Genomic DNA, 64,151 nt, shown 5'->3' on the forward strand with positions numbered 1-64,151 from the left:
ATATCAACATGAAAAAGAGGGTCCAGGATCTGACATGAAGTGAAAAAGCAAGCTACAAAATAACATGGTTACATTATGATTATGACATAATCTCATTTGCATATGTTTTTTACAAAGTACGTACAGTGACGTGTACCTATATGTGCTTGTCTATACATATAGAAATATCTTAGGGATAAATAAGAAATTGTTAAGAGTGGTTCCTTAACAATTAGATGAGACAATAAGATGAGACAAGGGAAAAGTGTGATGAGTAGAATATTTTTAATTTTTATATACCCTTCTCTGCTATTATGGTATTTACTATAATTTTTATTATTTTTAATTGATTTTTTAAAATGATTGCTGGCAAGAAAAAGGTGAGTGTCCCAATTTAAAAGGACTGGATGATTACTGAGAAGGTGTCTGCTATGGTCTAAATGTTTGTGTCCCCCTGCTGCCCAAAATCCATATGTTAAATTCTCAATGCCCAAGGTGATGGCATTAGGGGGTGGGACCTTGGTGAGGTGATTAGTGAGCATATAAAAGAGACCTCAGAGTGCTGTCTTGTCCTTTGACCATATGAGAACACACAGAGAAGTCACCATCTATGAACAAGAAAGCATTCCCTCACCAGACACCAAATCTGCCAGTGCCTTGGACTTCCTAGCCTCCAAGATTGTGAAATAAAGTTCTGTGGTTTATAAGCCACATAGTCTATAGCATTTTGTTATAGCAGCCTGAATGGACTAAAATAGAAAATTAGTACCAGGAGTGGGGTGCTACTATAACAAATACCTGAAATGTGCAAGTGGTTTTGGAACTAGGTAATGGGTAGAGACTGAAAGAGTTTGGAAGTTCATCCTAGAAAAAGCCTAACCATTGCCATGAATAGACTGTTAAGAGCAGTTCTGATGTGGAGAGTTGTACAGAAAGCCTCAATCTTCTTGGAGGTTACCTAAGTTGTCATGAACAGTCTATTGGTAGAAATATGGATGGTAAAGGCCATTCTGATAAGGTCCCAGAAATGAGGAATGTTTTACTGAAAACTATAGGAAAGACAATCCTTATTAGAAAGTGGTAAAGAACTTGACTGCATTAAGTTTGTGTCATAGTGTTTTGTAGAAGATAGAATTTGTAAGTGATGCAATGGGATATTTAAATGATGCAATGGGATATTTGAATGAATAAATTTCTAAGCAGTGTTGAAGGTGCAACTTGGCTTCTCTTGGTGCTTATAGTAAACTTTGAGAAGAGACAGAAGATTTGAAGATAGAATTATTAATCAAAAGGGAAACAGAATTTAAATTTGGAAAATTCTCATCCTATCCATATTGAAAAGAATGAGAAAGTGTGTACAGAGAAAACACCAAGAATGCAGCTCCACAGTGATTTAAAAAAGGGATTGGTATGGATGGGATACCTCAAGGGAAGCCAGGTGCTATTGAAGAAGGGAATGGAAGGCTGTCCCCAAAAACATCTTGGCAATTATCAGAATTGTCCTTCGCATCACAGGCCCAGAGTGTAAGGGCCTGGGGGACACAATGATTTTAAGGCTCCCCTCCCTGCACTTTAGCACAGTACCCATTGGCCACCCCAGGTATGACTCCAGTGGGCCTAGGTACAACACAAGGCAAGGCGGCTGCCCCTCTGGAGGGCACAGGTGATAAACCTTGGCAGCTCCATGAAGTGCCATCCCTGTCAATGTGCATGAGCAGTGGAAACGTGGCTACCTTCACCTAGATCCTGAAGATTGGAGCACCAGGAGCCTCAGTTATGTGACCCACGCAGAGAGTTATGGTAAGGGTGGAGCCTGTATGGAGAGTCCCACCAGTGCAATGCCTAATGAAGCCATGGGGATGGGGCACCACCAACATCCTGGACCGTAGACCCACCAGGGTGAAATTCCAGCCTGAGAGACCCACAGGCACCCAACTACAGCCTGTGAGAGATGTAACATGGGCTACGCCCAGCAAAGCTAAGAGGGCAGGGACACCTGGAGCTCTGAGGCCTCACCCCCCACCCCCAGTGTCTAGAGGGCAGAGCATCAGCCAAAGATTATTCTCCAGCCTTGAATCACTTGAGCCCAGGAGGCAGAGGTTGCAGTGAGCCGAGATCATGCCACTGCACTCCAGCCAGGGTGACAGGGTGACAGAGCAAGACTCCGTCTCAAAAAAAAATAATAATAATTCTCCAGCCTTGAGACTTCATTTTGTTTGCCCTGTTGGGTTTTGGATTTGGTTGGGACCTGGTATCCCTTCCTTCCTTCCTATTACTCCCTTTCGGAATGGGAATGTCTATCCTCCACCTAGCTCCCCCATTGTATTTTTAATGCACATAACTTGTTTGATTTCACAGGTTCATAGCTGGAGAGAAATTTGCCTCAGGATGAATCATACCTTGAGTCTCACTTATATCTGATTTAGATGATACTTACATGAGACTTTGGATTTAAACTTTAAAGTTGATGCTAGAATGAGTTAAGACATTTGGGACTATTGAAATGAAATCAATGTATTTTGCATGTGAGAAGGACATACATTTTGGTGGGCCAGGGCAGAATGCTATGGTTTGAATGCTTGTGTCTCCCCAAAATTCATATGTTAAAGTCTTAACCCCAAGACGATGGTATTAGGCGTGGGACCTTCGTGAGGTGAGTTAGTGCTCTAATAAAAGGGATGAGTGGCCATACAAAAGAGAAGCCAGAGAGCTGTGTTGCCCTTCCACCATGTGAAGACTCAGTGAGAAGGTGCCTTCTATGAACTAGACAGTAGGCCCCAGCCAGACTCCAGATCTACCGGCATCTTCATTTTGGACTTCCCAGCCTCCAGAACTCTGAGAAACAAATTTCTGTTGTTTATATGCTACCCAGTCTATTTAACTATGGCACCATCACAGACTAATGCAGGGGACACTGGAAGATGTGGGGATGGCTTTACTGAGGCCAGGAAGGGAGGTGGTTCAGAGGATATTCGGCATAGAGGGGAACCCTGGAGGGGCAGGCCTCTCTTCCATCTGGAAAAGGAGGTTCGTGGCAGGAGATCTGCCCTCTCAGCTACTCCATCCCAACCTTTGTTTTTATTTATGTATTTATTTTAGAGGCAGGGTCTTTAGCTGTCCCCCAGGCTGGAGTGCAGTGGTATGATCCCAGCTCACCGCAGCCTCAAACGCCTCAGCTCAAGCTATCCTCCCACCTCATCCTCCCGAGTAGCTGAGACTACAAGTGGGCACTACCATGTACGGCTAATTCTTTTTCTTGTTGTAGATATTGGGTCTCACTTCATTGCCCAGGCTGGTCTCAAACTCCTGACCTCAAACAATCCTCCTGCCTCAGCCCCCCAAAATGCTAGGATTATAGGTGTGAGCCACTGTGCCTGGCTGGAAGCCAACTTTTTTTTTTTTTTTTTTTTTGAGACGGAGTTTCGCTCTTGTTACCCAGGCTGGAGTGCAATGGCGCGATCTCGGCTCACCGCAACCTCCGCCTCCTGGGTTCAGGCAATTCTCCTGCCTCAGCCTCCTGAGTAGCTGGGATTACAGGCACGCACCACCACGCTCAGCTAATTTTTTGTATTTTTAGTAGAGACGGGGTTTCACCATGTTGACCAGGATGGTCTCGATCTCTTGACCTCGTGATCCACCCGCCTCGGCCTCCCAAAGTGCTGGGATTACAAGCGTGAGCCACCGCGCCCAGCGAAGCCAACTTTTAAATATGAGCACGAAGTTTGCAAGGGCAGGTTGACGCGCCCTGGGCACCCGGCCCAGCCCCTCCTCCTCTCATCCCATTTCAGGGCCGCTTCTTCCCTGCCTCTGACTCAGGCCCAGACAAAATCTCTGACCCACGAGAATGAAATTTGCACAAGAACTTTTTCCTAAAGGACAGGTGAAAAGGCAAATAGCTGTTTGAGAAAAGGTTTCTGACCAGAAGATCTAACAGCCTGGCCAGAGACGCTGGGGCCAAGGGTAGAGTGCCCTGGGAGAGAAGGACTTTGCAGGTCTTTGTGGAGTCATCAGCCCTTCCCACCCACCCCTGCCACACACACTCCGTAACATCCATCTTACAGTGGCAGAGTGGAGGCAGCCCGGGACTAGCGTGTCAGCTCCCACCTCCTCACCGGGGCTCTCACGCCACTTCTCTGACCCTCAGATGCTTTACCTGTAAAGAGGAGATCATAGCACCTTAAGTGTTGATTTGAAAATTGGAAATAATAGAAATATCATAGCACAATGTTTGCCACATAACAAGCGGTCATGGAAAAGCATATCAACTGCATCTGTTCACCGATATTCTCCAAACACAGCCCCACTCCTGTGCCTTTGCACGTGCTGGTTGCTGCGTGGGGATGCCCCTCCGTCTTCCCCATCTGGTCAAGTCCTCCCCATGTTTCAAGGCCTAGATCCCATGGCACCTTCGTCAAAGCCTCTGCAGCCCTCACTGTGCAGCGGTGTACCCTCCTCCTCGGGGCGTCCACAGCACTGTGTTCACAGCCCCTTCCAGCCGTTGCCAGTTAAGTCACGGCGTTGTTTGCACTCTGTCTTCATGTCCCTGTCCCTAGCACAGCAGCTGCTGGACAATGCTAGTCAAATGCCCACATGCATACCTTGTCATTGGCCTGACAACCTTCCCTCATCCTCTCTAGGGAAGAGAGTGAGCCGCATTCCTGGATTTGGTTTGATTCCAAAGGAGCTCGGCTGCCAGGAGGCCCAATTCAGGCTCCTCATGTGACGAGGGTTCTTCTACTGGGAAGGAGGGGCTGGGGAAGCAAAGGAAAGGGGGCCCAGCTGGAAAGCTGCGCTAGTGTGGGGGAGCCTAGGCCCAGGAAGGGCGAGTGCTCACCCCAGTGCTGTCCAGGTCAGGTCACCAGACCATGCAGCTTCAGTGGCCACAGACTAGCCAGCCTCCCTGCACCCCCCATCTATACACGGCTGGCCTGTTTTCTCTGTGCCTGGTGCACCTCCCCACTCTCCAAGGGACACCCACCCCAGATCTCTCCCAGGACACTGAGCCCTGACGGGAAGGCCTGGGCTAGGGGAACATGAGCTTGTTCTGCCCCCTACTGGCCACTGCTGGGAATAGCCCCTTAACTGGAGAGGCCGCCTGGCTGGCCGGGTGGGATTCACCCCAGCTTCAGCACACTGTCCTGTGGGTCTCACATGTCATCTTTCTGGTTCAAATTCAAACTCTTTGGCCTGGCAAATTCCTTCACGACCTGGTTCCAGTGTCTCTCCAAATTGATTTCCTACCAAAGCCTCAGGCTCAGGTAAAGCAGCCGTCCCTGTGTGTCCTGACCTCCAGCCTCCACATAGGCCATCCCTCCTGCCAGCAGTGCCCTTGCCTTTCCGCTCTGCTTCAAGACCCAGTCTAAGTTCCACCTCCTTGCTGACTGCCCAGCCCCGGCATCCTCGCCCTTGTCCCCTGGCACTCATTGCCCAGAGCACAATCCTGTCACCTGTGGCTTGTGCCCACGCTAGTCTCATCTGAAACCAGGCCAAAGGATGGCGCCACCATGAAACGTGCACAAGCCCAGAGTTTCCACACAGGCCCCCGCACATGAACACAGTTGGTGCATAATCAGTGCTGGGCAGGATAGGTGATAGCATTCCAGCACCTCGTGTTTCCGTGCCATCCACCAGCCTTTGGGCAGTCTCCTTGCAGAGACTGGCAGTGTCCCTTGGGAAGGGAGAAGGATGGTCTCTGTGTGGGTCTCTGACCAGCCTCCAGGCCCTTTGCCCTTCCAATACTGATGTCCAGGAGTCACCAGCCTACGAAGGAGAGGCAGGAAAGAGCGGAGAATCCCTCTAATTGTGCAGCCAAGTAGGAAAGAAATTTGTGTCCAAGGGATGCTGACCCCTCCTCAAGGAGGTTTCCAGGCCACTGTCTCCTTTCCCAGTCACTTCTGCTCTCCTAACTTCTGTTTCCTTTCTACCTTCTTCATTCATTTGTTCACTGACTCACGCAGCAATCACCTATTAGGTGCCAGCACTCACTCAGGAGCATAAAAGACACAAAACCCGCTCAAAGGAACATAACGTCATTTAGTGGAAAAGAAAATTAAGATATTCACCAATGTCTTACATTAAGGTTTTGGACAGAGATACAAGATGAGGTGCGCTATCTCAGATCATAACCCCCCAAAACCAGCTGAGGGGTGAGGGGTATCCAGGGACCCTTCCAGAGGCAGAGATGTTTGAAGTGAGATGGGAGGGAAGACAAGACTCTAGCCAAGCAAGGAAAGCAGAGAGGCCGACGCAGCAGCAAGGTGTGGAGAGGCAAAGTGCTGCAGGTGCCTTCAGGGATCTTTGGGTGGTCTTTGCATCTGGATTTGCAGTGCAAGGGTGAGACCTGACAAGGCAGCAGAGGCAGAACTCAAATGCCACGTGCAAAATCAAGGTGTATGATTTTCTTCTAAAGCCTGGGAGCAACTGAAGGGTTTATAAGCCAGGGAGTGACATGTGCAGATCAGAATTTTAGAAAACTCTGTTGGGCAGAGATGGAGAGAGATCAGAAGGGAGTAACCCCTGGAAGGGAGATGGCAGGAAAGGCTCAGGAGGGTGTGGCGGAATAGGGGTGAAGGATTGTGTGGGGAGGGTCTGAAGTAAACCAATAACAACAGAGAAGTAAAACTGTCAGCAGATTCTGGAGATTTAAGGAAGAAAAATAGAAGACTCAATGGCTGCATGTGGGGAGTGGATGGTGGGACCATGGACTGAGATGGGGACATGGCTGGGGGAGGGGGTCTGTGGAGAGAGCAACCTCAGTCTAGAGCATGATGCACTTGAAATGTCTCAGGGACATCGGCCAAAGGTAGTCAAGAGATGGCCGTGTAGCTGGGTTAGAGATCCAGAGACTGGGAGCTGGAGGCATCAACAGGGGCATCTTCAGCTCCCAGACTATGGCTGAAGCACTCACTCAGGGGCAGTAGGCAAGCGAGAAAAGGGAGAGTGAAAGGTCTTATTCTTTTTAGGAGCTCCATGGCTATTCACTGAGCGCACGGAGACAAGAACAGACAGGAGGCAATGCAGTTAGTGGAAAGGCATTCACATCAGAGGACATGGGTTCATGTCCCAGCTCTTCTAGATACCTGATCCCTTCTTTACATCTCGAAGCCTCAGTTGCCCCATCCATGAAATGGACCTAATAATATATACCTTGTAGTATTACTGAAAGGAGGCCAGGCACAGTGACTCATGCCTGTAATGCGAGCAGTTTGGGAGGCCAAGGCAGGAGGATCGTTTGAGGCCAGGAGTTCAAGACTAGCTTAGCAAGATCCTGTTTCTAGAAAAAAAATTGTAAAATTATTTACAATTACAAGGTGTTGTGGTGCACCCCTCTAGCCCTAACTACTCAGGAGGCTGAGGCAGGAGGATCACTTGAGCCCAGGAGTTGGAGGCTGCAGTGAGCTGTGATCATGTCACTGCACTCCAGCCTAAGACCAGCCTGACCAAGATGGCAAAACCCTGGCTTTACTAAAAATACAAAAATTAGCCGGGCATGGTGGCAGTCACCTGCAGTCCCGGCTACTCGGGAGGCTGAGGCAGGAGATTCCCTTGAACCCGGGAGGCAGAGGTTGCAGTGAGCCGGGATTACACCACTGCACTCCAGCCTGGGTGACAGAGCTAGACTCCGTTGTCTGAAATAATAATAATAATAAAGACAAGAAAAGTAATAACCGTAAAGCAAATCACATAGCTTCCAGCAGAGAGCTAGTACCATGAAGAGCAAACACGGAGAAACTACCAGTTTCCAGAATCTTCCAAGTCTGCTAGTGTCCCCACTGGAAGTTTCTCTGGACCTCTCTACATCAGTCATCAGTCATATTACCAGCTGGATGAGTAAATGCGGGCTGGACCCCAGATGTCTTGCTTCCCTGAGTGGCACTGGCTGGGAGACCCCAGCTCTCTGGCTCTGTCCTTCCCAGTCATGGTGTGGGTGGGTGGATGCCATGGCCCAGCCCTTCTGACCTGCCTTGCCCTCAGGACCGTCCCTGAACTGCAGCTTGCTGGGGGAAGGAAGCGCACAGCTGGAGCCCCTGCCTCTGCCCTATGCCTGCATCCTGGCGGTGTCCTTCCTGCCACCCCGCCGAGTAGTCCCAGAAGGGTGAGGTGGTCTGGACTGGAAACTGGGGTTCGGGAGTCAGGGAACCCATTAGAACCAAACTGCCCAGCTCCTCTCTGCAGCACGCAGCGTGGGGTCGGGGGCGGGGAAGAGTGCCCCAACCTGGGACCCACACAGGCACACTTCAAAGAAATCATCCATTGAGGCGGCCACCTTTGGCCTCAGTTTCCTCATCTGTGAAATACCAGGTTGGGCCAGGTGTTTTTGGACTTCATCTCTGAGGTCCCTACCACCCAGAGTGCAATTCTACGTGTCCTCTCCCGTCCTGACTGCGATTCACAATCGTTCCAGCAGAGGGAGCCCGCACCGCTCCGCAGACAGCCGGGAGCCAGTGCCGCTGGGCTGGCAGAGCATCTGGGAGCCTTAATAAACACGTGACATACTAGTGCAATGCCTGGCCAGGGCACGCGTTCCATCACTAGCGGCCATTCTTGTCTCCATTTCATAGATGACGAAACTGAGGTTCCAAGAGTTTAATTTGAACCCAGGGGCTCTGGTTCTGATGGTGCTCTGGGCGGCTCCAGGAGGGCCTGATACTATCTCTAAATATCACAAGGACTTGGCATCAGAGATGGTGTGCATTGCGGCCTGCTCCAGGGGTGCAGCTCTGAGCGTAGCCTTAGGCAGAATGGTCTCATGGTCAGAGCTGGCCAGTTGAGACAGGGCCTGCTGTGAACACCTGTCTGAGGGAGGGGCTCAGGCAGTCGGGAATTGAGTGATGGTGGGTCTCCCTCCGACCCCTCCAGTCCAGAGGGCCACATTCTGAGAGGACTGAAGGGCCAGACACAGTGGATACCTTCCCTGGGTCAGGAGGTCACCACCCTCCCCATGGCCCCCCAGCTGCCTCGGGGCTGGAGAGGCCCAGCGTTTTCTCTGCCAGCCTCTGGATCTCAGATCACTGGCCGAGGGGCAGTCCCCTATCCACTGTTCCTCAGCTGCCTGCTTCCACTGAGCTGGCTCTGGAATCCCGGGTAGGCCTGGCAGGGCAGAATCTTTGGAGGCCTGTGTTCTTCACAGGGCAGGACTCCTTCAGCCTGATAGGAAGGATTGCAGAGCCACAGGCCAAGCTCACCAGCTCCTTCCGGGAGCCCTTCGTGCTGTCTGCACAGGCCTCTATGTGGACAAACATTCTTGGCACAGAATCCACTGAGGGGCAGGGTTGAGGAGGCCAGGGCTCCTGGCTCCAGCTGTTGCCCAGTTTCAGAGAGAGCCCTGTAGAGAAGCGTGGGTGACACTGCCTGGCTGTGGCACAGCGCACCCCCAGCGCACCCAGGAGGCGGGCGGGAAGAGCAGGGGCAGGCAGCGGATTACTTCTCAGGTCCAAGCTTGGCACTGGTCACTTCCGGATGACACTTAAGGCAGGACATTGCCAACCGGAAGGGGGCAGAGCACTTATAACCACTGGGAGATTATAAAAAATTAGATTCTGGGGCTCCTTCCTGGAACTCCTAAATCAGACTCTCCATGGATAGAGTCTAGAACTTTGCATTTTCAACCAGGTTTCCCAGGCATTTGAGAAAACTGCTCTAGAGAGATGAAGATGCAGCAAGCCTGGGCAGCCTGCTATCCAGGGTGGCGGAAGAGCTGGGGAAGAGGCGCCTCAGAGGGATCAGATCTATTCTGGGCGGCATCACAGGGGTGGCTGGCAGCAGAGGAAGGCCTTAAAGCGAGGCTGACTTTAAGGAGCCTGTTTATGGAGCCCTGCCCCTGCTCCAGATATGTGACTAATCTGTCTTATGTGAACCATGCAGTCATCATCAGCCCTTTTGACAAATGATGGACCGAAGTTCAGAGAACTCAGGTTCCAAGGCCACATGGCTAAGAGCCAGCGATAGAATTCCCACCACGTGTTCCTGAAGCTGAGCCCCTCCCTCTGTGCAACGGAAGGCACCCTTCATGGCCTGCATTGTTGGGGAGGTGATAAGCTTCTGGTCCCCAGCAGGGTTCCTCAGCAGCTGGAGGGTGCAGGGGGAAGTCTTGCTTTGTGCAGACGTGGGAATATATTCGGGATGTGGTGCCAAGAAACCAAGGAGGGGGCTCCCAGACTCCTCCATGCTGGCTCTGTGCACACACCTACACACACAAACGCACACGCACATGGAGACGCACACCTCCCCGAAGCTCAGGAAGGTCAGGACCACTCAATGCCAACCGGGATGAGGTCTGGCTCTGGCCTGAGACCTAGGAATTCCTCAGGGGCATAGCCCAGAGCCTCTGGGACGATGAAGGGGCCACACATCAGACAGAGGGGAGCTGAACCCTCCCGCTGGCCTTCCCAGTCCCGGGGCCACTGTTCTCACCCTTTGACAACCCCTGGGGAGCAGGACAGAATCCCAGGGCAGCAGAAGGAGTCCCTTTCTGGGACATTTTTGTCTCGTTTTGTTACTTTAAAATTTGCCATTTATTCTGTGTGGGGTGGCATGGGAATGGAGATGCACTGGTTACAAAAATAACATAACACGTTCTTTGGGGAAAAAGTTGGAAAATATAGAAAAGCACAAAGAAAGTAAAAGCACAGAGAAGTCCTCCCTACACCCCAACACAGACGCACGTCTGAAGATAGCTAGCACTGTTGCTTCTCATGTCTCTTCTTCAAGACAGGCTGCTTGGGTGCAAATCACAAGCCTGCTATCTTCTGGCTGTGTGATCCAGGACAAGTTACTTAACCTCTCTGTGCATCTATGTGCCTCCGTTTCTTCATATGTAAACTGGAGGTGAAAATAACAGTGCCTATCTCAAAGGGCTGTTGTGAGCATTTGAGGTAAAGACTTAGATGGGTGTCTGTCATTGAGCAAGTGCTGGATAAATGTTTAAATTTACATGGTTAACATTTTTTGTTTAGATTTTCATTACAACTTTTCTTAACATAATTGAGTATTACCATCTTGTAAGAAGCTTTTTTCACCATTGTAAACATTTACATCATCAAGTTTCTAGGTTTGGCTATTTACCTAATTGCAGTCCTTCCTGTCTAGATGCCTCTGATGACAGGTTTCATTTAGATTTTTCTGTTTCAGTTTATATGGTTTCAGTTTACCTATTTGTGTGTTTGCTTGTTTCCCAAAACTAAGATCTCCATTTTGTAACTTGTCTTTTTCATCTACTGCTAATGGTGAGCTTTTCCACATCACTGAACATCCCTTCACCCCATGGATCTGAATGGCGGCATTGTGTTTCCAGTGGGGGCAGAAGCAGAAGTGTCTGCGGGAGCGGACAGTGTTGGTCAGGCCCTCTCCCCTCCATGCCCATGGCCGCTGGCCAGGCCCGGCCCAGGAAGAAGCCTCGGTGCTGCCAGCTCCTGGAGGGGGCGCAGGGCAGGGTCCTGCATGGTGATAGGACCACCTCTCCCTGTCTCTCCCCACCTGCGCCACAGGCTGAGCTACAAGCCCCTCCCCTGAGATCCCTGAGAGCTTGCTTTTCCTGAGGCTGCTCTTTCCTCAGCTGCCACCCGCTGCCTGGCCTTTGGTTCCTCTCCTCCTCTCCAGCTCAGCTCTCCTGAAAAGCCTGCTCTGAATCCCACTCCAAGGCTGGCCTCTGGTGAAGGACTTTCCAGCTGTCCCTGAGGTCCCTTCCTCCAGGGCTGTCAGAGCGATGGGCTGGGGGAATCCAGGCTCTGGGACTGCCTTCCTGGATGGGATGGGATGTAGAAGAGAGGGAAGGAAGGAGCGGGCATGTGTAGGAGCCACCAAGGGGATCCAAAGCTGGGGAGGAGCAGAACCAAGGCACAGAATCGGGAACTGAAAAACATCTGGACCAACATCAGTTGCCTCAGCGATTTGGAAAAGGCAGGAGAATTCATAGCACTGAACACAGGCTTCAGGTTTGGGGTTTAAACGGAGGCACCCAGGAGAGCTAAGAAAATGGGTGTGGGGGCGGGGCGCAGTGGCTCATGCCTGTAATCCCAACACTTTGGGAGGCTGAGGTGGGCGGATCACCTGAGGTCAGGAGTTCGAGACCATTCTGGCCAACGTGGTGAAACCCCGTCTCTACTAAAAATACAAAAATTAGCTGGGCGTGCTGGCGGGTGCCTGTAATCCCAGCTACTCGGGAGGCTGAGGCAGGAGAATCGCTTGAACCTGGGAGGCAGAGGTTGCAGCGAGCTGAGATCGTGCCATTGACCTCCAGCCTGGGTAACAAAAGCAAAACTGTCTCAAAACAAACAAACAAGCAAACAAACACTCCAGCCTGGGTGACAGAGCAAGACTCTGTCTAAAAAATAAAAATAAAAAAAATAAAGAAAATGGGGGTGGGTCACAGATCCCAACCCCAGTCTTGCGCCCCTGGACAGAGCAGCTTCCGGAAGCACGTAAGGCCTGGCCTTCTTTCCTGAAAACTCAAGCCGCTGGCCCTCTTGTAATTGTGGGCTATAAATCACCCACCTGTCTTCAAATCACCCACTCGCCCTCCCCCAGCCCCTTCCTCTGCCTTTATCGGGGAAGGCAGGCAGCTGGAGGGGTGGGCAGCACAGCAGAGTCCGGCCCAGGGCCTAGCCAGAGGCTCCTGAGACAAGCCCCTTCTGCCCTGCCCTGCCACAGAGGCCACCCTCCCTCCCGCCACACGCCCAGGATCTGTGTTGTCTCGTCTGTCTCTGCAGTAGCTTGTTCCCACTAGCAATTATGCCAAGATGTCTTCCACCCTCAACATATCTGAACAAGTTTCGGGGATCTCATTCCTGGCCCACCACCCCAACCCCAGCAAAGCCTCCCATGCCCACTGTCTACACTGGGCGGCTCACTCAGAGCCCACCTCCTCATCCTCACACCCTTCAGTCGTCCCCAGCTGGCTCCAGCCCCCCCGCAAACACACAGAGGGTAGCCTTTCCCCCACCTCCCAGCGGCACCTGGCCCAGGCGTCCCCCCTCCCTCTGAAACACCCTGTTCCCGGCTCTCCTTGCTGCTCACTGGCGGCCCTTAGTCTCCCCTCCTCCTCTCCAGTCTCTTAATCCTGGAGCGCCTGGGATGAGTCGCGAGCTCACTTCTCTTTATCTACACACTTTCCCCACGTGGTCTCATGAGTCTTAGGCCTCTGAATGTTATTCATGTATTCACAGCTGCCAAGTATCTACCATTTTCTACACTGCAAACGTTCCCAAATCATCAACTCATCTTTCTCCACATGCTTCCGAATGCTGCATGTGGTCATCGCACTCTGCTGAGCTTCTGACACCTGGCCCTGCCTTCCTGCTACTTCCACCCAGAGGCCCAAGACACCTCTCAAACTGAGGCCATCCAGAATGGAACAGAAACCCTTCATTTCCCCCATCTCCCAATCCCTCTTCTCTTCATCCCCATCTCGCCAGATGTCACCGCAACCCACCCAGTTGTCCAAGCCAAAGACCTGAGTCCTAATAGGTCCCCCTTTGCCCTCTCAACCTCCCATTCTAATCCACAGCGCGTCCCATCTGTGTCACCTGCAGCCTGAGTCTCCATCCTCCCTGCCCTTCCGTGTCCTGGCCCCACTGTCCTCCCTGCAGCAGCTGCTCAGTGGTCCCCGAGTCTGTCCCGCCTCCCACCACAGCTCATTCTCCTCACCGCAGCCAGAGTTGTGTCTAGAATACAAATCCAATCATGCCACTCCTCTGCTTAAAACCCTTCCATGTCTTCCAACTGCCCTTGGCATAAAAGCCAGGCTCCTGGCCACGGTCTACAGAGCCCTGCGCGCTCCAGCCCCTGTCCACCCCATCTCAGTCACCTCTTCCCCAGCGCATTCCTTCCCAGCTACAAGCCCTTCACATTGCTGGTCCCCTCTCCCAGGCTCCTTCCCATCCCTGGCTCGGCTTGAAGCTCCCCTCCTCAGAGAAGCCTTCTCTGACATCAAGCTTCCAAAACACCCTCCCATCCCCATGCTGTGATCCACCTCACTCTCTTTATTTCCCTCTTGTCACCTGTCAGGACCCTGATTATCTTCAGATGCATTTGTTTTTTCTACCTTGGCACACTAGCTCTAGAGGGAGGGACATCATCTGTCTTGTTTACTCTTCCATCTCGCTCACAGAAGCCACTTACCCCCGTGCCAGGGTTGGGGAAAGCAGGGGCAGGGATGGGTGCTGTGACTCCCCAGCAGCCACAGGGCCGGGTGTCAGCCCCTGGACAGGACCACCACAACTCAGGGCCCAGCCCCTTATTGACATTGAGGCTATGCCACATCCACACAGTCCACCAGCAAGAGGCACTGGCTGGACCCTGCTCTGGGGTCTGGTTCTGTGGGTGAGGCGACAACCATTCACCTCTGAATACCAGAGCCTGCCCTACCTCCCACACAGCCCTCCATGGTCACGGAGCTCTTTCCCCCAGAGCCATCCAGAGTCTCCCAGCTCTGACCAGGGCCTTCTCTGGAGCATCCAAGAAACCCACCCTGCTTCCTGACCCAGGCCAGGGTGGAGGGAGGGGTTCTTTGGCCTCTTAGCCTAAAGCCTGTGCACCTGGGTCCATCCAACATCCCACCCCACCGCAGCTTTCTCCTTATATGCTGAGAACCAGCAAGCGGCAGAGTCTTCCAGAAGACAGAGACCCGACAGCCCTCTTGTTGCACCTCTGTGCAAAACCATTCAATGACTCCACTTACCACCAGGTGATGAGGGCACCCCTGTGCTGTCATCTGCCACCGCCCCCCTGCCACACACACATGCACACACACACACATGCGTGCACACACACAGTTCACGCCACACCCCACGTCTCCCCAGGCTGCTTCATCCAGTAGGACTGCAATCCCTCTGTCCTGCACTCCTGCCCACTTCACCTCTTGGCTGAATTACTGTGCGTTCTTAAAGGGCCAGCCCTTGCATTCCCTCCTCTGAGAAGTCCTCCCTGACGCCCCCAGGCAGAGTAGGGTTCTTTGTAAACAGTGCATCTGTTTACAAGTCCTTTCCTCTAGACTGTGGCAGAAAACAATCTGGGTCATCAGGGACTCTAGTCTAATGGGGATATGCCCCTCAGTGTGATACATGCAGTAACAGCAAGATGTGTGTACAAGGTGTCTGGAAGCCACCGGGCAGCGGGAAGGCTTCTGAAGGAGGCTTACTGGAAGCATAAAGATACAGTGTTTCCACGGGGCATTCCAGGCAGGGAACAGCAGCTAGCCAGGTACCAGGGCGTGACTCTTCAAGGAATTACAAGCCATGCCCCAAGCTGAGTATAAAGTACAAGGGGCAGGAAATGCGGGGGGAGATAAGGCCAGACTCAGAAGCAGCGTCCTTGAGTTCATCAAGAACCTCAACTACCCTGAGAAGGAGTTTGGGTTTTGTCCTGTGAGCAGCGGGAAGTCAGAAAGGGGTTTTAGGTAAGGGAGTGGACAATCGAATTTCCAGTTAAGAAAGCTTCCTAGACGGGCGCAGTGACTCACGCTTGTAATCCCAGCACTTTGGAAGGCCCGAGGCAGGCAGATCACAAGGTCGGGAGTTCAAGACCAGCCTGGCCAGCAGGATGAAACCCCCTCTCTACTAAAAATACCAACAAAAAAATTAGGTGGGCATGGTGGCATGCCCCTATGATCCTAGCTACTCAGGAGGCTGAGGCAGGAGAATCGCTTGAACCTGGGAGGTGGAAGTTGTAGTGAGCCAAGATCGCACCACTGCACTCCAGCCTGGGAGACAGAGTGAGACTCTGTCTCAAAAAAAAAAAAAAAAGAAAGAAAGAGAGAAAAAGAAAGAAAAAAAAGAAAGAAAGAAGAAAGAAAAAGAAAGAAGAAAGAAAAGAAAGAGAGGAAGGAAGGAAGGAAGGGAGGGAGGGAGGGAGGGAGGGAGAGAAAGAGAGAGAGAAAGAAAGCAAGCTTCCCCTACTGGCAACCAGGAAGGATCAGTGAGAACAAGAGTGAGGTGAGGGCCTGGGTGAGGAGACTGCAGCAGGGCCAAATGCAGAAGGTGTGGCGGGGTCTGAGCAGCGGAGCAGAGAGGAGGACCCTTAGGACTTGCCCCAGAGGTGGGACTGCCAGGAGGGGTAGTGCATCGGGTGTGAGGATTGAGGGAGGACTTAGGGAGGACTCCAGCTCCCTGCTAGAACACACAGTTAGGGGCTGGTGCCTTCCCTGAGATGGGAACATGAGAGGGGAGATTGTTTGCTGAGAAATAATGAACTCAGCTTGAATTCCAAGGTGTCTGTAAGCCCTCCAGAGGGATCCTAGAGCCTCTCACAGTGCCTAGCAGGCAGGAAGTCCTCAATTCTACAGGAAACTGTGGAATGAATGAATGAATGAATGAATGAGGTCCCACAGCCTTTGTAACCCCACAATTTCAAGGAGACACCCTCTGAGTCCTGCTTCCTTCCCCTCCAACCTAAGTCCAACTCCTGGGGCCTCAGCAGGAATTCCTTTGCAAAAGAACTGCTGTGGTACCTGGAGCTTTGTGCAGAAGCTTCGGCTATGGCCCCAAATCCCCAGGTATGGGAAGCATGGCCTCTCCCTCTTTCCTGTTGTCCCTCTTCCCTGTGGGGCTCCACGGAAGCAGATGTCTGAGGAGACTCCACAGGACACTCCATCACAGGGCCCTGCACCGGGGCCCTGCACTCTGCCCACGAAGGTCCGAGGCTCACTGTTCCTCCCCCACCCCCGCCTCCCCTCCTGCCCTGTTCCCTGGTTTCTGTTCACACTTGGCCTCGCTGGTCATACTGGTGAGTTCCCAGAGGGCACATAGCCTGGCCTACCCTGAGTATCAAGAAAGTTTTTTCAATACCATGAAGTATGGGAAGTGGGTAAGTTCATGACTAGAGATAGATCCCAGCCTCAGTTTCCCATCTTTGCTGAAGCCAGCCAGGCATCCACCAGGGGTCTGGGCACAAGATGGGGTAGAGAAGGAAGGAGAATGCAAGAGCAAGAATGGGGCGGGTAAAGGGGCAACCACTGGGTGGGAAGGGACGGGATGCGTGACCCTGCCGGAGGAAATCTCAGCCCTCCATGTAACACCCCATGTGGTTCTGCGCCCCAGTCCCCATCTTCTCTGACAAGATCCATGTCCTGCTCACGGGCACCACCCAGGCACACAGAATCACACACCTATGGGTACCACACACGCACACACATGGCACACATGCCAGCCCGCAGCTTCCTGCAAGCCTGGGGTCCGCCTCCAACCGACCTGTGCCCTGACCACAGAGCCCAGCCTCTCTGCGCCATGTGTGTTCTCTCCTTCTGGTCCAGCCCCGTGCCTAATGCTGATCTGATTCCCCAAAGTAGGCACCCAAAAGGCAGAGGGAAGAGGGGGCCACACACCAAGGCTAGTAGAGGGGGAAACAGGGAAGCAGAGGTCTCTAGCTAAGCTGGGGACACCTGTCAGCACGTCCAGGTTGATGTTGAGCAGTTAGTGGCCAGGAGACCTCCCCACCCACCAGAGTCCAAAGAGCACAGGCGTGGCTGCCTCCGAAGCCTCATCAGAGGCAGGCTCTGCCTGTGGCCACTAGCAGAGGAGCCGCTGTCCTTCTGCCACCAGCCCGGGACCACCTGCTCCAAGACCAGCCCCCTCGGAGGACTAGACACCTGGCTTCACTGGCACACAGGTAAGAGACTGGCCCCCAGGCAAGATCGGGGCCCAGCCCAGTCACAGGGGATCCCAGAGCAGTTGGGGGCAACTCAGTGGCTTCCCAGGCCAGATCTCCCACCTGTTCCCAGGTGCTACCCAGGGGATCAAGCCCAAAGAGGGGCTTGGGACTCAGCAGCTGGCTGGAGAGTTGGAAAGCAAAGCAAGGTCCAGCCTTCAGAAGGACTTCTGGGATGCTTACCCCAGAGTCTGTGAGCTGATGGCCTTCCCTGCTCCAAACTCCTACATCTATGGCTTAAAGGGGAAAACTGGGCTGTCACAGCTCCCCCAGCCCTAAGGGGCAAGGCAGGCCAAACCAGTCCCCTCTTCCCTTCCTGGGGTAGGGATCTTTGGCAGCAACTGTTTTCCCACCTTGAGCTACCCACAGGGCCCCACAGGGCCCACCCTGGTACTGGGGAAGTGGGGCGTGGGGTATGGGGAATGGGGCTGACCAGGGGCTGACCAGGGGCAGACCTCACTTCCTCTTCCACATGGAGAGCATGGAGAAGCAGGAAGTGTCACAATGGGGGTTAGGGAGGCTGGGGGAGGGGAGCAGGCTTCTAGACCCCCCTTACCCCTGAAAAGAAAAAGGGTTCTCCCAAACAAGGAAGCCAGAGATCCGGCCGTCCCTTCACGTTCCCTTAATGGTTCACTGGCAGTTTGTTTCCGTCCACACTGAGTCATCTTATCAGATCCTCTGTCATTTTCATAACAGTCCTAATAAACAAGGGTGTGGGCTGCTCTCTTGCACGTACCCAGGGTATCCCAGTATTTCTGCACAACTCAGGTGCACCATGTAGACATGTGGATACCCACAAACCTCATTCAGATAGCACACACCCTTGACCCGCTCAGACCAACCCCAGCGCACACACACACACAGACACACACACACACACACACACACACACACACACGACATTTAATTCCACTCCATTTCAACATGTATGTTCTCTAGACTCCCTCTGTGACAGCACACAGCCCAGGGGCAGAGGCATGTTTGTAAACCATTAAAACATGAAGTTTGCAGTCGGATAGGTCTGGGTTCGCTCTCCGTTAAACACTCGTTTGTGACCTCAGGCCTGGTACCTTCTTTGAGCCTCAGAGCCCTCTGTGGTAAATGGGGACAGTACCGGTACCTGCCTTGTGAGGTTGTCTTGAGGATTAGAGTGGCTGACGGTACAGCCCTTAGAACAATGATGGCACCAAGTAAGTGCAAGTGGACTCAGTGGGAAGGAACTGCTAAGATGTGGGTAAGGGGCTCCACATCAGGCTCTCAGCCCCGTGGTGACTGTAGTTGCTGGAGAGAAATGTACAAGGTCCAGCGCAGCATTAGGAGGGTACCCTGGGCAGGGTGGGGTTGGATGGTCCCGGAGGGCTTCACCAAGAGGGTGATCCTTGAGCTGAAATTTAAAGGGTTGGGGTGGGAAGAGGACCTGGGCAGAGGATACAGAGGACAAAAAGCAAAGAGCCAGGAAGCCTGGGGAGACGCTCAGGGAGGTCAGCTCCCTGGCGAGTCCTGCAGTGCCATCATGAGTATGCCCACGCATGCATGCAGTCTTCCCAGAGGGTCTGCAGCTGAAGAGCCAGCATCAGTGTCCTCCCAGTTTGCAGAATTGAAACAGGCTTGAACAAGAGGGCCTCCTCTGGCGGGGTCAGCTGCAGAACCCTCTGCTCTTCCAGTGTCCCTCATACCCAGGCCCAGGATAGGATCTGATCGCGGGTCCCTGTCCATCCAAGTTTCCTGGACTCCTTGGCATGAGCTTTATTGGCCAAACAATGGGAGGCCTGGAGCCTGCCCTGGGGCCCAGCCATGCTGTGGCCTCCCTTGCCCTCCCTTCCCTCCCCCTGGGGCCTCCAGGCCCGGCCAAGATGGAGGGCTCCTCAGTGGAGGATGCTGGCTGCAGATGGCTCTGGAAAGGGCCCCTGGAGTCAGGGGCTTTGGGTCTGGTCCTAGAGGCCCCAGGTCAGAGCGATAGCAACTGTCCTGCCCTGCTGTGCCTGGTACCCCTTTCCCCAGCTCTCATGGCTGCCTCTGGTTCACTTTGGGTTCTAGGGAGCCGTCTTCAGCAGCATCAGCATGTCGAGGCCCAGCAGCAGAGCCATTTACTGTAAGCTCCTGGCAGGCCCCTCTCCCCTGCCCTCCCGCTGAGCCCCCCGAACGTCCTGCCCTCCACTCCCCCCTCCTCACACCAGCTACCCCCAGCAGTGGCCTGAGTCTCACCTCACTCTCTGCCTGCCTCCTGCCCCTTGCTCTGTGACCCTGTAGTGCACCGGAAGGAGTACTCCCAGAACCTCACCTCAGAGCCCACCCTCCTGCAGCACAGGGTGGAGGTGAGTACCTCTGCAGCCCCGGGCCGTGTCCAACCCAACCCAAGTGTTCCCATGTGCCCACCGCCCTGCCAGAACATGGACACCTCACACAAGTCCCTGCCCGGAAAGCCACCAGCCTGACCCAGCCAGGTCCCATGGACTCAGAGTCAGCAAGCCTGACAGAGCATCTGCTTCGTGTCGGGGAGGAGGAGGGGCGGTCCGAGTGAGCAGAGAGGGCCTGGCTGGAGGTCAGGTGGGTGGGTGTCCTGTCCCCAGACAGGAAGTAGTAACAGTGGGAGGGGCTAGGAGACACCTGCAACCACCCTCCCACCTACCCCCACCTGTCTCCCATCCCCTGCTGCACCAGTCCCCGGGGTGCTGCTCCTTGCCCAGGACCTTGCATGGCAGGAGTGTGTGGGGTCTTTGGCCCTGTGGGAGATTGAGCGGGCCATGGTTGAAGATGGGAGGCACCTGGGCCTGAGCCTCCAGGGTGAGGATGAGCAGCTCCAAAGCTGCGCCAAGGCTAGAATGGAGTCTCTGGGCCTGCCAGAGAGGATGACAGCAGCACTGCAAGATTTAGGTGCCTGAAGCACTGTTGACACCAAGGTGAAGGCGAAGTGCAGGCTACGAGGGTAGAGGAGAGCAGGCACAGGGTCAGGCTGAAGCTCTGGGGTAGAAGCCATCCTGTCCTGGGCACCACTTGTTAGGGCCCCAGTGGAGAACAAGCATGGAGGTAGCTGGGGCGGTGGTCTGCAGGTCCCACAGGGCAGCGGAGGCAGGGCTCCCCCAGCCAGCCGAGGAGAGGCCAGGAGGACTCAGCTTCTCTGGAGGGTAGAGGCTGGGAACAGGCTTCTTTTAGGCCCAGCAGGCAGAGTAAGAGGAGATATGTTCAGGAGGATGGGGTTTGCTCATGCTGCCAGGCTCCTGAACATGCTGGCAGTGCCGAAACAGGGAGAGAAGCTGGGCCCTGGGCGGGGGTGGGGTGGGGTCAAGGGGCAGGAGGCAGGCTGCATCTCCTTCCGACAAGAAACTTGGGTGGAAAGGGACTTGCGAAGGTAGTGTTTGGCTGGGAGAAGGGAGGGGTCTCCCTAAGGAGAGTAAATAACCACAAAACACTGGTGAATGGTCAGCCTGGCAGTAGGCAAGGCCTTGAGTGGAGCTGAGGTCACGATGGTACCTCCAGGCATGAACCAGGGAGACGGAGACAGGAATGCTGGGCGAGTGAGGACAGAACTGAGGGTCCTGCATCCCACCCAGAGATGTTATTTGTTGGGTGGCTAGAGCCCACATCCGCCACCACCCAGCTGCCTCACTTGGCCTGGACTAGTAAAGGCCATGCCTGTCCTTCCTCCAGCGTCCTCAAACCCCTCCTGCAGCCTCTCAGACCCAGACTTGGAGCCCCTATCCCTGGCCCAAGTGCTTCGACACTGGCCCTGGAAAGTTGCTTTATCTGAAACCTGGAACCTCCCACCTCAAGGGGGCCAAGGACATGTCTCCTTTGTCTTCTGCCTTTCCTGTACCCAGCACGCCTGTGGTCCCCCTCTCTGAGCTTTCTCCCAGTCCTGGGACCCCCCTTCTCCCTGCAGCACTTGATGACATGTAAGCTGGGGAGTCAGAGGGTCCAGGAGCCCAAGGATGCCTTGCAGAAGCTGCTGGAGATGGATGCACAGGGCCGGGTGTGGAGCCAAGACTTGATCCTGCAGGTCAGGGACGGCTGGCTGCAGCTGCTGGACATTGAGACCAAGGTCAGCCCTCCCACCAGACCCAGCTATAGCCAGCCTGGGCTGTGGGGAAGCAAGCACCAGTTCTTGAACTCCACCCTCCAGGCCCCAAAGGGGAGCCACCCTCCCCACATACAACACACACCCAGGCCTAGGAAGAGACAGGGGACAGAGGCACAAGAGTCAGGTAGATGACACCACAGCCCCAGGCCACCAAAGGGCTAAGATGAGCTGGTCAGGAGCTCTTGGAAGCCACACCTGGCTCTTGGTGGCCTCACAGTTGACCTCTCCACCCGGCCCAGGAGGAGCTGGACTCTTACCGCCTGGACAGCATCCAGGCCATGAATGTGGCGCTCAACACATGTTCCTACAACTCCATCCTGTCCATCACCGTGCAGGAGTCGGGCGTGCCAGGCACAAGCACTCTGCTCTTCCAGTGTCAAGAAGTAGGGGTGAGTGGTCAGGGGTGGGGTTCAACGACCGTCGCCTCCCACTTCCCCACACACACATTTAGCCTGCCTGACTGCTGCTTCCCAGGCAGAGCGACTGAGGACAGGCCTGCAGAAGGCTCTGGAGGAAGAGCTGGAGCAAAGGTAGGCAGCCTCTGCCCAGCCCACTTGTGTGTCCTCCCAGCTTAGCCTTGGGGGCCAGACTCTGATCCCATATCTTGGGGAGCCCAGGAGCTTGTGGCCCAACCAACCTGGGCCTGGACTGAGGAGGAGCCAGGACAGAGGTTGGTACAGGGAAGGGGCTGGGCCCAGGGAGCACTAGAGGCTGTCCAGAGACTGCAATGGGAACTGAGAGGGCCCAGAGGGTAGGCAGATGAGGTAGGGTGGAGTCAGGGGTGGGTCCAGAAGGAGACCAGGGAGCAGGAGGTGGAGCTCCTGGAGAGAGGTGGTGGTGCCCCTGAGTCCTGGAGAGGAAGCGTGGGCAGGGCCTCTCTCCCAAGAACCTTGTCAAAGATGTGGGATCTACCATGTCCTCAGCAGACCCCGATTTGGAGGACTTCGCCCAGACCAGGACAGACGGAGGGGGCCTCCTGTGGAAAGGCCACTCCCTATGGAGCAGGCACCCTATCCAGAGTGGGGGCCCCTTCCAGAACAGCCCCACCAGAGGACCCCGGAGCATAGTAAGTTTAGGACATGGGGGCAGGTGGAAGAGAGGTTTTGATTAAAAGTCAAAGATCTAAGATCTAGTTTCATGGCCTCCTTACTTTGCAGGCCTCCCACCATCCCCAAGGCCCCTGCCACACCACCCCAGTGCCCAAGAACCAAGTCCCTTCACTCTGCCTCCTCGAAGGCGGTCCCCTTCCCCTGAGGACCCAGAGAGGGACCAGGTAACTGCGGACGGTCTTGGGCTTGCTGACGCTTTCTGGGCCTGGGAGAAAGAAGGACACCAACCCTCCCTCTTTTCCTAGGAGGCCGGGGTCCCAGGATGGCCAGGGCCTGGGCCAGGAGGCCAGAGAGGCTTGTTCATACTCCAGGCTGGGCCTGAGGCTGGGGCATGTGGTGGGAGGGGTGTGGGAGGCAGTGTTGGGGTTTCTAGAGTGGGTCCAACTGCCCATTCCAAGCCGTGGATTGTTTGGGGCCCAGGAAGTACTGAACCGTGTCCTAAGGGACATTGAGATATTCATTGGAAAGCTGGAAGAGGCCCAGGCAAAGACGAGCAGGAAGAAGAAATTTGGAAAAAAAAACAAGAATCAGGGAGGTGAGTTTGGAGGGCCACGGGAGAGGAGCAGGGGGTGTTTCAGGATGATCGGTGGCCCACTGCCTTGGCCCCTTCTCCCAGGGTTCACACAGGCACAGTACACTGACTGCTTCCAGAAGATTAAGTACAGCTTCAACCTCCTGGTATGTGGCTCCCCACACGTTCACTGGGCCTCCCCTCTTCCTCATCCTCCCCAGTAACCCTCTGCTGTTTGGACTCAACCATTCCAAGCTTTTTTCTTCTCCATCTACTCCCCCTAGAACTTCCCCTCCCCTCTTGGGACTTTTGGGGAGACCCAGCCTCCCAGCCAAGGCATAAAACAATTTTGGTACCCTGGGGTCCTGGTGAAGGTGGGGTGGGGTGAGGCATGGTGACAGGCTTCCCTCTGTCCCCAGGGAAGGCTGGCTGCCTGGCTGCAAGAGACAAGTGCCCCCGAGCTTGTGCACATCCTCTTCAAATCTCTGAACTTTGTGAGTCAGGGGAGGACCGGGTGGTGAAGAGGGACAGGCTGAAGTCAAGAAGGAGCAGAGGGAGGAAAGGAGGCTGATGGAGAGGGATGGGGAGTAGGGGCCAGGGTGGAACCAGATGAGCTGGGGCCAGAGCCAAGGATACCAATGCTCCAAGGGAGACAGGAAGGAGCAGCAGACCCAAGGCAGATGGGGCCACTTGCAGGAGGTAACAGCGTAGCATTGCAAAAGTGGGAAGCCAGGGACTCTGGGCCCTTTCCCACCCTCATTGGGCCCTGTGCAAGCCTAGGCTTCCTGACACCTTCCATCTCTCCCCTAGATCCTGGCCAAGTGCCCTGAGTCTGGCCTAGCGGCCCAAGTGATCTCACCCCTTCTCACCTCTAAAGCCATTGACCTGCTGCAGTCCTGTCTAACCCCAAGTGAGAGTAACCTCTGGATGGGGTTGGGCCTGGCATGGACAACTAGTGGGTGAGTGAAGATAAGGCCTGAACTGAATCGGGAGTGAGGTGAATGGAGGCATCAGGCAGGGCATCAGAGGTGGCTCTGTATTGAGGGTCTATATTGTCACAAACCAGAAATATCTCAGAGCAATTCAGGGGACTCTACACAGAGTTCCCAACTTTTTATTTGGCTAAGTACAAATGGTTTATTAAAACAAGAAAAGCACACACTTGCCATCACCCACACTGAAACATGTTATCTCAGAAAAAAGAACAGTTTTTCCCAAGAAAAGGGAGATGGTAACCTTCTAATAAAATATTTTTTCATTTTTGTCAAGGACAAAGTGAAAACTTTGTCTCAATCCAGACCAAAATTTAAGAATTACTGACATAAGAGATGCTGACATAAGAGAATTACTGACATAAGAAATGTAATGTCAGTAAGACTTGGCAACCAATGAGCCAGGAGTGAAGAGAGAAAGAGATACTCTCTGCAGGGGTAACTGTGAGACAGGCAGCTGGACAAAAAAGTCAAACAGGGCCGGCGCAGTGGCTCATGCCTGTAATCCCAGCACTCTGGAAGACCGAGGTGGGCAGATTATCTGAGGTCAGGAGTTCGAGGCCATCCTGACCAACATGGAGAGACCCCATCTCTACTAAAAACACAAAATTAACTTAAATATAGTGGTGCATGCCTGTAATCCCAGCTACTGGGGAAGCTGAGGCAAGCGAATTGCTTGAACCTGGGTGGCAGAGGTTGCAATGAGCCGAGATCATGCCACTGCACTCCAGCCTAGGTGACAGGAGCCAAACTCTGTCTCAAAAATCAAAACGAAACAAAAAGCCAAACAGATGAGAGCCAGGGGAGTGGGAGGGACCAGCTTGGGCACTCTGAGCTGAGGCATCCTTGGAACATTCTGCAGAGGCCTGGTGGCCGGGCAGCTGAGAGGGGGTGCACAGAAGTGATGGCTGGAGGCACAGCTACTGGGGAGCACTCCAGAGGGAGCCCCTGAATATACCTTGACAAGCACAGTTTGCTCTATTCCATGAGAGAGGAGGCAAGTGCCTTGGCAACTTCTACATGGCAAATGCAAAAAGGGTTAAGAAAGCAGAGAATAATTCCAGAGAGCTAAGGAGTACCCGAAGAGCAGAGGGATAAAAACCAAGAGAGAAGAAGGCTTTTGAAAAACAGAAACGCCAACAAGGAAGTGAGTTTTTCCTCGGACTTATTTGCTTAGTAACCACTTTTGTTTTGTTTGAGACAAGGTCTCACTCTGTCACTCAGGCTGGAGTGCAGTGTCGTGATGATCTCAGCTCACTGCAACTTCCACCTTCTGGCTCCAAGCGATCCTCCTACCTCAACTTCTCAAAGAGCTGGTACCACAGGTGTACACCATCATGGCTAGCTATTTTTCCTATTTTTTATAGAGACAGGGTTTCACCATGTTGCCCAGGTTGGTCTTGAACTGCTGAGCTCAAGGGATCGCCCACCTCAGCTTCCCAAAGTGCTGAGATTACAGGCGTGAGCCACTGCACCTGGCATGATCAGTTCTTTTCAATTCAGCCTCATTTGCAATATTTTTTGTCCAGTTTGTCTTAAGACATGAATTATAGTTCAAAACTATTTATTTTTTATTATGGTAGAATACACATAGCATGAAATTTACATTTTTATCATTTTAACCATTTTAAGTGTATTATGTTCAGTGGCATTACGTTTATTAACAATGTGTGCAACCAACACCATTGTCTACAGTATTTCGAGAACTTTTTCATCATCCCAAACAGAAATTCTGTACCTATTAAACAATAATTCCCCATTAGCCACTCCTCAACCCTTGGAAACCTCTATTCTATTTTCTGTCTCCCTGAGAAATATGTTGCCTCTTCTAGGAACCTCATATAAGTGAAATCATACAATATTTGTCCCGTCCTATGTGGCTTATTTCACTTAATGTCTTCACAATTCATCCATATTGTAGTATCTATCAGAATGGCCTTCCTTTTTATAGCTGGATAATATCCCATTGTTATGGATATGACACATTTTGTTTATCCATTCATCTGTTGATGGACACATGGGTTGTTTCCACCCACAACAATCTTTTTTTTTTTTTTTTGAGACAGTCTCACTGTGTTGCCCAGGCTGAAGTGCAATGGCATGATCTCGGCTCACTGCAACCTCCGCCCCTTGGGTTCAAGCGATTCTCTTGCCTCAGCCTCCTGAGTAGCTGGGATTACAGGTGCCCATCACCACACCTGGCTAATTTTTTTGTAATTTTAGTAGAGATGGGGTTTCACCATCTTGGCCAGACTGGTCTTGAACTCCTGACCTCATGATCCACCTGCCTCAGCCTCCCAAAGTGCTGGGATTACAGGTGTGAACCACCACGCCCCACCTGTTTTTTGTTTTTTGGGTTTTTTTTTTGAGACAGAGTCTCGCTCTATTGTCCAGGCTGGAGTGCAGGGCGCAATCTCAGCTCACTGCAACCTCACTCCCTGGGTTCAAGCGATTCTCATGCCTCAGCCTCCCAAGTAGCTGGGATTACAGGCACCCACAACCACACCCAGATAATTTTTTTTGTATTTCTAGTAGAGACGGGGGTTTCACTATGTTGGCCAGGCTGGTCTCAAATGCCTGACCTTGTGATCCACCCTACTCGGCCTCCCAAAGTGCTGGGATTACAGGCGTGAGCCACCGTGCCTGGCCAACCATTTATTTTTATGCACTCTCAGTGCAGTCACTAAATGAAATCACTTATCAATTCTGGACAATCACATACCAGTGTTCAGTTATCCAGAACACTGGACTAAGAGTACCTGCATAAGCCAGTCTCACAGTTCTTAGGGCTGTGCTGGGCTCCCACCGTCTGTGGGAATAGCTCTGGTATCTGTTTGGCACTAGCAGGAGAGGAAAACAGAGTTTCTGCAATAGACTCAAACAAGAAGGCCTCCGATTCTTTCATTCAGCCACTTTAACATTGAAGAACCATGTTGAATACACCATGTTGTGTTTCAAAACCCAGCCTTACTTCAACAATTTGAGTCCTTAGGAAAACAGATTAGCACATATAACTTTTTTAAATACCCACAAAGATGCAAACAACTTCAGTATTCATAAAATGATGTACATTTGATAAATACTTTTAAATGTAATACTAAGTCAGATGTGCCCTTAGATGTTTTCTAATTTCTTAACCAGAAATAAATGAAAGACAGAAACATAGAAAATAGAATACCTAAAGAAATGTAAAAACCCTCAAAAAAGAGTTGAATTTCAGGCAAATTATATTTAGATGACTTGATTTTAAGCAAATTGACCCAAAGCTATCAGTAACACTAAATGTTGTGGTCATCCAGAAGGACAGAGACCATACAAGGCCGCTGAATTTGCAATCAGGATTTTAAATAGACTGGTTTCAATAAAGTAATGGCAGAGATAGAAACCAGGTTGCAGGAATAATGAAAGAAACAGAGACAAGAATATATAGGCAGAGGATAACGGCACATTCTCAAGAGGATGACAGCCTATAAAGGGCAGTATTAGAGTCAAGACCCAAGCATGTTCTAAGGCACAGAAGGAACCAATTAAGAAGATTCAGGGCCGGGTGCGGTGGCTCACGCCTGTAATCCCAGCACTTTGGGAGGCCGAGGCGGGTGGATCAAGAGGTCAAGAGATCGAGACCATCCTGGTCAACACGGTGAAACCCCATCTCTACTAAAAAAAAAAAAAAAAAAAAAAATACAAAAAATTAGCTGGGCATGGTGGCGCGTGCCTGTAATCCCAGCTACTCAGGAAGCTGAGGCAGGAGAATTGCCTGAACCCAGGAGGCGGAGGTTGCGGTGAGCCGAGATCGCGCCATTGCACTCCAGCCTGGGTAACAAGAGCGAAACTCCGTCCCAAAAAAAAAAAAAAAGAAGAAGATTCAGAAGAGGAAATCGTTCCTTTGTTCCCATTGAATAAACACTTAATAGCTGCCTTCTATATATCAGCCCCCAAGGAGATCTGAGATCTATACATAGTAAGAAACAAAAAGATAAGAATCTTGAGCAATGCAGTGTGATGATAATCCAGGGAGGTGCCAAGTTCAGCAAAATATTTACTTCTGCCCCAGTGAAGAAAGGAGGGGAACTTCTTCAAAGAAATGAATGGGCATTCCCTGGGCAGACAAGTAGAAAATATTCCAAGCAGGGCAAGCCTGAAGGCCACAAACAGCATGGTCCTCCTGAGCCCTGTGCAATGGGCCATCGTGTTCTTGCGGGGGTGGTATATCTTTACCTCACAGGCAGAAATGAGGCTGGCCCGAAAACACCTGCACCGTGGGATATGTCCAGGCTTAACTGTTTGCTCCTCTGTGGGTGTCCTGGGGCCTTTCATCTGTGCACATGGACCATGTCACCTATTAGCCAGAAGATTCCTGAGGCTAGGCCCTGTCATCTCCTCCCTCTCCACATCCCACTGCCTGGCACAGAGAGGATGTGAACTCAGCTTTGCTTCCGTCTTCAGGGCCGACTGGACAGGCGATGAGCCCCTGCCCTACCAACCCACATTCTCTGATGGCTGGCAACCTCCAGAGCCCTCCAGCCAAGTAAGGGGAGCTTGGCTTAGAGCCCTACCCACAGCCCTAGTCCCTGGCTAGTTTCTGCCTTCCCCATCCAAACCATGGTCACACAACTAGCGTGACCTGACACTGGCATGCCAGCAAATTCTATGGAAACCCAGAAGTCACCGCCAGACTGCAAACAGGAGACATTTGGGGGGACTCTCAGGGCTGGGACATAGGCTCAATTTCTGAGGCCCCATCTCCAAGTGGTGGGTGGGTTCATGTGGGTATCTGTATCTGTATACTGGGGGAGGCAGGAGAGGGGACGGGGGCAGCTGTGTGTGAGCTGCTAATGCCTGTGGTCAGATACCCCAGCTCCCTCCCACCATGCTGGCTGCCTCCTGCTCTTACTCACTCTCTGTTCTGTCCTTTACAGGCACTCTTAGGATACCAGGACTCTGCTTCCCTTCGGTATGCGCTGGGCTTAGTAGGGACTTCATGGTCCTGGGGAGGGACAGACAGGGCTGTTCCTTTGGATCTCTGGCTGTCTACATCTCAAGAGAGCCAAGAGGGTCTCTTTTAGCCAGACAAACATACACAAGCACATCCCTCTCCTACCTTAGGTGAAAAACAGTGTTCTACCCTCCTAGGCGCTCATCCCTTCTTCTCATGATACTACCCACGCATGACTCCGATTTCCCAAACTCAAGTATAAAGTGCTTAGGGTAGAGCTCAGATGTAGAAAATTCCACCCCCAGAAATGTCTTCAGAAATCAGTAACATTTCAGAGCCCTCCTGCCGGCAAAAAGCCACACTCCAAGCCCCACCTAACACTGACCTGTCAGCAGACTCTATAGAAACCCAAGAGTTACCATCAGACTGCAGGCAGGAGATACCTGGGGGGTACCTGCTACCAGCCATCCTGACTCTGTTTCTTAGGAGGGGAAGTCATAGGTTAGGGAGCACCTCACACTTTGCTCAGGAGAAGACACACGACCACGATCCTCAGCCTGGGGACCCCAACTCCCAGCCCACCAGCCCTACACCTGTCCAGCCAGCCCTGAAAATGCAAGTCTTGTACGAGTTTGAAGCTAGGAACCCAAGGGAACTGACTGTGGTCCAGGGAGAGGAGCTGGAGGTGAGGCTTGGGCCAGAGGCTAGAAAAGGAGGTGGTGGTTGGTGGAAGCTGCAGGCAGCCAGGGGTGGGTGGTCCGGGGATGGGGCTGCCAGGGTGGGTGGCCTAGAGAGGGAGAAGGAGGGTGGGAAAGGGGCAGAAGGAAAAAGCCTTGTGTGGGGAGGGAAGGCTGGCTGGACAGAGGCTCAGGGGACTGAGGTGGTGACTCTTGGCAGGTTCTGGACCACAGCAAGCGGTGGTGGCTGGTGAAGAACAAGGCGGGACAGAGCGGCTACATTCCCAGCAACATCCTGGAGCCCCTACAGTCGGGGATCCCTGGGACCCAGGGCCAGTCATCCTCTCGGGTACTACCCAGCCTGGACTATCCAGAGCCCTAAGTCCTGCGTTGGAGATGGGAGTGGGAGGATTCAATGACAAGTAGAGGAGGTAGTCCTGGTTTGACTTAGACCATACTATTGCACTCTCAGTGTGTGCCAACTTTACCATGGGGCCAGAGCACAGAACAGGACCAGCTCCCTGCCAGAGTAAGGAAGTGATTTGATGAGAGCCTGAAGAATGGGCCCAGATGTTAGAGCCTGTGGTTGGCTGTGAGATGAAATGAACTCTGACGGCCGGGCGCGGTGGCTCAAGCCTGTAATCCCAGCACTTTGGGAGGCCGAGGCGGGTGGATCACAAGGTCAAGAGATCGAGACCATCCTGGTCAACATGGTGAAACCCCGTCTGTACTAAAAATACAAAACATTAGCTGGGCATGGTGGCACGTGCCTGTAATCCCAGCTACTCGGGAGGCTGAGGCAGGAGAATTGCCTGAACCCAGGGGCGGAGGTTGCGGTGAGCCGAGATCGCGCCATTGCGCTCCAGCCTGGGTAACAGGAGTGAGACTCCGTCTCAAAAAAAAAAAAAAAAGAAATTAACTCTGACCCCTGGTTCTCCCGATTCTAGGTTCCAATGCTTCGACTTAGCTCGAAGCCTGAAGAGGTCACAGCCTGGCTGCAGACAGAGAACTTCTCCAGTTTGTGAGTGCCTGGCCCTTCAGGATGTGGAGGGAGAAACTATGTAAAGGGCTAACCAAGGAAACCCAGAGACCTGGAACACACCCATTCCAGCACGGTCTCTGCTAAGCTAAACAGGACAGAGCAGAGGCTTGTCCAAGCCTAGATTAGAGATTAAGTGGTGAGTCCTGACGTGGCAAAGGCAGCAAGGATCGGGGAGTGGACTCGGGAAGAACCCTAGCTGCCAGCTCAACCGCCCCTCTCCAGCCAGGAGATTCTCTCCCAGAGCACTTCTTTCAAACCTGGAAGTTCTGAAATTGGCTGGAGCCAAATGCTAACTTTACTCCTTCACTCTCAGACATCCTACTCCATAAATTTTTCTGTAACCCCAACCTCCAAGCCCAAAGAGCCCCTTCTTTACTCAAATGCTCAGGCCTGGGGTCCTTCCAGCCCACCGCTGATGGCTTTTGCTGTTTTATTCACAGCACGGTGAAGACCCTTGGGTCCCTGACGGGGAGCCAGCTACTTCGCATGAGACCTGGGGAGCTACAGATGCTATGTCCACAGGAGACCCCAAGAATCCTGTCCCGGCTGGAGGCTGTCAGAAGGTTGCTGGGGGTGAGGACCCTGGGGTCCTGACTCCCAGTGAGAGTGTCTGGTGCACCTGGGTGAGGGAGAGTACCAGGAGGACAAGCCTGCAGGTACAGCCTGGGGGCAGAACTGAGTGTGTCAGGTGCTGGGCACAGAATATTCGCCCAGGGGTTTAGCTTCATGCATTCAGGCTTACCTTGAGGCTCCGAGCCTACTAGTGGCACAAGCTCCACAGATCCCTCACCTGCTACCAGGCTTACCTGAATCTTTTTCTTTCCTCAGATAAGCCCTGAGTCATTAGACTGGACCCCTCCAAGAACCAGGCCCCTCTGATGCAAGATGGCAGATCTGATTCCCATTAGAGCCCCAAGAATTCCTCTTTTGGATCCCAGTTTGCGGCAAACCCCACACCCCAGCTCACACAGCAAAAACAATGGACAGGCCCAGAGGCTGAAGCAAACAGTGCCCATTCTGGCTGTGCTGGAGCCTCCCCAGTAACCACTATTTATTTTTTCTCTTTCCCAAACCTGGAACATCTATGCCTAAGCTTGTCAGGAATCTGTTCAGTCCCTCTCCTTCTCAATAAAAGCATCTTCAAGCTTGTTCTGTGCCTCCCTCGCAGCTTCTTCTGGGCCTGAGGGGGACCAAAGACAGGGAGGTAGGAAGGGCTGGGACACTGGGCATGAAACAGCAGCAAGCCTATATCCATCACTGAGCCAGATTATTTGAATGTGAGTGGACATTCACACTGCAACCTCAAGCTGGAATCAGAATTTAAGAATTATGGCCGGCCGGGCGCGGTGGCTCACACCTGTAATCCCAGCACTTTGGGAGGCCGAGGTGGGTGGATCACAAGGTCAAGAGATCGAGACCATCCTGGTCAACATGGTGAAACCCCGTCTCTACTGAAAATACAAAAAATTAGCTGGGCACAGTGGCGTGTGCCTGTAATCCCAGCTACTCAGGAGGCTGAGGCAGGAGAATTGCCTGAACCCAGGAGGCGGAGGTTGCAGTGAGCTGAGATCGCACCATTGCACTCCAGCCTGGGTAACAAGAGCAAAACTCCGTCTCAAAAAAAAAAAAAGAATTATGGCCCGAGCTCTCCTGACTCTTTCTAAACAAACTCCAAAATAAGGCTATGCTCACCATGTTTTTCATGCATACATGTCTCCCAGTATATTCCAAGGCACCCAGCACAGCTGCAGGCACACCACTTCACAGTAGCAAAGAGCCCCAGGACTGACAGCTGCAGGCTTTGATCAGTTTCACCAGCTGGCTGGGTGAGCTCTAGCAAGTCATTTCACTTTTTGGGTCCCTGTTTTCTCAAAGGTTAAGCAAAGAGTCTGGACTGTCCATAGCTTCTTATATTTTTTAGTAAAAGTGGCTTTCTTTAATCTCAGTGGAGTCCCCTCTCTACATACCAGTAGCTATACTTTTATTAATTTAGTCAACAGATAAGGCCCAATGTATTTATGGATTCGAGGGTTCTTAAGATGGTCCCTTAAATCTCTCTTAGCTGAATTTGTCCATGACCCTAACATTGTCTGGGCCCCAAACTGCCCTATTTTTAGACTGCCTATGTCATCCCCTCAAGTTCCTGGCCTCAGAAAATCATCTGTCATAGCTGTTAACAGAATAGGAAAGCAACAATTTTCCCTCACAAAAGAGAGAAAAGGTGAGACCGTTTGGCTGTCAAGGGCAATAGTTACCCAGAAAAGTTAATTTCTTGGTATGGGGGAGAGATATTAACCCATCGCCCTCTGTGGCCTCCCCGAGCTAAAGGAGCCCTAGAAGCAGGGAAACCCTCCAGGACCAGAAAAAAGTGTTTTCACCTGGTGTTTTCCAGACTTCCCAAGAAGACTACCATGCGGCGAAGAGCTGTCCAGATGGCCAAGTGCAGGGAAACTAGCCCCAACTGTGTTATTAGACAGATCTAGGTTTGAATCCCAGGCTATCTCTGGGACCTTAAGAGCACCTCCCCTAACAGCTCCAGGCCGGTTTCTTCTTCTAGAAAATGGGCATAACACCTGCCTGCTAAAGTTGTTGTGAAGCTTAAATTGGAATGAATTAGTTACCGTATGTAAACACCTAGATCTTCCCTGGCATATGATAGGTATTCAATAAACACTAATCTTATACCTCAGGTGAACTTGTGACTGGCCTTTTGCTTTCTTGGGAAGACAGACACAGTGTTATAAATTTCACCTGTCCCTGTGGTTTGTACTCTTTTCCTTTCTTCTGTTTAGCAAAATGCCCTTCTTAAAAGTCCCAGCCTTGCTTCAGCTGAGCTGATGGGCAAATGTGATTTCCCACACCAAGGACAAGGGATCTAGGAGCTCAGACTGCCCTGAGGGCTCTGCTGCGGAGGCCTGGTCACTCCTCCATAGTCAACTAGAATCCTGTCTCTCCCGTGCTGACACTGTTGCAAATCTATGCTCCTTTTTCATTTTCATGGGCCCTGCTGAAATTCAGCAGCTTAGTTCTTCCCATGGCTATAGGGGCCTCCTGCAGATCTCTTGCTCTGTCAAGGTCAAAACCTCTACTTTCCTAAATTCAACCATTGATTCTCCATCTCCATCTTACTTGATCAGCCACATTTGACATAGTTGACCACTTCTCCCTTTAAACATCTATCTTCACTTGGTTTCTAGGACCCTTTGTTTTCCTCCTACCTCCCTGCCCACTTCTTTTCAGACTACTTTGCTGGTTCACTCTCATTTTTCCCTAACCTTTATATATTGATGTGCCAGAGAACCCCAAACCCTTAGACCTCACCTCTGCTACTCTCGCTCCCATAGTGATCTCATCTGGTCTCCTGTTTTTAATGCAATCTACAGTGATCATTCCCTGTACTTGCCTTTCCCTTTTCATGGAGTTCTCCCTGCCTCTTGCAGACAGGAAGTGATTCAAGATAAGAGAGGGAGAGATGTCTTCTGGCCAGGATAGAGGGTGATTCTGAGAAGGCTTCAAGAAAGGGGTGAGCATTTGAGCAAGGCTACTTGAGGAAGGATGGGCCATGAATGTTAGGGTGTAGGCAGGAGCAGAACAAACACGTTTCTAAAAGGAACGGCAATTATTCCGTTTTATATCAGCCCGTGGTGGCCCCCACAGCAAAGTGGCTAGATCTCTCACCTCCTTCAGGTCTTTGTTTAAAGATTAACTTCTCCATGAGGTCTTCTATGAACACATCCTTTAAAAACACAAAACTCCTTCCTACTGGGATACCACCAATTCCCACCCTGAGACCCCTATCTCTCTTCTTGGTTTTCTCTCCATAGGATGTGTATCACCATCTGACTTATTAGATATTTACTATATATTAGTTTATGTCTGCCCCTTAGAATGTAAACTTCCTGAGGGCAGGGATTTTGTCTGTTGAGTTCAATTCTGTATCCCCAGCACCTAAAACAGTGCCTGCCCATAATAGGCTTGTTAAATAAACATTGTTGGACAGATGAGTGAATGAAAAATAGTGGTACCTTTCCTCCTCCAGTCCATCCTACACAAAGAGGCAAGATTAGTTTCCCTGGGTGCCTGAGCATTAGGAAGTGGGAGGGGTTGGAGAAGGAGGAAATGATAACAGAGAACCCAAAAATTACTTAAACCCATAAAACAAATGTAGGAAGCATCCAAGATAAGGGACCTGTACTGGCCAGGATGGAGGTTGTTTCTGAGAAGGCTTCGAGAAGGCAGACACGAGCAAGGTTGCTGAGGAAGGGTAGGCCTCATTAGGGTGCAGGCAGGAGGATCACAGAGCAAACACTGCGAGGCGGGAAATGCGAGTGTGTGTAGAAGGAACAGCAAGCATTGTTGGGTTGGGCTAGTTTGTGAGGTTGTGACAGGCTGAGGGAGAGAGAGGGCTGGAAAAGCATGCTGGGGTCAGGTTGCAGAGGTTCTTGACTGACAGAAAGGGGAGCTTGGTCTGTCGGGAATCCTCTACTCTGTGTGGTCAGAGGTTGGTCCGACTCTCCGGCCTTGCCCCAGTCTCCCTATCCCTCATTCCAGCCCCAGCTGACTCGGTAAACTGCGCGAATCTAGCTCTTCCCGGGTAACTAGTGTCCCCACTGCCTGGCTAGTGGCGATTTCCGCGCTTTCACTGGCACTATTAATGAATAAAGTGCGGCTCCCACCCGTGGGGAAGGGAGGAGTCTCAACCTCGGGTCCTCCTGCTCGTCTGCAGCGCTCGCGCCCGGAGAACCTCTACTGCAGCAGAAGTCGCGCCAGCGCAGGTCCCTGTGGAGCCGCGGAGGGAGGGGTCGGAGAACGGGGCGGGGGCGGAGTCAGAACGCCCGCGTGGGCCCCGCCCCCTCACGTTGGGTATAAAGCCCCTCCCGCTCACGGTTTCTCCGCTCCTCGAAGGCTAGCAAGCTAGCGTCATGTCGTGCGAATCGTCTATGGTTCTGGGTTATTGGGATATTCGCGGGGTGAGTGCCGTCTCAACGGTAGAGCCGCTCGGTCAGAGACACGGACGCGGAGACGGCGGGGCTCTGGGTCCGCCATCTCCAGGAGGAGCAGCTCTACGCTGGAGCCTTTCGAGCTGCCGAGCCACGGACGTCGACCCCTGCCCAGCCTCTGGGATCGCGGGCCCTGTGGGGATGGGCGGAGGAACCGCTCGCCTGGGCCGGTCTTAGGGGCCGCTTAACGATCTTCCCGGCAAGATGCTGGGCCTCGGCAGCCCCGGGCCGGGGGACGTTAGAGGGCGGGGGTTGGGGGCGGGTGGGAGCTGCGCAGGCGCTGACCCGCTGTTTTCCCCAGCTGGCGCACGCCATCCGCCTGCTCCTGGAGTTCACGGATACCTCCTACGAGGAAAAACGTTACACGTGCGGGGAAGGTAATGCCGCTCTGCGTGCCGGTGCAGCCAAGCTGGCCCTCCACCTGCCCAGGTCTTCTTAAACCCCGAGGGTGGTGGCATCCTGCCAAGGCCGGGTGGGACATCTGCCCCAATCTGGGTGGGTAGAGACGCATCCTTTACCTGGAACTGGGGATTCTGCCTTTACCATAGCCCAGCCCCGTCTTAATGCTTAACCAAATAGGGCTCAGAATCTCAGTAGTTACGCTTTTGGGGCCTGGGAATTTGAGGTATCGGGACCAAGTTATTTCTTTAGATCTTTCATTCTTGTCAGGTGGGATATTAAGGAGGTTGGGTCCCACTTAATTCTGTCTCTTACAGCTCCTGACTATGATCGAAGCCAATGGCTGGATGTGAAATTCAAGCTAGACTTGGACTTTCCTAATGTAAGTGGCTTTAGGAGAGGGGGGCAGGCAGAAGGGAAAGCCTTCAAGTATATCCATCCTTGCCTGAGACTACAGGTACACGCCACCACGCCAAGCTAATTTTTGTATTTTTGGTAGAGACAGGGTTTTGCCATGTTACCCAGGCTGATCCTGAACTCCTGGGCTCAAACAATCCTCCCACCTCCGCCTTCCAAACTGTTGGGATTACAGGCGTGAGCCACTGTGCCCAGCCTGAAATCAAGTAGTTTCATATTCCATTAAATGCATTGCAGATATTTTGTGATATTTATATACATATAAAGAAATATAGACATATCATGTTATTTGACATGTTAGTCATTACATCTGCTTGCTATTTAATGCATTAATAGGCACGTTACCCTATTTGAATTTTTAAAATATTTTTTGATTGTATAAATTCTCTATTTTGCTTCATGCACTTAACAACTTTATTCTGAGAAAAGGTCTATGGCCTGCACATACACCCACACATACACACACTGATTTAAGAAACCCTGTCTAGAATCTTGTGAACCCAGTTGCTACCTTCTATTTATTTTCTTTTTTGTCACACAGCATCTTTTCTCTCTTGTTCACTGCTCTGCAGGTGTTCTTTTCCCTGGCAGAAAGGTAGGTTGTTCATTTGGCCTGTCCTTTTCCTTCAGCTGCCCTACCTCCTGGATGGGAAGAACAAGATCACCCAGAGCAATGCCATCATGCGCTACATCGCTCGCAAGCACAACATGTGTGAGTGGGGTAGGGCTGGCGAGGCAGCCCAGGCTGGTGGTTTGCCTGGGAGTGGGTGATGCCAAGGGTGATGTGTTGTCCATTGGCCTACAGGTGGTGAGACTGAAGAAGAAAAGATTCGAGTGGACATTGTAGAGAACCAAGTAATGGATTTCCGCGTAAAACTGATAAAGCTTTGTTACAGCTCTGACCACGTGAGATTCCTTAGCACACATCTGCTGAATGGAGTATCAGAAAAGGGGCATTTAGGAACCCAAGGGTTATATCTGTTCCATTCTGCTGCTGCACCAACCCAGATTGTTAGAATAAGAAACAGAATGTACATTTTTTGGTTTGCTTTGCTCTGTAATTCTGGTGCGGGTGCCTCTTCTTTCCAAACTCCTCCTCCCACCCAGCTGTCCTCAAGTGAAGGCAATGAGAAGGCACCTAGAGAAGGGGCTACAAAATGTCCATCACTGGCCTGTGCCCTGATTAGCTGTGAAGATGATCACCACTATTCTTTTTTCCTCTCTCAGGAAAAACTGAAGCCTCAGTACTTGGAACAGCTACCTGGACAACTGAAACAATTCTCCATGTTTTTGGGGAAATTCTCATGGTTTGCAGGGGAAAAGGTAGGAAGAAGGGAAAAGAGGATACCTCTCTGTCTCTGCAGACTACTGCTCCTCAGACCTAAGTATCTTACTGTCTTTGTTCTAGCTCACCTATGTGGACTTTCTCACCTATGATATCTTGGATCAGAACCGTATATTTGAGCCCAAATGCCTGGATGAGTTCCCAAACCTGAAGGCTTTCATGTGCCGTTTTGAGGTGATGTTTCCTGCACCTTTCTCTTATAAAAAACACAGGCTCCCCAGGACCCCGCAGGATCTCGTTGTGGTGGATTCTTGCCCAGCTTTTGCCTAAAGGGATCAGTGATTGGACACCTCTAGACCCTTAAGTCTTGGGAAGAGCCTGGCTTCTACACCCTGGAGGTACCGTCTACAAAAAAAAATGGAGGAAGTAGACACAGGCAACAGTTGTAACAGAATTAGAATAGTGGTGATCATCTTCCTCCATTTTTTAGTAGACAGTGCCTTCAGGGTGAATGCCTCTGTTGGACTGGGTTAGGGTCTTTATAAGATTTGGTGTATTTTCCCTTCAGGCTTTGGAGAAAATCGCTGCCTACATACAGTCTGATAACTTCTTCAAGATGCCCATCAACAACAAGATGGCCCAATGGGGCAACAAGGTTATATGCTGAGCAGGAGGCAGACCTGCAGAGCTGCTTTTGTTTCATCCTGTCCCTAAAGGGTCAGCACTTTTTCTTTGCTCTTTTCAATAAATAGCATTTAGGTTACTCGTGTCCAGCTGAATTTCTCTTGGGTGTAAAGGCTAAAAGAAAGAATATGTGGAGAACCATCAAGATATGAATTGAATCACTGCAACACTGGCAACCCCCTACTCCACAACTGAGTTCAAGGGCTGTAGGTTCATGCCCAAGCCTTGAGAGTGGGTACTAGAAAAAACCGCCATGTTTTGCCCTGCTGTGAGCAGAGATTAGGTGTTCAGGCCACTATCTTGGGTATGGGGAGCCTTTGGCCAGAAGAGGTATGAAACTGAGAAGTTTATCTTCAGTCTGATAACTGTTGACATGGATTTCCATAGTGTGAGGAAGGTGGCATGCTCTGAGGAAAGGCCTTGCAGATTTAAGGGAGGCCAGAGAAATTGAGGGTGCCTCTCGGGCTAGATTGATGATATGACCAGAAATCAAAAAGGGAGAATGCAATATTTATTGTTGTGTAACACTGTTGAGAGAGGAGGTAGTTAGGGGCTGGATAGGTACATAGGGAGGGTCTTGAGAGAAAAGATAGAAAGGAATGATGCTTACAGGAACAACCGCGGGACAGCACTGATACTGTTCTGCAGTTAACAGGAAAAATGTGGTTAGGAACTTACCCGGCCGGGCACGGTGGCTCAAGCCTGTAATCCCAGCACTTTGGGAAGCCGAGGCGGGTGGATCACGAGGTCAAGAGATCGAGACCATCCTGGTCAACATGGTGAAACGCTGTCTCTACTAAAAATACAAAACATTAGCTGGGCATGGTGGCACGTGCCTGTAATCTCAGCTACTCAGGAGGTTGAGGCAGGAGAATTGGCTGAACCCAGGAGGCGGAGGTTGCGGTGAGCCAAGTTTGTGCCATTGCACTCCAGCCTGGGTAACAAAAGTGAAACTCCGTCTCAAAAAAAAAAAAAAAAAGAACTTACCCGTAAGCTAGAATGTTGCTCAGAATGGACTGTCCCAACTTTGGTGCAGGCACAATAAATCAACCTACATGTCCCTAACTTAACCCAGTTCATTATAATGTCATTATCATGACATTAGCATTGTGGTTTTAGCACCTCCCATGGGTTTTGCTTAGGCGATCATGGGTAGTAACCAAGATGGAGTCACTTTGGCAAACCTTAGGCATGCACAGATGTAGTACCCCAAAGAGAAAATTTTACCTCTCCCATCTGGGCAAAACCCACAGAAGACCTCCTGGCTTCTGCCACATAAAAGACCCAGAACACAGATGCCTTACTGGCAACCTGCTTTGAAGACCCCTGTCTTTGCTGACAGCTTTCTTTTTCCTCAATAAATTCTACTCTGCCCTACTCACTTTCCATGTCCACGTGTCTAATTTTTCTTGGTCATGGGACAAGAGCCCGAGTCTCGCCATACTGCCGGGACAAAGGAAGACTACTACACTATTCCCACAAATTTTAGCAGCCTAAAACAATGCATGTTTATGACCTCAAAGTTTTGTGGATTTTGTGAGCCACCATGCCCTGCCTCAAATTTTTCTTTTAAGCCTGGGCGACAGAGCAAGACTACATCTCAAAAAAAGAAAACTTGAAACAGGTGCATTAGATTTGGTGGAGTAGTTCCCCAAAAGTGTTAGGGAAACTCATTTGTATTCATTATTGAAGGCTGAGCAACCGTGCATTTCTAGTTCAGAAAAAGTTTATGTAATTAAAGGAAAGTTTGTTATAGAGTTGTTTCACTGTTACTAGGGAAGGGAGAGAGGGACAGGGCTAGGCATGGACACAGATCTGCCTTTAAAGCCACTTTAAGAGGTGCTTATGAAAACACCTGGACTGTGTATAGAAGCTGCACATTCCTTATCCTTCAGCTGCAGGACAGGTGGAGCAAATGAGCCGCACAGAAAAAGAGGACTTAGGGTGTTCAGATGGATAGTGGGAGAAGGGAAGGTAATGAAATTCAGTGGGTGATTTTTCTAATGTGTAAATGTGTTAGTGTCACTCCCCCGCTTAAAGACGTTTAGTGGCTTCTAAGACCTCAGGAAAAAAAAAAACTGTATTCTCATGAAGTAGGAAAGGCGGCAAACAAACCTAGTGAACACAGAACTGGGAAGGAAGTGATTTATTCGGCCGGGAGCAGTAACAGGTGAAAATACCTTAACAAAGAAAATCCTTGCCCTTTTAAAGGCTTATAATCTTAGAAATTACATGTGAAAAGGTCTTGATTCATGAAGTAGGCTTTGGGTACGGGACTTAGGTGGGGGTCTGATCGTGTTTAAGCAAAAACATATGCCTTCTGGAAAGATCCCTCCATACCAGGCCTGCTATCTATAGGGGTGTGATTAAGGGTGGCGCCCAGTCTGCTAGGTTTTACCTCTCCTATTGAAATGCAATGCAGAAGGCTAGGGGGAAGTGGTCTTAGATGCTTAAGAGGATTAAGGGTGATTAAGAATCTCCTTCCTCACTCAGACTTATTTCACAACCTGACCTCTGCTCCCTTTCCAGCTACATCTTTGGCATGTGCCCTCCCCAACCCCTGCTGCCCTGGAGCACTGGGTCCAGCCTTTGTGAATTTCCAAGGGAGCAGCACTGTGTGGCCTCAGGAGCATAGACTCCTGAGCCCGGCCATCTGGGTTCAGATCCTGGTTTTGCCCCTGGTAAATGGTGACCTCCTGTGCTCAGTGTCTTCTTTGACAAATGAACCCTCCCTCACAAGCTTGTTATGAGAATTAAGTCAATATTTCTAGAGCACTTGGGCTAGGCACGGTGGCTCACATCTATAATCCCAGCACTTTGGGAGGCTGAGGTGAGCAGATCACTTTAGGTCAAGGGTTCAAGACCAACCTGGTCAACATGACAAAACCCCACCTCTACTAAAAATACAAAAATTAGCCAGGTGTGGTGATGCACACCTGTAATCCCAGCTACTCGAGAGGCTGAGGCATGATAATCGCTTGAATCTGGGAGACGGAGATGGCTGTGAACCGAGATCATGCCACTGCACTCTACCCTGGGCAACACTAGATTCTGTCTCAAAAAGGCTAGATTCTGTCTCAAAAAAAAATTATAGAGCACTTGGAATGGATCAATGTTACATAAATTTATAAATATAAATTGCCAAAAAGGTCCACATTCTCTTTTATATTTTCACACTTTAATACATGCTGTCCCCTCTGCCTGTTGCTTTTCCTGAAGCCCCCTTAGCCTTCAAATCTGATTTAAAGTCACATCTGATAACCCCTGGTTATCAGATGTGATTTTGGTGATGATCACCAAAGATTTCTGACTATTTTCCCACTGGAAAAGCTTCATGATATTCTTTAACTTAAATGCGGTCTCCTGATTTGCTTTGGCCAATTAAATGCATGTAGAAATTACACACATTTTCCAGGCAGAAGTTTTAAGACCTAGTGAGTAAGTCGCTGTATCTGACTACCACAGCTGTGTAGACTCAGAGCAGGCACCAAGTTAAAGCCTCCATCAGCCTAGGCCTCTGACAGGCTACGAAGGACAGGGCTCCTGTTGATCACATCAGACATGAAGGGTAAGTAAGAAATAAGCGTGTTTTAAGCCACAGAGATTTGGTTTATCCTGACACATTTCTCTGCCTCCCACAGACTAATTTAAATGCAGTTATTTCGGCCAGGGGTGGTGGCAGATGCCTGTAATCCCAGCACTTTGAGAGGCAGAGGGGGTGGATCATTTGAGGTCAGGAGTTTAGACCAGCTTGGCCAACATGGTGAGACCCCGTCTCTGCTAAAAATACAAAAATTGGCTGGGCATAGTGACAGGTACCTGTGATCCCAGCTACTTGTGAGACTGAGGTAGGAGAATCGCTTGAACCAGGGAGGCAGAGTTTGCACTGAGCCAAGATCGAGCCACTGCACTCCAGCCTGGCTGACAGAGTGAGACTCTGTCTCAAAAAAATACAAATACAAATAAATAAATAAATAAATGCACTTATTTTAAATTTTTGTTCCCACAGGATACAATGCTTTCCGTGACCAGGACTTAAAACACTGAACTCCAGTTGCTCATTTAGATGTTAGTCTCTGCTGCTAAACTGTAAGTTGCCTGACAGCAGAGACTATGTCTTACGCAAAAGTTTATATTTAATGCTTGCACAGAGCCTGACACAAAGTAGGCACTCACAACTATGCACTGATTCCCATCATTTACTGAGAATTGGAAGAAAAAAGAAGAGTTTGCCTGATATGTAAGTGCCTAATGTCCTCAAGCAACTTTAAAATTTCCCTCCTTGTTCTGACCAAGAGACAGAACACAGAAAAACAGAATGTCCTGTTCTTTCTTTTTGAAACAAGCGTCTTACTCTGCCACCAGGCTGGTGTGCAGTGATGTTATCTCAGCTCACTGCAACCTCTGCCAAATGGGTTCAAGTGATTCTTCTGCCTCAGCCTCTCGAGTAGCTGGGACTACAGCCTTGTGCCACCATGCCCAGCCAATTTTTGTATTTTTAGTAGAGACAGGGTTTCATCATGTTGGCCAGGATGGTCTTAATCTCTTGACCTCATGATCCACCCACCTCAGCCTCCCTCAGTGCCAGGATTACAGGTGTGAGCCACCGCACCTGACCTCCTGTTCCTAAAACAGAGACAGTTCATGTAGAAGTGCTTGGAGTCAGAACTGAAGTTCATGTTCAGGGAGGTCTCAGAGGATCAGCAAGGCACTGAGGCTGGAGAGTATATGAGTTTGTGAAAGGAAAATATCTTGGGCCCCCAAATTCAGTAAGCTAAAAAGAAAATTCAAACTAGAAGCTGCTCAGAGTAAACATTCCTCCCATTCTATTCAAAGTCATCCCTCTGCTCATTGAAATAGATGCATATTCTGATTACCTCCTTTGGAAAGTTTTATCAGAAACTCAAAAGAATGCAATGATTTGTCTCTCACTTACCTGTGTCCTGGAGGCCCAACCCCCCTCCTCCTTGCATTATCCCTGTCTTTCTGGACAAAACCAATGTACAATTTATATATATGGATTAATGTCTCCTGTCTCCCTAAAATGTATAAAGCCCAGCTGTTTTCCGACCACCTTGGGCATATGTCGTCAGGACTTCCTGTGTAACGGGAGCATGTCCTCAACCTTGGCAAAATAGACTTTCTAAATTAACTGAGACCTGTCTCAGATTTTCTGGGTTTACATTTTGGTAACCACAAAGGGATTCTGGGTGGAGGTGCCCCTGACCTTTGCTAATCTCCTATTGGTGCTTGGTACTGTTGCAGGGGCGGCCGCGGGAAACAGATCTCTCGGACACCGAATACTGGAGGAAGGAGTTTATTTGGCTGGGAGCCAGGTGGCATATTTGCCTAATATCCAAGCTCGCCTAACAAAGGAAGGTTCCTTCTTTATATATGCTTATACTTTAGATGTTATGAGTGAAAGAATCTTAGATTTATAGCTTAACACATGAAAAGGCTCTCTGTTTACAGTCTTAGGAATTACATATGAAAAGGGTTTCAGTTTACAGTCTTAGGAATTACATATGAAAAGGGTTTCAGTTTACAGTCTTAGGAATGAAAAGGGGAAGTTTAGAGTCTTAGGAATGAAAAAAAGGGAGTTGATCTGAGATGCCTGGGTCTCCCTCTTCATCCCCCACTTTGAGACCCTCACCACTCTATAATGTTAGTGAGAGGGCTCGCTTTCATTCTCTCTTTCCAGATTTTCCGAAGAAACAGACTGATAATGTTTCCTATAATACACTTGTGATGTCACTTTTTGGCTAACTACAGTAGTGATGAATCCCCTGATCATCTGAAGGAACAGGGGCAGTAGACAAGGGAGCAGTAAACAAACACCTATTATTATTAGAACACTTATGATGAGGGTTTTGAATCCTCCCATGGATGAGAACCAACCTTGAAATAAGGACTCAGGGTTAAATCTGTGCCACACCTGTACAGGCACGTGTGCCAGTTTGGTCATGTCTTGCACAATATCCTCCACTGCTTGCCCCTGGTCATCTATGTGCAGACAGCAGTTGGTTAGACTGAATTGTCCACAGACTCCTCCTTCGGCTGCTAGCAAACAATCTAGGGCCAGTCGGTTCTGAGTTTCTTGTCAGTCCAAGAGGGACAGAGCTTTGCCCATTTCATTAGTATTTCTAAAACAGCCTGCAACAGGATGATCCAGTTAAGCATGTAAATAGGAGTCCAGTATCCCCATGAGCCATCCTCAGACCATGTGGCCAGCCCACAGTACTCAATAATTCTCTCCAGTGGCCACTCATCATCTGTCCAATTCCCTAGTTTTACGTGTCTCTTCTCCCTAGCAGAGTAAACTGAATGCCCTAACAGCTCACCTATCTTAACAGATAATAGGAAGAAAGAGGGCTTAATGATGCCTATGACACAGCTACCTGTCCATCTCATGGATTACACACCTTATATTGAGTTCCATTATATAAACAGGTTCCCTTCTGTGTCCCCGTACATTTATAAGAACTGCAGGACAAAAGAATGGCAGTAGCTTTTAGGTCCTACCTGGTGTACATACTGAGGGCATTCTTCAAAATTAGTTAATGTTCCTACTGTGCAAGTCCAAATATTAAGAAGAAGAAGTCCCACGATGAATCTCCTCATGCTTCGGCTGTGCATGGACCAGCCAGCTTCCGGGATGTGGCTGGAGCAAGGCTTGTTGTCCTTCTTAAGGTGATTCTGCAGTCCTTGCCTCGGTCTAAGTCTCAGCTGTTGCTGGTTTTGACACGGCTGTGGTGGTTCAGGCTGGGATTCCCTCTACCTTCACAGCTGTGGGAGTGGTCAGGATCAGGTCTGAGGTCCTTTCCATTGTGGCTTTAGAGGGGCTGTACTCCCGTCCTTTATCCACATGTGATTACCTAGTGAGAAAGGGTGAGCTGGGGAGAAAAAGGCTTACAGGACATTTGTTATTTACTTAGGTTGAAGTATCCTAAGCGATTCTCCTTAGAGCTGGTAACTAGCATCCTAACTCAATTTCTCCCCACTCCTGAGGAGGTCCTGGGAGTGCCCGAAGTAGGGGAGGGGGCCTATGGTATAAGACTACATAGGGGAGTATCCTGTTTTTCCTAAAGGAGGTGCCTCTAATATTGAATAACCCCAAGGGAAGTACCTGCACCCACTCTAATCTTGTTTCCTGAACGCTTTCCCTAAGCTGATTTTGATGGTCCGGTTCATTTTTCCCACTTTTCCAGAACTCTGAGGTCGGTAGGCAGTGTGCCAGGTGATACCCAAGGCCATTGCTATTTTCTGGACTAAATCTGCCACCAATGCTGGTCCACTGTCTGCTCCGATGTGTGGTGGCAGTGTAAACCTAGGAATAAGATCTCGAAGCAGCACACAGGTTACTTCATGGGCCCTTTCAGTCCCATCCAGAGTATGTGCACACCAGGACCAACAAATTCTTATGTCCTCCACCCTTGGACATTTCAATAAAGTCTACCTGGAGATATTCAAACGGAGCTGCTCCATAAGCTTGAATTCCAGGGGGATTAGTTGGACCCTGCCTCACGTTGCGTTGCCGACATGTAATGAATGCATCGCTGTGCCACAGTTTTGGTCAAGGCTGCTAAGTGTGAGATGTAAAAGTACTGGCCCAACATCTTTTCAAGCGACTCTTGACCTAAATGAGTGGTCTCATGTACGGCTTGTACAACTGCTGCCCCCTGCAGCTGTGGTGCTGTTATTCTTCCACCTGGCAGTTGGATCCATCCTTCTTTAATCAGTTGACCCCTCTGTCTGGAGAAAGTCTCTTTCCTCCTTAGAGTAAGTAGGTATTAGATCAGGGATCTGGGGAATCAGCAGGGCTGTAACTGCTATTTGGTAGGAAGCAGATGCTGCCTTATGAGCTGCTGAATCCGCTCGGGAATTTCCCAGGGCCACGGAGGTGTGGGCCCACTGATGTCCTCGGCAATGCACGACCGCCACTCTCTGGGGCTTCCAGACTGCTTCTAGCAGCTGTAAAATTTCATGCTGAAAGTTTATTTCTTTTCCCCCTGAAGTTAACAGGCCTCTCTCTTTGTACGGTGTTCCATGTACTTGGAGAGTCAGGAAGGCATATCGAGAGTCAGTGTAAATGTTTACAACCTTACCTTAGCTCTAGGGCTTGAGTTAAAGCAATAAGTTCAGCCTTCTGAGCTGAGGTGTTCTGAGGCAGGGATTTGGCCTCGATCACAGTGTCCAGAGTTACCACGACATAGCCTGCACATCTTTCCCTTCGTGGGTTGACAAAGCTGCTCCCATCCACATACAACTCCCAGTCTGCTACTGTCCATGGCTGATCACGAAGATCAGGCCTGCTGGAATAGACTGTGTTCAGGACTTCAACACAGTTGTGTTCAACGGGACCCTCTGACATTGGGAGTAAAGTGGCAGGGTTTAAGGTGTTGCAGACTTCAATGGTGATGCAGGGATTTTCACATAGCAGGCCCTGGTATTTGGTCAGCCTAACATCTGATAACCAGTGGTGCCCTCTGGTATTCATTAGGGTCACTACTGCGTGAGGCGCCTTGATATTTAGGTTCTGTCCCAGAGTTGGCTTATCTGCTTCTTGTGCCAGCAGAGCAGTTGCTGCCAGGGCCCTTAAGCATGGGGGCCATCCTTTGGAAAGTCCATCCAGCTGCTTGGAGAGGTAAGCTACAGGCCTGGGCCAAGGTCCTACTGTTTGGACTAGTACCCCAACTGCCACTTTTCTCTTTCTGCCACATATAATGTGAAGGGCTTTGTTAAATCAGGCAGCCCCAAAGCTGGAGCTGACAGTAGTTTTGTTTCCAGTTCCTGATAGGCCTGACGCTGCTGGGATCCCCATTCAAAGGGCTCCTTGTCTCCCCGCTTTGTCACATCATAGAGGGGTTTGGCTAGTACTGCGAAGTTTGGAAATCCACAATTTACAAAACCCACCGCTCCCAGGAGCTCTCTTGCCTGCCTTTTAGTCTCTGGTTCAGTCACTCTGCAAGGGGCTTGCTTCCTCTCTGCTTCTAGGCTGCGTTCCCCTTCCAGATGGTGAGCCTCAGATACTGCATTTGCTTTTTGGCAAATCAGGGCTTTCCTTTTAGACACCTTATACCCACAGTCCTCCAGGTGCCGAAGTAAGGCATTTGTTTGCGCACCCAACTGCCGTGGGGTGTCCCAATATAAGGTTATCAGCATACAGGGACAGCATGCAATCAAGAAGCTTCTGGGGGGCAGTCACGGGCTGATGCCTCCCCAAGAATGATGAGAGAGTTTTTGAGCCCCTGGGAAGCTGGGTCCAGGTGTATTGAGTGGTTACACCTGCTTCTGGGTTTCTGCCATTGAAATGCAAATAGTTTTTGACCCTCTGAGGCCAGTCCAATGCCAAGGAGGTATTCTTTAAGTCCAATTAAGTGAACCAACTATCCTCTTCTGGCAATGATCCCAACTGCGTGTATGAGTTGGGCGCAATGCCGCGAAAGCCCTGCATGGGCCTGGGTGATAATATCAGTCTTCTGCTTCTGGCTAGGAAGGCTCCACCCTCCTTCCCAAGGGACAATGAGAGCCTGGATGACCCCTGCCTAAGGCATTTTTAGCTGCAGGGAGTCTCCTTTTTGAATGGGATAGTTGCCCTTGATTTACACAACAGGTTTTGCCAGAGAAGGGGGCAGGGACAGTCCATTAAGTACAAGAAAGTCTGTTCTTTTAACACCTTAATAGCTCTAACAATATTGGTTCTGTTTTTTCCCATGGGGGGTTACAGGACTGTCATCTGGACTGTGGGCTCTTCGGGCATTAGTCCGGCCCCCCTCTCTTTTAGTCCAGTGGCCCTTCCATCAGACTGAACAGAGCCCCTTCACTTTTATCTGGATCCTCGTGCTTAGGATCGCCCTGTTCTCCCATTAACTGTGGGCATTTTTTCCAATGTCCTATTTCTCAACAAAATGCACACTGATTGCATTGCAGGTGCAGGCGGGAAGACTGTGGGGTTTTCCAGGAACCCCCCATTTTCCACACTCTTGGGGGCATTCCTCTCACAGCAGCAATCAAGTCGGCCTTCCATTGAGCCTGACGTTCCTTTTCCCTATGATTTTTCCTCTGGCTTACCCCCTCTTGGTTTACAAATGCCTGGTTATCTACTTCCAATAACTGAAGTATTCATGCATGTAAATCCTGCCTGTTTCTGCCACTGAATTTGCCTGGACTTGGGAGTCCGCATTTCTCGGTGGTGAGGGGGATGGTGGTTTCTAACAGTCTGTCCCTCGCCTACTAAAACAGTCGCTGCCTGCTCTCTTAGCCACTTCGGAGGGTTTGACACTAACTGCAACCACGAGCCTATGTACGGAAATTGATCAAGGTGTTCTAGCTCACCGTATATAACCTCAGGCCTTACTTTGGAGACAAGTGGCCTGTCTAGGGTCCCCTCTGGGGGCCAACCTACCCTAATTGCTGGCCAATTCTCCCTACATAAAACCCTTAATTTCTCTGGTGTCATAGTTACTTTATAATTCCCACTAAATTCCTTCTTGAAATTTTTCAGCATGGTTTTTAAAGGGGTGGGCTTACTATGGGAGTGAGCCATATTAACAATTCAAAGAAACAATTTCCACAGTTAGGATAGTGTCAGTTCACTCACAGCAGCTCCTGGCTAGCAAGACCAGCACAGAGCACTCTCTGATTTACATTCATTTCAGTCCTTTTACAACAACCAGAGGCTTCTTCACTCAGCCTTATGTGGCTGTCTCTAATTTTTACAAATAGCTCGACGACACGGATACACATCCACACACACAGACACACATCCAATTGCTCTCCTTCCAATTCAAAACCATAAGCAAAAGCTTCCAAGTTTACAGACAGCTAACTTCCAACGTGCCCATCTGGCACTCGTGGGTGATCAGGCCACGCTTCCACCCAAAACGGGATGGGCTACTTTCCTGGGTATGATGACACAGACACACATCCACACACAGACACACATCTGAATGCTCTCCTTCCAATTCAACAGAGAGCTACCTTCCAACGTGCCGATCTGGCACCCGTGGGTGATCAGGCCACGCTTCCACCCAAAACGGAGTGGGCTACTTTCCCGGGTACGATCTTACCAAATTCAGTTGTCCAGACTTCCCCAAACGCTCGTTCCTCCTCAGTGTTCAGCCACTGGGTGGATCCGCACTGCAGGGCCTCCCTGCTCCGCTCTGCTGAGGCTTTTCCACCGGGCAAATACCTGCCCAGGAGCACTCTCAGGATGCATCACCCCAGGGAGCAGGAGTCCCCCCACAGTGATGCTTCACAGGGCAAGGCAAACCACCTAAGAGACTTATCCCTGCCATTTGCTATCCGAGACTCGCTTCCCGGCCAACGCACCAAAATGTAGCAGGAGCAGCCATGGGAAACAGATCTCTCGGACACCGAATATTGGAGGAAGGAGTTTACTCGGCCGGGAGCCGGGTGGCATATTTTCCTAATATCCAAGCTCGCTTAACAAAGGAAGGTTCCTTCTTTATATAGGCTTATACTTTAGATGTTACACGTGGAAGAATCTTAGGTTTATATCTTAACATATGAAAAGACCCTCTGTTTACAGTCTTAGGAATTACATATGAAAAGGTTTTCAGTTTACAGTCTTAGGAATTACATATGAAAAGGGTTTCAGTTTACAGTCTTAGGAATGAAAAGGGGAAGTTGATCTGAGATGCCTAGGTCTCCCTCTTCAGTACCAGCATGAGCTAACTTTATGGCTCAAACCAACAGGACAATTTGCTGAGGTCTGAGAGCACCCCCTCCAGAGAATCCCTGATTTCCCAAAATTTGGTGGAGAACTAAAGTTTATTTTGCTGTACAAGTCCTCTTATTTTGGAATTTTACTTGCTTCCAACAAGGAAGGCAAGTTTTCTTGCTTCCATGTTGATGGAAAGCAGGAAACTCCTTAATGGAGTTTGAGCTAACTTCCAACAGAGAAGATGAGTCTTTTTTTCTGCTTCTGGGATTGTAGAGAGCAGTTTACAGCCTGAGACCCATCACTGGGTAAGAAACTACAGCCTGAGACCCATCATTGGGCAAGAAACTGGTTTGGGATTCTGTCTCGTGAATTATTTTTAACTGACTAAGGTTAGCATTAACAACCAGCAGATGTTAATTTCTGCTTACACTTAGAGCACTCAGAAATCATATAGTGTGTGTGATCATTGTTAGTTTTGCTTAACTATTTTGTTGTTTCTGTCTTGTTGGGTTTTTTGCCTGTGTGTTTCAGTCCTTTCCTTATCAAATGTGACCAACTCCAAACCTTCTAGCTCATGAGCGTGGAATATTCCACTCTGCAGAAAAAGAGCACCTTGCTCCCCTTAGCCTTTGGGGGCATTCTCAGGCAACTGAAAATCACATAAGGGTGTCTGGGAGGAACACTCCCTAAGACCTGCAGCGGCTTTAAATAGGTTTCCCCCTCAGGAGAATATAGTTAGGGACTAATCTCGGCCAGCAGGTGCATGTAACGAGCTGGCCCCTCCTGCATCTTGAGCCCCTGCCACACACAGGTGGACCGAACTGATTCAGGGATAACAGCCCTGAAAAGCCAGGTCTGCAAGCAGCACATGTTGAGTCCAATGCACGTCCTGACTTGGTCAAATCTGAAGGGGAACTCTAAATTACGGGGAACAAGCCTCTGAAGTGGCTAAAATACACCCCCAACACAAAAAGGTGGTATGCTAGGGGGAGAAAAACAACCAGCAAAAGAAAACAAAAAAAGAGGAAAGATTTCTTGGCCAGGCGTGGTGGCTCACGCCTGTAATCCCAGCACTTTGGGAGGCGGAGGCGGGCAGATCATGAGGTCAAGAGATCGTAGACCATCCTGGCCAACATAGTGAAACCCCGTCTCTCCTAAAATACAAAAAAATTAGCTGGACGTGGTGGCGTCCCTGTAGTCCCAGCTACTGGGGAGGCTGAGGCAGGAGAATTACTTGAACCCAGGAGGCGGAGGTCGCAGTGAGCTGAGATAGGCCACTGCACTCCAGCCTAATGCCTGGTGAAAGAGCAAGACTCTGTCTCCAAACAAACAAACAAAAAGATTTCTTATTTTGACTACTAAAGGAACTTTACATAAATCCATCTTTTTGCCAGCCAGACCAAACTGAAAGCATTGGCTGTCCCGCCACACTGCAGTTCGATAGCTAAGGGTTTTCCTTCTTTTTTTCTAGCATGACAGGCCTGGTTCCTAAATTAAGCCCTTGCTGGTTGGATATTTGTTACTTCTGAAATAGCAGCAATTTGTCCTAGCTGAAATATCGTAATGAGATTTTAAAACATTTTTTACAAAGGAGCTCAGTGGTTAAATATCAGCTTAATTAAAAGCTATCATCCAAGAAGCGTGTGTATGTGTGCCTAAGTGCGTATTTGTATTTAAAAGGCCTTTTTGTTTTTGTTTTTCTCTTCTAGAACCTTGTCTTTTTTTTTTTTTTTTTCTTTTTTTTGGTGTTTCCGCCCGGTTTCGAACCGGGGGAACCTTGTCTTTTTTGAGCAAATGTTTTTTTTTCTTCTGAGTTGACTGAATTCTTTCACCTGATTGTTTGACTAAAATATTTATTGCTACTCTTGGGTTAAGGAGGAACGTAATTTAGACACTTAGACATGTGTTTGTTTAAAAAAAAATTAAGTGCACTGTAAAAGCATCACATGGTCTAGCCTCATAATAATTCTTTCTTTTTGGAGAGCCAGGATTCAGTGTGGGCTCTGCCCAGAGCTCAGAGATCCAGTTTAAAAAAAAATAGGTAGTCCCTATCTAAACAAAATTGGTCTCCTTATACAATCTGATGATAAGTTTCTGTAATTTGTGTTCAGTTGACAAATAAATCCGTTTTAATTTCCCTCAGCTCACCAGACATTCTCTTCGTATTTTATGATGTAAATTTAGCTATCTAAACAACCTGAGTTGTTTCCGTTTTTGTTTGTTTGGTTTTCTTTTTAGAATTGTTTCCTTCAATAAACAAATTTAAGGCTATTTAGTGACAACTGCCTAGGGTTGTGAAACAGGTTGTCAAGGATCTGAAAATCTAAAATAGGGAGCAAAAAAGGTTTTTTTAGGACTCTAGGAGATATACTTCTATGGGCATGCCTAATACATTCTATGTATTTGTGTTGTGTTCAAAATGTTTCACTACTAAAAATATTTATTTATTTATTTATTTATTTATTTATTTATTTATTTTTTGAGATGGAGTTTCGCTCTTGTTACCCAGGCTGGAGTGCAATGGCGCGATCTCGGCTCACCGCAACCTCCGCCTCCTGGGTTCAGGCAATTCTCCTGCCTCAGCCTCCTGAGTAGCTGGGATTACAGGCATGCGCCACCATGCCCAGCTAATTTTTTGTATTTTTAGTAGAGACAGGGTTTCACCGTGTTGACCAGGATGGTCTCGATCTCTTGACCTCGTGATCCACCCGCCTCGGCCTCCCAAAGTGCTGGGATTACAGGCGTGAGCCACCGCGCCCGGCCCACTACTGAAAATATATAAAAGGGCTCTAATTAATTGGCTTAAAGAAAAATAAAAGCATTTAAATCAAATACTTTATAAGGAAATGAGAAAAGACTAGTCAAATGCTTTTTCAAGTTTTTGTAACTTAAGTACAATCTTTAATAAATAAGTTAGCTTTGAAATTATTGGTAAAGCGATATTAGAAATGTCTTAAGAATTGCCAGCATACATTTTTGTTTACATTTGTTAATTAAGCAGTTTCATTCTTACCCCTGCCAAATACTATATAAGGTGTAAAAATTTAGCATTGGAGTTAGAAAACTATAAACCCACCCCAAAAGAGAATGATCTTTGCTTGTGTAATTTTTGATACATAAGACATTAATATTGGTTTAATGAAAATAGCTCCATCTTGAATTTAGTAAGATTACCATAACTTCTAATCCTGTGGCTTTAGGCAGTCTAGTCCACAAGCATAAGGAAGTTTGTTTTGGGAAAGGACTTTATCATCTTTGTTTCAAAGCCACACTATAAATTACGTTATTCCCAAAGTCCAGGAATGAGCGATGATAACAGCTTGGAGGTTAGAAGCAAGATGGAGTCAGGTCATATATTTTCACAGTCTCAGATTTAATTTTGCAATGGCAGTTTTATAACTTTAAATGGTAACTATTGCAGTTTTCATAAATAATATTGGTAAACAAAATAGGTAAATGTAATGGGATAAATACTTGTAAACAAATTTGTCGTAATTTAGAATCTAAAGTTATATTAAATTAAAGAATAGGTATTTCATTATTTAGGTATTTTCCAATAAATATATATTGTAGAAAAACATTCTTGCTAAAAAAAAAAAAAAAAGTGTGTCCTTTTTATGAAAAGTAGACAAATTTTATCTAATTCAAAGTTTAGGCCAGGTGTGGTGGTGCATGCCTGTAATCCTAGCACTTTGGAGGACAAGGTGGGCAGATCACCTGAGGTCAGGAGTTTGATACCAGCCTCGTCAGCCTGCTGAAACCCCATCTGTACTAAAAATACAAAAATTATCCAGGTGTGGTGGTGCATGCCTGTAATCCCAGCTACTTGGGAGGCTGATGCAGGAGAATCACTTGAACCCAGAAGGTGGCAGTTGCAGTGAGCCAAGATTGCACCACTGCACGCCAGCCCTTGGATAACAGAGTGAGACTCGGTCTCAAAAATAAAACCAAAGTTTATTTAATGGTTATGTGTAAAACAAGGTAAAAGAAAAAGAATGTTATAAAAATAAAGAGGGTTTTTTTTTTTTTTTTTTTTTTTTTGGTCAAGGAAGCTTAAAGAGAAACAATTTTATATGAAAAAGAATCTTATATGGTAAATTTAGTCCTAAAATAAAATGGCTAGTTGTTTAAAAAGGGGGGGTGTTCAGGACGAAACAGAAAGTCCAATCATGTCATGAATGGTCGGTATGTCATAATAAGAGAATTTATTTTTTTTAAAAAAGCAAAATCTCTTATGTGATCAACTTTTTTTTTTTTTTTTTTTTTTTTTATAAGATGGGGTTTCACCATATTGGTCTGGCTGGTCTCGAACTCCTGACCTCAGGTGATCCACCCACCTCAGCCTCCCAAAGTGCTGGGATTACAGGCGTGAGCCACCGCGCCCAGCAACTTGTCATATTATTATAAAGTTTGGTTTGCATAGGAATAAAAACTGAGATAAAAAAAATTTTAATTAAGTTTATTGCATACATATATCTTCCTGTATGTGCTTTTAAAGTCCTTGTGACATTGCATTACAGGGCTTTGACTCATGAGTCTAGAAAGGACACCAAGTCCTGCTAAATCTTAAATACTGGCAGCAATTAAAGCCTCATCGTCAGGCCCAGTAGAAGATGCCAAGTCAAAATAAACTGCAAGACACAGGGCCATAAATTAAAGCTATTCACCTCCTCAAGGCCCAGGGATTGTTGCAGAAGAGTAAGGTGCATGAGACTGTAAGGCTGATTTTGAAAGATAAATTAAGTTCAGTTTCTCTATAAATTAATCATTAATGTTAAAGGCACACTGATGTAAGACCAGTATATGGGCCCCTGTGTCAGATTAACAAGGTTTTCTAAAAGCATTAACTGACACCTTAATAAAAGTTATAAAAGGCTTATGAAAGCTATATTTTATGGTCAAGATTAACATTTTATACATTGTGTATTAAATTTTGAAAAACAAATGTAATTGGCTTCATGCTGTTTTTATTAGAGCTTATTGTTTGGAAAATTAGGTCCCCTCTCTCAAAGGATTTTCACCTTTTCTTTTTTAAATCCTTATCACTTTGGTTATTTTATAATAACCTGTGATCCTATTTTGTGATATAAAGTGTTTTAAACCTTTGATATTTGACAAACATTCCAAAATCAAATTATAAATTATGTCTTTTTCTGACCTGATTAATCCTTTAAGATATTAGACTCCCTAAAGTTGAAAAAAAGTTATAATTTGGCTTATTTGATACAAAAATTATATGGGAAGCATTGTCAAACATGAAATCATGTTTGATTTTCTTTGGGCTAAATTTGTATAAATAAGTTATTGGTATGTGTTCCAAAATTTGAGAGTGTGTGTGTGTGTGTGTGTGTGTGTGTGTGTGTGAGCAACATGGCTGTTTATTCACCTGGGTGCAGGTGGGCTAAGGCTGAAAAGTGCATTAGCCTGTGTTCCAAAATTATGGGACACTCCTGTAATTCTGCTATAACTTCATGTACATTATCAGTTATAATTGTTATGTTAAATTATTGTATGCCACAGAGGTAACAAATTTCCTTGTCAGTTGTGTCTTTAACTATGACTGCCCTAAAACTTATTGTCATCCATGGACAATTGTCTTTTTTTGGTCCTTTTTAGATGCTGGTTCTATAATCAGCTAACAGGTGTTCTTAAATGGAGATTTCTGATAACTTTGGAGATTATGACATTAGAATAGAGAAAAAAACCTTTCAGGACTCTCATGGAGAGCTAAAATGTTCGTTCATATTAGGCAGAACAGGAATTAACTGCATAAACTGAACTGATAGAAGACTAAAGTAGGCCAGGCCTGGTGGCTCATGCCTGTAATCCCAGCACCTTGGGAGGCGGAGGTGGGCAGATTACCTGAGGTCAGGAGTTCAAGACCAGCCTGGCCAACATGGCAAAACCCCATCTCTACTAAAAAAATACAAAAATTAGCTGGGCATGGTGGTGGACACCTGTAATCCCAGCTACTTGGGAGGCTTGAACCAGGGAGGTGGAGGTTGCAGTGAGCCAAGATCGTACCACTGCATTCTAGCTTGGGCGACAGAGTAGGAAGACTCCCTCTAAAAAAAAAAAAAAAAAGGACTAATCTTTTTAACTTTTGCTTTAAACATTACTAATCCTTTGTTTTGTTTTTCAGAGTCTTGAAATTTTTCTTTTGAGCTATTGACAGCTTTTAACAATTTATTCCTATGAACAAAATTTGGAGCATATTTGTTTCTGTCTACCTGATTTCTCCACAATTTGGAAACTATCTGTGAGTATTCTTAACTTATGGTAATATGATTATTTGCTTAAGTACGATAAGAATCTGTTTTCGGGCCGGGCGCGGTGGCTCAAGCCTGTAATCCCAGCACTTTGGGAGGCCGAGGAGGGTGGATCACGAGGTCAAGAGATCAAGACCATCCTGGTCAACATGGTGAAACCCCGTCTCTACTAAAAATACAAAACATTAGCTGTGCATGGTGGCACGTGCCTGTAATCCCAGCTACTCAGGAGGCTGAGGCAGGAGAATTGCCTGAACCCAGGAGATGGAGGTTGCGGTGAGCCGAGATCGCACCATTGCACTCTAGCCTGGGTAACAAGAGCAAAACTCCGTCTCAAAAAAAAAAAAAGAATCTGTTTTCATTTGTAACAGGACACAGGAGAAACTGGTTATTTTACCAAAGCTTTAACTTGAATAGTGTGCTTTCCTTTAAGGACTCGTTTTCCTTGGGAAACTGGTCTTATGCCTTTGTCCACACAGTCCCTGTACAGGGCTCTTGACCTGTGGTAGGTAAAGAATGTCACTTTCTGACAGGTCCAAGAGCCCCAAGTTTATCTTGGAACCTCAAGAGGAGAGGATCACCCAACTCATAGGTATTTGATGGCACAAATCCATGGCTGAGTTCAGCTTTAAAAAAGTCTTATCTAAGATTTCTCCTGTGAACCCCAAAAATCTGAGACAGGTTCCAGAAAATCTGAGACAGGTCTCAGTTTGGTTTGTTTGTTTATTGATAGAGGGAGTCTTGCTCTGTCACCCAGGCTGGAGTGCAATGGCATGATCTTGGCTCACTGCAACCTCCATCTCCCAGGTTCAAGTTATTCTCCTGCCTCAGCCTCCCAAGTACCTGGGACTACAGGTGTGCACCAACGTGCCCAGCTAATTTTTGTATTTTTAGTAGAAACAGGGTTTCACTATGTTAGCCAGGCTAGTCTTAAATTCCTGATCTCAGGTGATCCGCCTTCCTCAGCCTCCCAAGGTGCCGGGATTACAGGTGTGAGCCACCACACCCAGACAGGTCTCAGTTAATTTAGAATGTTTATTTTACCAAAGTTGAGGACATGTTCCTGTGACACAGCCTCGGGACATCCTGATAGCATGTGCCCCAGGTGGTCAGGGCACAGCTTGGTTTTATACATTTTAGAGAGACATGAAACATCAATCAATATATGTAAAACTTGCTGGGTCTGTCCCACAGGTCCTGGCCAACGGATCAAATGAGTACTTAGACACAGGTATGCAGTGTGAGAGCAGCTAGGTGACTGCCTGGCTCTAGTGGCCAGAGAGCAGCCCAGGGAAGTTGGAGCTGCTTCCTTTTATTCAGTGCAGGCACAATACCAAAAACCTGGAGCAAACACAACCTGTAGGTAATTAACATTTATTGTTCCCCTTTCAGGGAAAGTCACCCGCTGGGATGATCAAAAGTCATCAGTTCCTGGTTAATACAAGTAAACAAGCCTGTTTAAGATAAATTCCCCTACACTCCCTTCTACCCACTCCTTACCCCCGGCCTTAGGGTTATAGGACAGCTACCTTCATCTATTCTCCCGGGGCTCTGGAAAAACACTCCAGCCTTTCAGAAGATTTGTGCCCTTTCCCTATAGTTTCTCCTGCCACTCAGACTGATCCCCCACAAGAAATACCTTGGTTCTGTCTGGAAAGGCAGGCAACTTGAAACAAAAGCAGGAAGACTCAAAGCCGGGAGGGAGCTCCCAGGACAGATAGGTGATACACAAATGGTTACATGCTTTGGAGCTTCTGATTATCCTTTCCAAAGACGAATCTATCTCAGTGAGCAGAGGGGTGACTTTGATTAGACTGGGAGGCAGGTTTGTTCTAAGCAGTTTCCAGCTTGAAGTTTCCTTAGTGATTTTTAGGGACCCAAGATATTTTCCTTTCACACTCCTGTGGAATAATATTCCATCAAAGCACATTTAAAAGCTCATATAGGCCAGGTGCCGTGGTTCATGCCTATAATCCCAGCGCTTTGGGAGGCCAAGGCGAGGGGATCACAAGGTCAAAAGATTGAGACCATCCTGGCCAACATTGTGAAACCCCTCTACTAAAAATACAAAAATTAGCTGGGCATGGTGGCACACGCCTGTAGCCCCAGTTACTCTGGAGGCTGAGGCAAGAGAATCACGTGAACCCGGGAGGCGGAGGTTGCAGTGAGATGGCACCACTGCACTCCTGCCTGGTAACAGAGCAAGACTCTGTCTCAAAAAAAAAAAAGCCTATGTAAACAATAATTATTCTTGCTGTACTGTTTACAAATAATTAGGCCAAGTATAACGTGGGAAGTAGAAAAGTTTCTTTTTAAAGTTTCCTTTCTTGTTAAAGAATAAGTGTGCTGATAACTTTGTTAAGCCCCATCCTGTGTAGCTGTTAGAGATACTGTGCTTACAGGCACGTAGAGCATTCTATGTTCTTTAACCTTGCACTTTAACCAAAATATCTGTACTGGATGTGCTCACAGGCATGTCCCAGCTCTCCATTGCTTTTACCTGTTTAAAAAGTTTTAAGTTGTTAGCCAATCAGGTTTTAGTTTAGTCTCTGAAGTCTGGCTCCAGCCAACAGAAATCAGACACAGCAGTAAGGATGACCCCAAATGCATAAGGGATAAATTTGTGCGTTTTCCTTTTTTCTTTGTACTCTTGTGGCAAGATGGCTAGTGAGGGTACCCTTCCTGCAGCCCAGGGAGTAAAAATTGCATTGAGTAAAGATCCTTTGTCTCAGTGCTAATTTTTCTTTGCGGCACTGAGCATCTATTTCCAACATATAATAAAGCAAACTAGTCCTACCATGATTTGTCTTTAGCAAAAATAGTAAATTGGAGAGAGAAAAATTGTGTTGCAAAAGCTATAGTATACCTAGTGTTAGATTTTAGTCTTGCCTAATGTTTTTCAATTTATATTATTTTCTACAGTTTGGACCAAATTCTAATTTTTCTTGGCTACTAGTCTCCAAAATAATGTTTTCAATTATTTTTCTCCTTTTTTTCCCATTTTTCCTAATGTAGAATCATGGAAAACTAAGCTGTGCATTCTTAAAGTTCTGCAAACAAAAGCTAGACAAAATAAACTTCAGAAGAAAAATAACAGCAACCTATTTAAATACATAAGCAAGTTTCATGCCTGCTACTTACGTATGGACTTCAGAGTAATGTGGTTTATATCGATTTTTCCAGGATTCTTCTTTTGATTGTTGCTGTTTTTTCTCTTTTCCTCCCCACTATTTTCTCTTCATAGGATGTGAGACCTCACAACCTGCTAAAAGTGAACTTTGAGGACCCACGCATCTAGGAATAAATCACCCTAGCCACGAGAGATCAGATGAAACCTGAGACCAGAGACTCATTGTCTTCTAAAATGCTTTCTCCAAAAGATTTTTTTTAAAAGGGGAAAATGTGAAAGGAAAATATTTTGGGGCCCCCAAAATCAATAAGGTAAAAAGAAAATTGAAACTGGAAACTGCTTGGGGCAGACCTGCCTCCCATTCTACTCAGTCATCCCTCTGTTCACTAAGATAGATGCCGATTCTGATTGCCTCCTTCAGAAAGGCCTGTCAGAAACTCAGAAAAATGCAACCATTGGTCTCTCACCTACCTGTGACTTGGAAGCCCCCACCTGCTTCAAGTTGTCCAGCCTTTCTGGATGAAATGAATATAGTTTTTACATATATTGACAAGCCATAGCTTTTACATATATTTACAAACCAAGCTGTGTCCCAACCACCTTGGGGACATGTCATCAGGACATTTTTTTTGAGGCAGGGTCTCACTGTTGCCCAGGCTAGAGTGCAGTGGTGTGATCTTGGCTTACAGCAGCCTTGACTTCCTGGGGCCAAAGGATCCTCCCACCTCAGCCTTCTGAGTAACTGGGCAAGCACCACCATACCCAGCTAATTTTTGTATTTTTTTGTAGAGATGGGGTTTTGCCACATGGCCCAGGCTGGTCTCAAACTCCTGAACTCAAGCAACCTACCAGTGTGGGCTTCCCAAAGTGCTGGGGTTTATTACAGGAGGGAGCCACTGTGCCTGGCAAATTAGTCATTTGCTCCTTAATGACCTTTAACATTACACCTACTGCTCCCTTTCTAATTAACTGCAGGAAGTGATGATCTGGACAACAGCCCCATAAGACTCTCCTCAAAATCTCCCTGTCTGGGCTACGTCTCAAGGCTGGGCCTTACTAAGGCCCAACTCCACTGTCCAGCCACTGAGGAACCTGCTCATCAGATGGTTATCCAGTGAATCCTGCTCCTTTGCATATGACTTAATATAAAATACAACATCTGCTGACCACACAGATTGCTACCATGTGGCCCCAAAAACCAGGCTTCCCCATCTCAGGTCAAGCTATTCAAAGGAAAGCGAGCAGCTATTAAATGTTGAAGTTACAGAAAGCTACTGGCTCATTCTCTGAGACCTGTACATGTAAAATCTTCTGAATGTGATCCTGTATTTTCTCTGGTTAAGACAACTATATCCAGGCCGGGCGCGGTGGCTCAAGCCTGTAATCCCAGCACTTTGGGAGGCCGAGGCGGGTGGATCACAAGGTCAAGAGATCGAGACCATCCTGGTCAACATGGTGAAACCCCGTCTCTACTAAAACTACAAAAAATTAGCTGGGCATGGTGGCGCGTGCCTGTAGTCCCAGCTACTCAGGAGGCTGAGGCAGGAGAATTGCCTGAACCCAGGAGGCGGAGGTTGCAGTGAGCTGAGATTGCGCCATTGCACTCCGGCCTGGGTAACAAGAGCGAAACTCCGTCTCAAAGACAACTACATCCAAAGCCCTAAATCCCAATAATGACTGTATAGGTTGGCAGACTCTTCCCTGGAGAGAACTTTAAAATTTCCACATTTATTAAACATTTACTATATTTCAGGAACTGTGATTGGTACTACTAGAGGTAAAAAGTTAAATAAGATATAGCTTCTCTCTTCAAAAAATTTATGATTGAGTTTGGGTGAAAAGTAAGTACTACAATTATAATACAGTGGGATGTGTTTTATTGAGAAGCGTCATGATGAAGGATATCTAGATCAGGGAAGGCTATCAGAACAGGGTGAAAGAAGGCAGTCCACCTGGGAGCTGCTCAGCCGCCTTACCCATCAGCCTAGCTCCTCTTCAAACCATGCCAATTCTAGATGGCCGACAGAAAGCTGAATGAGTGAGAACTTGGCACAGGGGAATACATTTCTGTAGTTATCCCCACGTGAGGAACAGAGGGGTGTGGCTAGGGGGCAGAAATGACCAAGGAAATTTATGAACCTGAGGGACCACCACCCCCAACACACACACACACCCCTCCACTAAGCTCTGGCTGTGGACAACAGAAGACAAAAAAACACCCACAATTCGAACACAGTCCTGAGTCCAGGGAGACTCAGGGAATAAAACAAGACAAATCAGGCATGGTTAAGGCTTCATTGGACATTACACAGGGCTGGGGTATAGGGACCCAGCAAAGGGAGCAGGGCATATAGATGGTCTTTGAGGACAGTGCTGGGAAGCTCAGGGATCAGTCTGGCTTCTCAAAGAAGAGACTAGCACTGACAGGAAAGGCAGTCAGGTTGGTATTAGTGCAGGCAAAGGGAGATGTTAGGAGGGGGACTTTGGTGGAGGAGAGTGGGGAGCTGAAGCTTTAAAGAGCCTCAATGTGGGGAGGGCTCATGTTAGAAGAAAGGAAGATGGTGAAACCTTGGGGAAGAGAAGACAGTAGAAGGAAGGAAAAAGGAAGAATCTGGTCCAGGGAGTCAGGCTGTTCTCCAGCGTTCTGCCCAGGCAGCAGGAGCTCCTCCCTCCCATCTTCTGGCAACCCAGGGCCTTATTTGCTGTTCCATGTAGCTGACTTTCCAAACAAAAGACCTGGGACGAATCTGCTGGACTTCATGTAGGCAGAGATCTTCTTCAAACCCTGAGGACGGGAAGAAGGGGTCAGAGCGCGGTCTGCTGTCTAGGAGGGCCGGAGCAGCCCTGCGGTACGCACAGCAGGTCAGGCCCGGCCACAGCATTTCCACGTGAGTCAAGTGCTGGAGCATCACACGGTCTCTTAGGGACCGCATCTCTTCTAATTAACTCTTCCAATCTCAAACTAATGTCATACCATAATAACACCTACCACTTACGAAGGTTCTACACTGTTCTGGGTGCTCTATATCCAAGAGAAATTACAACACAAGCTTAGAATATCCACAACTACTCTCCAAGGTCAGTTCTACTATCACCATTTCTCAAGTGGGAAACAGAAGTTCAGCAACTTCCTCACACTCAAATAAGTGGGATGAGGCTGGAATACAGTCTGGTTCTGTCTTCAGTTCTAACATGTTTTTGCCAAATTCTGCTCCTCTTCCACCCGGCCACAGCCCACGCCAGATCCTGTCACTCCTTGTCTATACAAACATTCTCCTTTTTCACAGGGAGGTTCTTGGCTTGCCCAAGACTACACACACAGAAAGTACCTCCAGCAGAAGAAAGGGGCTCAGAACACACCTGTGCAGCCTGGAAGAGAGCCCAGATCTCACCGAATGACTTAGCAAAACCTGGATGAAACTAGACAGGACAAGGGTAAACCAGCAAAAGAAAGGCCAGACCAGGCTCTAATCATTCCCCTTAAAGCATAGCGCAAACTTTTCCACTTGGTACCTGAGCTAAATCTCCCTGTGTCCCCGTCTCCAGACCTGCTACTGCAAGCCAGGCTGCACGACACTCGGGTATGCTGCACACAATCTTATGGGGATTAAATGACCACGTAACTTCTAAATAATTCAAAAAGATCCAAGGCTCCCTCCTCCCAAACGGCTAGGGCCAGGGCCTGTCAGGTCAAGGCCCCAGCCCTCGGCTGTCCCCCACCCCTTCCCTCCCACCACCTCTTACATAACCCCAAGGCTGCTCAGCCTGGACCAGAACCAGAGCTGATGGAAACTAGCTGAGCAAGCAGATCTCTTGACCGGAAGTGGGAAAGGGAAATAGATTCTAGGCTCAGAAACCTGTTGGACTAATGCCTCAAATTCCCAAATCTGTACTAAAAGTAGGATTTGCTGCTCTCAAACAAGCTTGGCATGGGTGAGGGATGGTTCCTGAGAGTGAGGCGCAGGCCCCAGGCTGGGTACCCATTTTAGAAATAAAGACACTGAGTGAGAGGGTCAGTCCTTTGCTCAGGGTGCCAGAGCCCGGAGGCTGTGCTGGGCTCCCTGTGAGCCTCTAGACCTACGGGCGGCAGTCACGGCTCTCCCTTTTGTGAGAAAAGAAAAAGTCTCAGGCCTCGTCCAGCCTGGGTTTCACAGCCCAGGGCACTCTGGAAGGGGCAGAACTCCTCAGGAGCATGGCTGCAGCTGGCAATAGCAGGACTGGCACACGGTAGCATCGATGTTGAGTACTAAACCCACAGGCAGCATTCACAGCTACCCCCAGAAGCTTTGCACGAATTGACCCCCATGGGGGAATCCT

At 49.0% G+C, this 64,151-nt stretch overlaps 2 protein-coding genes across 8 annotated transcripts; both read left to right on the forward strand.

Moving 5' to 3' along the window:
• The first annotated feature begins 11,072 nt into the window (after window positions 1–11,072).
• Window positions 11,073–32,114, forward strand: EPS8L3 (EPS8 like 3). 7 transcript variants are annotated; one of them, XM_032249828.1, is made up of 20 exons: window positions 17,437–17,580; window positions 19,159–19,323; window positions 19,657–19,711; window positions 19,870–19,934; window positions 21,500–21,658; window positions 21,937–22,086; window positions 22,172–22,227; window positions 22,621–22,763; window positions 22,855–22,970; window positions 23,227–23,341; window positions 23,423–23,484; window positions 23,737–23,811; window positions 24,128–24,276; window positions 28,756–28,837; window positions 29,229–29,263; window positions 29,732–29,930; window positions 30,143–30,271; window positions 30,870–30,943; window positions 31,405–31,537; window positions 31,793–32,114. In XM_032249828.1, exons 3-20 carry the CDS (start codon window positions 19,681–19,683, stop codon window positions 31,841–31,843), a joined length of 1,824 nt encoding a protein of 607 aa, XP_032105719.1. In that variant the 5' UTR covers window positions 17,437–17,580; window positions 19,159–19,323; window positions 19,657–19,680; the 3' UTR covers window positions 31,844–32,114. The 7 variants fall into 7 exon arrangements, with proteins under 7 accessions (XP_032105722.1, XP_032105721.1, XP_032105724.1 ...); XM_032249834.1 differs by having other exon boundaries at window positions 23,275–23,341; XM_032249832.1 differs by having other exon boundaries at window positions 22,624–22,763.
• A 3,637-nt stretch (window positions 32,115–35,751) lies between these two features.
• LOC116531152 (glutathione S-transferase Mu 3) lies at window positions 35,752–38,828 on the forward strand. Its single transcript, XM_032249835.1, has 8 exons — window positions 35,752–35,934; window positions 36,266–36,341; window positions 36,681–36,745; window positions 37,411–37,492; window positions 37,586–37,686; window positions 38,008–38,103; window positions 38,189–38,299; window positions 38,634–38,828. The coding sequence occupies exons 1-8, from the start codon at window positions 35,887–35,889 to the stop codon at window positions 38,730–38,732; spliced, it is 678 nt and encodes a 225-aa protein (XP_032105726.1). The 5' UTR covers window positions 35,752–35,886; the 3' UTR covers window positions 38,733–38,828.
• The last annotated feature ends 25,323 nt before the right edge of the window (window positions 38,829–64,151 follow it).

Source organism: Sapajus apella, unplaced genomic scaffold (genome assembly GCF_009761245.1).
Source record: "Sapajus apella isolate SASKATOON/1434 unplaced genomic scaffold, GSC_monkey_1.0 scaffold69, whole genome shotgun sequence".
Lineage (NCBI taxonomy): Eukaryota > Metazoa > Chordata > Mammalia > Primates > Cebidae > Sapajus > Sapajus apella.

Bases quoted from the DNA above. Each gene is read 5' to 3' on its own strand.
- EPS8L3 (XM_032249831.1), top strand. From the start codon at position 19,681: ATGTCGAGGCCCAGCAGCAGAGCCATTTACT. The intron at 22,764-22,854 runs GTAAGTTTAGGA...CTTACTTTGCAG, and splicing joins CCAGAGGACCCCGGAGCATA to GCCTCCCACCATCCCCAAGG. The intron at 30,272-30,869 runs GTACTACCCAGC...TCCCGATTCTAG, and splicing joins AGGGCCAGTCATCCTCTCGG to GTTCCAATGCTTCGACTTAG.
- LOC116531152 (XM_032249835.1), top strand. From the start codon at position 35,887: ATGTCGTGCGAATCGTCTATGGTTCTGGGTTATTGGGATATTCGCGGG. The intron at 36,342-36,680 runs GTAATGCCGCTC...TGTCTCTTACAG, and splicing joins ACGTTACACGTGCGGGGAAG to CTCCTGACTATGATCGAAGC. The intron at 38,300-38,633 runs GTGATGTTTCCT...TTTTCCCTTCAG, and splicing joins CTTTCATGTGCCGTTTTGAG to GCTTTGGAGAAAATCGCTGC.